At 39.3% G+C, this 66,795-nt stretch overlaps 1 protein-coding gene across 1 annotated transcript; it reads left to right on the forward strand.

Moving 5' to 3' along the window:
• Nucleotides 1-1,513: 1,513 nt before the first annotated feature.
• On the forward strand, nucleotides 1,514-25,966 carry LOC101914327 (opsin-5-like). The gene is made up of 5 exons (XM_013295959.3): nucleotides 1,514-1,601; nucleotides 5,148-5,310; nucleotides 8,146-8,273; nucleotides 8,821-9,155; nucleotides 25,426-25,966. The coding sequence occupies exons 1-5, from the start codon at nucleotides 1,514-1,516 to the stop codon at nucleotides 25,915-25,917; spliced, it is 1,206 nt and encodes a 401-aa protein (XP_013151413.1). The 3' UTR covers nucleotides 25,918-25,966.
• Nucleotides 25,967-66,795: the final 40,829 nt, after the last annotated feature.

Genomic DNA, 66,795 nt, shown 5'->3' on the forward strand with positions numbered 1-66,795 from the left:
ATCACAGCAGTGAAAGCTTTTGAGCTTGTGTCTCCAATGTACTAAATCTGGACTGAACTTTCTCGTGGTGGTCACATTACACTGCAATTCAGAAAGGAGAATCCATTGTGGTCCCACTGAATGGGTGGTGTTTGAAGGTTGGCTTAGAGAAGTGCATTGCTCTTTTACATTAGTGTAACTCTTCACAAAGGATTTTGCTGGGAAAAGCTGAGCAACATCCCGCTGACTTGACTTGTCACAGCAGGTATGCCTCCTTGCTGAAGACATATACTAACACCTGTGCTTATATTCAGAGTTGTCACATAGGATGCCTGAAATAGACTTTTAAGTTTAATAACCCACTCCCTGAAATCTGAGTCAATCTGTTGTATTTTAAAGGAATTGGCAGGAGCTACACACTAAAGGAGGGGCTGTTGATTTACCTTAGTCCCTTTACTCTTTCACATACTTTGCTAATTTCTGGGCTGCAGAGACACAAATTTCTATGGACTGGTTTACAAATGCACTCAATGAGACAGATTCAGAAAGGTGGAGGGCAGGGATGGCAAATAAAGGTGGAATGCTTGTGGAAGGCAGGAAGAAAGAGAGAATTTATTTGGCTCACCACTACATAAAGCTACAATTTAAATGCTATAAATAAGTTTTAGAATTAAGTGCATACATAAACATATCTCATACAGTCTTGTCTCTACTTACTAGTTATTCTGATGCCCTTCATACGTGTGTGTGTTCCCTCAGGTTTATATTTGCAGTTTTGTACCCCTTGTTATTAAGATTTCCTTCATTGGTTCCTCTGGTTGTTGTAAGGTGGTGATGAGTAATATTCTGGAACAAACAAATCATTGAGGCAAGGTAGGTTTCCAAAATTTAATGGACCCTTGCTCACCGATTGCATTCATAATGTTGTGAGCGTTCTTATATTTGGATAATTATATCCTCAAATTAATACTTATATATATTTTTATATATTAATATATAAAATATGTTAAGATTATATATATATTATACCCTCAAATTAATAGAATTTTGTTTACTTCAGTTCTAGGCTGTGATTTAATCTTAAAGTTATACAGAATCACAGAATGGTTGAGGTTTGAAGGGACCTCTGGAGGTCTTCTGGTCAAAACCCCCTCCTCAAGCAGGGCAGCCTAAAGACAGTTGCCCAGGACTGTTTTTCACTATCGCTAAGGATGGAGACTCCACAACCTCCCTGGGCAACCTGTGCCAGCGCTTGGTCACCCTCAAAGTGAAAAAGTTTCCTGATGTTCAGAGGGAGCCTCCTGTGTTTCTGTTTGTGCCCATTGCCTCTTGTCCTGTCACTGCACACCACTGAAAAGAGCCTGGCTTTGCCCCTTTTGCATCCTCCATTCAAATAAATTAATTGCTTATTCAGAAAATAAAATTAAATTCTCCTTGTCCTTTCCCCACAAAACAGCTTGCAGCCTTGCAGAGAGCTCACAGGCGCCTACTTGTATACTGAATTTCTAATGCTGTGTTCTGTTTTGTTTTTCAGATGGGCCCATCTTTCAGTAACTCGACATTCCAGTCCAAAATAACAGAGTCAGCTGATATTGTTGTTGGAATATGTTATATGGTATTTGGTAAGTATGATTTCATGGTATAGAGCTTTGGCTGTATTTGATGTGGTAAGGAGACTTGACTGTAAAAGTAAAGTTTTTTTGGACACAGATGAACTTCTCTATATTCATAAAGAGGGGAAAAAAAGCACAGGGTGAAATCATTGAAAGGTTTTTAATGTGTGATTTATGTTAGGCAAAACCCCCTTTATTCAGTACTAGGAATATAAAGCTGGGCAGGAACATGAGTTTTTGAGGCCCTGGCAGTTTTAAGCATCCGTGTGATCATTGTTAAGTCTGAACAAGAGAGTGTCTCTTCCACACATCATTGCAAACCATAGAACAACGTATCCTGACTCCTCATAATGCCTGAAGTGAAATACCAAAAGCTGTAATTATAACATGTCAGGGATAGGTGCTGGAAAGACCAGGTTTATGGCCAGTGTCCAGTCATTGCCTTAGAAAGTGAGATTTCTGGGGAGGGGGCTATGCTGTTAGAGAGGAGGCAGATTTATTATCCGTAGCTCTGGTCTGGCTGAAGAGAAAACTCCAGATCCTAAAGGTACTGGCCAGTGTAACCATGAGCCAGAGACCAGGAAAGTCAGCCCAGACATCTGGGGGAACAGTGGCCACCCTCGTTACGTGCAGTTGGTAGGCATGGGGATAGAATCATAGACTCATTTAGGTTGAACAAGACATTTCTGGTGCTTCAGAAGATGTTGAAAAAGGAAAACGTAGCAGTCGAATGAATGCCCTAACAGACCTATGGCAACCAATACTAGCTCTGAAGTGTGGGATTAATGCAAAATAAATATAGCACAACAAAGAGTGAACTCATGTCTAGTCCTGTCAACGAACATTTGCATCCTAATGGCTTCAAAGATTAACATGTGTTCTAACATGTTTTCTCCAAATTTAAATGAATGTACGCCCTATTTATTTTAGAGTGTAGCTGTATATGGATAGCTGAGTTTGAGAGGAGACATATAGCCTGGGTGGACAATACATGTCAGTTTAGAGACATGTCCCTGCAGCATTTATACTCCTGAATTTGCAGAGCTCACCAGCTAAATATAGGATCATTTCTCATCAGAAACCTCATGCAATTTTTCTACTGCCAGATGGACTAGAAATTTTCTTGTGTAGCTTCATTTCTGGTTTTAATGTTTTCTGTTTGTTATCAGTACCAGATAAGATGCAGACCTCTTTACTGACAACACTGCTGATAAAATAGTGACAATTTTATCCATGTCTGTCCCATGTTTTCCTCTCCCATCTTTGTTCAGCTAGTCATACAACGTAGTGTTGCCTCATAACTTTTGTTTTAACTTTCTCTTTCTGGATCCCATGATAATCCACTGTGCTCAGATCACTGAGTCTTTTTTCAGGATGTATCCTCAGTATCTACTGTACCAATTTTACCAAAGCTGTTGGACAGCGCTGCTTGGAAAACAGATGCAGTATGTTCACAAGGCCATAGGAAATGGAGCTTGGAGTGATCCTGATGAGCATTTAGACCATTTCTGGGCCTCTTACACCATTCCTGACCAAAATTTGTCAAGCCTTCTCTGAAAACCTTTCTATGAACTCACTAAGCAGTTTATTCCAGTGTTTGCTAATGTAAGGCAGAATAGGAAACGTGGCAAAGAGGTTTCCAGTAAGTGGTATTTTGTAAAAGTTGCACAAAATATTTGAATGAAAAATCATATGCTTAAAAAGGAAAAAAAAAAAAGGTTTTAGATAAAACCTCTTCCCATCTCTTCCTCCAGGGATTTCACAATGGAGATGTATGTGAACAGGGATGGCTTTGACCATAACAGTCAGCCAGATGCTAAAGTGACTGTCATGTCAGTTGGTGCATGCTAAAAACTGTAAACGGACTTGAGCTGGTAATCCAACCAAGAACAGACACCATGGGAAATAAAAACAAAAAATAAAATTGAGGTTTTGCTAAAGGAAAAATGTGGTGATTGACTCTTCTGTAGTACAGCTGCTGAGGGTATTTAGTATAAGTGATATCTCTGATGTGGCTACTACTTTAATATTCTGGTTAAAATTAATCTCACTAGGAACAGTGAGAGAGCATATTCTGATAGTCTGATGGTCTGTGCTCCCTGACCTCAGTCAACTGGATTCTGCTTAAGTAATGTTCCTTTTAATGATACCAAGTGATAATCAGATTGAAATGTAATTGAAACATTGGAAAATATTAAAATGGGGAAAGAAAATGGAAATAATAATTTTAAACAAAACTGTTGCCTTTTACTGTGTTTTCATCGTTATATTTTTGAAGTCTTGGAAGAAAAATGTTTGGAACAAAATTGTTGCACATTTGTGGGAGCAGAATTCAAGGAAAATATCTTTTCTCTTTCCAGGAGATTATAAATTACAAATATTTTAAATAGGTGTAAGGAGATCAGTGGTAGAAAAAGAAATTACCAGTGTCTAACATTACTTGCTAAACTGCCATTTCCTTATAAGAAAATATCATAATCTGTAAAATATTTGGGAAAATTAGGTAAATTATTTCCTGTGAGAGTATGATTAAATTAGGCACATTCTCTTATGGGTATAATCCAAAGCCAATGTTGGTTTGCAGTCTCTATGCGAGTTGTTAACCTCAGTTTCTATATCAATATTTACCTATATTCTATATTTATAGTGTTGCTTTTTTTAGAGGTATACAGGAACAGGCAGTGAGGTCCATAAAGCACTTGGTCTCTATCCAACAGCTCGATTTCACACGGCATTAATTAAGGGACCCTCTTGTTTATTAGGTATTCTCATGTCCATGGCCCTCTGGGATTTTTACATTTGGAAGTGTTGTTCTTGTGTGTCTATAAAAGGCTGCTTAAAATTCTGGTTTTTCACTGTTATTTGACCTTCAAAACTGATGGTCACCTAACTCACATAACTTTGTGTATCCTTCATAGGCTTTGATCCTGTCAGTTTAAAGGTAGAGAGCAAATTACTTGTCTTCTACTAGATTACTTGCAGCCTTCTTAAGTTTCTTGTCAGGGCTCATAGTAAAACCAGCATTCACAGAGAAAACAGTTCTATTGACACACAGTGCAGACATTACTTAACTACATTTTTCTTTTTCATGCATGCTTCAACATTCTTGCTGTATTGTGTATTATTACTAGGAACTATAACAAGCACCACTGAAAAAATGCCTCAAAGAGAAAAGAAGAAGGTTTAGCGAATGGAGAGCTCTATACCTGGAACTGGGAAAATGGGTGCAGTGTCAGATGGGTATCGTCTCGTGCTTAATTAATGCCAGCTTCCTAAAGGAAAAATTATTTTTGGCAGGCCAGTTAATTTAATGAATACAATTATTCATTAGATCTTAGTAGACAGTTTGATGAACAAAACAGGAAGAAAGCAGGAAAAATGACAAAATATTTTGAAAAATCTTTGAAATATAAGGAAGAGAAAAGCACAAATATAAAATAGAGACAAGTTTATCTGATAAATGATAGCTATGATGACAGCGCATTATTCTTGTGCAGGAAAAGAAAAGGGATGGCTGAAAGTAAATTTTTCTTCATATTCCATGTTTCTCTGCAGGAATATGCTCCTTGTGTGGGAACAGTATTCTCCTACATGTCTCCTACAAGAAAAAGAATTTGTTGAAACCAGCAGAATACTTGATTATTAACCTTGCCATCAGTGATCTTGGTATGACTCTGACATTGTACCCTCTAGCTGTAACCTCCAGCCTCTCACACAGGTTTGTTCACTATGCACATATTTAACATGTAGGCTCTGGGGGTCTGTGTCAGTGATGATGACCAAATTGCTCTGCCACTTTGCGTGTTGTAAAAGTGGGAATTAATTAGAGGGACTGAGAGAAGTATGTTCTGTAACAGCAGCTTTATGGACTGCTGGTGTTAATTACTATTTGTGTCTGTTTGAGGTTACTGTCTTTTTGATTTCTGTAGGGCTGGGATTTTGTTCCAAATATTCGATTCCTACGGTATTTATCCTTTGTGGGTAGTATTATTCAAGTGATGGTGAAATGCTTCATTTTTTTCAATTGGACAATGAAATTTGGTATCGTAAAAAGGAAACCCTGAATTTACTTATGATCTCCAAATGTAGGGGTAGTGATGATGCATAGAAATGTAGTGTTCTGTATTAATTTTTAGGTCAGCACTCTAATTTGGAACTTCTTCCTTCCTTCCCCACTTCTCTTTATCCACATGTATTTAACCTCATATCATTGTGCAAGATCTATTTTTTGTGATCTTTTAAAGTCTGGGAGTCTTGGGAGGCTCATTACTAGACCTCAGATAGTATTTGTGCAACCCAGGAAGCATGAAAGTGTTTGAGAGAAGGGAACTAGGTAGAAAAGGTGAAGGGAGATCAAGACTGATAATCAGGAGTTGTTCTGCAGGGTTTGGGATAGGATGGTATTGGCAGTATTTTGGTCTATCCCTCTGGGTTGCAGAATGTCTCACAACTGATGGGACAATAGGAAATGGCCACATGCTGCACCAGGGGAAGTTTAGATTGGATATTAGGAAAAATTTCTTCATCAAAAGGGTTATCAAGCATTGGAACAGGCTGCCCAGGGAAGTGGTTGAGTCACCATCTCTGGAGGTATTTAAAAGATGGTAGGTGTGGTGCTTAGGGACATGGTTCAATGAGGGACTTGGCAGTATTAGGTTATTGGTTGGACTTGGTGATCTTGAAGGTCTTTTCCAACCTAAATGATTCTATTATTCTATGTGACTATGCAGTACTGATCTGGCTTCCCAAAACACTTTACTGAGAAAACTATGAAGGCCTGTAAAATGCTAAAGATTGTGAGAAAGTAAAGGATTGCTAACTAGATGGAGACATCATCAAGATAGCCCATAAAAAACCTGAAAGAGATAAAAAGATTAAATTAGTTATTTAAACTGGCTTTTCCTGTATGGGAATGATAAGAAAATAGCAGCAGAATCAAAATCATTAAAATGGTTAATGTGTAGTATGATGAAAGACAGCCAAATCTGGAAGAACTGCCATGGCAATTTGTATGTTGGTGACAAAGACATATAAACTAAATATTGATGTGAAGTCAGCTAAACAGAAAAAAAGGGAGAAACAGCCTCGTGGTCAAGAATGGAAATTCATTTAATTGTCACAGAAATTACATTCATTGTAATCTCCTTTGGGAATTAGGTGTCTTATCAGGTAGCATCCACCAAGAATTCCTGCTGTCCCTCTCTAATAGGTGTCTGGTCTAACTGCTGCTGTTGTACCAGCTGTTTCTATAGCAGCAACTGAAGCTCCACAGCTTCCAGCCTAGCATGTGGTGGTAGATTGGCACTTGTTTTAGGACATTTAGCACGTTTTAGCCCAGCACTGATATACTGGCAGTGGCTCAGCACAGACATGAATTGCTGTGGCTCAGCTCTTGCTGGGTGCCCCTCAAAGCCGCGATACTGGGAGAAGGGGGGAAGTGAGAGAAGAAGCTGTTCTAATTTGTGTGTTGCCAATGCCTGAGATTTATTTCAGTTGGAATTCAATACTAAATGTATTTATGCTCCTTATATATTTTATTTCTCCACGCATTCCTTAATACATTAGAAGCAAATGTACCTACTAGTTAAAATACCCTTCTGGATTTCATATATCAGTAGATACTTGAAAGGTAGAGTTATATGTGGAACAGTTAAGGAATTTCTCCATGTTCAGCTAAATAGTTGCTTAAAGAGAGACTGGTAGCACAGCGGATCAGAGAGTCATGTAGCAGTGTGTGGTGCAGAGATCCAAGCCCTATTGGAATGAGTGTTTAGTAATGTAGTCAGGTAAAATATATTTAACAAAAGACACAGAGAGAACCTCACCCAACCTAACCTCTAGGTAACTTTTTCTTTTCAACTAATCAAATTGAAAAAATTGTACTTGATGTGAAAAAAAATCTCTCTTTGTCCTTCTTGCATCTAGTTTTCTCTTATTTTGGCACAAAATTAAGAAATAAGAGAAAAAAATCCAGTAATTACTCAGTTTTTACCACATTACTTTCTGTGCTGAAATATTGCTATATATATTGACTAATGGAGGTGATGTCTTCAAAATGTAGCAGGGGGATTTTGACAACTGCTACTGTAAATCATACAAGTATATGAATAGAAAGGGAGGAGGTATAGTGATTCAGATCAAAGTTTTGTTCCTCTGGAGAACCTTCACAAGTGTATGTGTTGACTTTGATGGAAACTAGTTTTAAAAAGATGCATAAAGGTAGCAGAAGTAATAATAAGCAGTATTTATGAATTTATGAATTATCATGACCTAGGTCTACTACTGACAAGCATTGTGATTATTCTTTTCAGAAAGATTATCATTAAGATATACTGCTTTGTTTTATAAAAATGGCTTAAATGTGAATCATAAAAATGAAGCAGAACATTACTGGCTGTATCTTCTGTAATCCATCATTGACCAACAAATGATTTAATCATGCAGTTTTATTGAAATTTTAAGGCTACAACTATAACTATATTTCTACCATTTAGCATTACATTTAAGAAAAAAGGATAACATCTGAGAATTAGTTTTCTTGGTTATTTTCCAGGTGGCTGTATGGGAAACAAATTTGCTTGTTCTATGCGTTTTGCGGGGTGCTGTTTGGGATCTGCAGTCTTTCAACACTGACATTACTGAGCATTGTGTTCTGCCTCAAAATTTGTTTTCCAGCTTATGGTAAGCTAATGTTTCTGTCCTAGGTTACTCAATTTTTCTTCTGAACATAGACCATCATTTTTGGGTTGCATATCCTAGAGAGTATTTTTATAGAAGAGAACTTTTAGATCCAGTCAAAAAATTCTTATTTCTGTGATCATTGATAATTGACTATAGGGCTAGATATATGTGATTCATTACATTTAAGCTCTTGTAAGTCAGTGTGATAATTTGGAAACCTGGAATAAGAGTTCTTATCTGAAAGCAAGGCTAGTCTGAATAAACTGTGGCTTTTTTTCAGAGTTTATTGCTACATTTTGATAGAGATTTATTCATACAGATTTATGTTGTACTAACTATCCTAATTGTATACCCAAGAATTCAGCTATCTAATCTTTTTGCAAATTGTTGTGAACCGTGCCCTATTCTTACAAACCTTCAATATGCTATAATATCTAGAACACCTATTGAAGTTATCCTTCTTACTTACCCTGCTTATCTGTCTCTATATGGGAAACTCCATCCAGATGTGTCAACGATGCTGATCTTCACTGATTGTGTCTTCCAGGGAACAGGTTCAAGAGAGAACATGGACAAATCTTGATAGCCTGTGCTTGGACTTACGCAGCGGTTTTTGCCTGTTCTCCTCTAGCTCACTGGGGAGAATATGGACAGGAGCCCTATGGCACAGCCTGCTGCATTGACTGGCATTCCACCAACGTAAATGCCATGGCCATGTCTTACACCTTAGTCCTCTTCGTTTTCTGTTTTATTCTCCCTTGTGGAGTAATTGTCACTTCCTACTCTCTTATTCTGGTGACTGTGAAAGAATCCAGGAAAGCAGTGGAACAGCACGTCTCCGGCCCTGCCAGGATGAGCAATGCACAAACCGTTACTCTCAAGGTATTTGAAAGTTAGTCTTTGGCAAGCTGTATTTGGCACAGCTGGGCTGCACCATTTAAGGACCCAGAAACTTCCTGAGAAGGAAATAAAGATGGAAAAGAAAATCGGTCCTTACTGCATTTTCATTTCAGACAACAGTGTTGTCTTGTGCGGATTCACTGTATGGCAATGAGTTGCTAAACATACAGATAGTATCTGTATTGTTTCTGGAGGGTGGTAATTAAACAGAACTCCATTATTTGTGAAAATTAAGGTTTCAGTTTTTGATCAAAAGGAAGGTTAGAAATTGGAGCACTATATAGAAGTGAGTTTGGGTCTCATGCTCTTGAACCACTGCTTATGAAAGCCATTCTGGTTTCAAGTGAGTAAATTCTGTTTGCCCAGCTACAGAGATCTGAGCACATCCAGTCTTAAGCTTTGTATCACTGAATATTTAAAATAGTGTCGTAGAGATCAAATTCTCTTGTTTATAAATGAAAAAAGGACAAAAGTCACAGAAAAGTGTTTTTCTGTAAATACTTTTTGAACCAAAACCTCTGAAGGTTTGTGTTTCACTAGTTTATAAGCAAAATTAAACCTGTGGTTGCAGTATTTGTTGTGGAAATTGTTTCTGGCTGCCTGTCCTTTCCAGAAAATCAGCATCTATCTTTTTAATGTAACAAAAAATAAGAAGAGAAACTTGCGCAGCTGACATTAGGTGTGCTTTACTCCTCAGATAATGTACCTATTGAAAGATGTGTTACCTCTTGACTCTGTTAATTATCTCCAGTGAGAAAATCTTTGTTTTTTCTTGATGTCAGTGTTTCTCTAGTTATTTGTTTGGCATGTCCTTCTAAGTATCTTCCTCACCACCCTTCAGTTTTCTGCTTGGAATCATCTTTGGTCCTTCTCTCTGTTCAGGAATATGGACACTCATTTGCAAATACAATTAGATATCTCACAGATCTGCTTCTGTATAGATGATCTGCTTTCTTTTTTTCATGCTAACAAATTTGGTCCCTTTCGGACATCTCTCTTCAGATGACCAAGTGCAGTGTAGCTGCACTAGACATCTTAATCTGCCTCATCTCTCCCTTTGAGTATCTTGGGTTTGACCACTGTTGGAAACATCCTCCTCCTATCTACTGCATAGTCTTTTAACCTAAATATCTTCTGCAATCCAAGCAGTTTAATAACTAAAGAGTTGTGTCCATATCTTTCCTACTCCTTCTTTGTAATAACCCTTAGATGGGAAATTTCCCAACTGAAGTTTTTGGGTATATTCCTGCCTTGTTCCTGGATATTCAGTAGACATGTAGACATTAATTTTCTTAAGGCTTTCATTTGACCACAGGATACTTTGCTGTAACTCTAATTAACTTTTAAAACTCTTCATAGCTTATGCTAATTCTATACTCCAGTAAGACCAAGATGCTGGTTACACTGCATCCTCACAACAATCAGAAATATGCAGGCATGTTCCATGCTACTTGTCATTCTTATGAGTTCCTCCTAATAGAAACTGGCAAAATGAAAACAATATGTCCTTCAAAACTTCCTTTGTGATGTTAACACAAAAAGTCATGCTGGTGTGTCATACAGATTGATACTGGTTGGGCTGCTGAAACACCAGGAAAACTGCTTATCATGTACCGACAAGTATCTCTTCTTCATATTACCTGATTTTTTCCCCTCAAAATTGCTCTGATCTTCACTGTTAGATTGTAAACTCCTTAGTTACTCTGAGGGTGCTTATCATCTATGGAGAATCTCACCCTAGGATAATAGTAATAATGCAAACAATAAGTAGTTATACATGATAATCCCTTCGAGACATCTGCTAAGAGGATGATGTAAGTCAAACTCCTAAAAGCAGAGAGGAGAGAAGAGACCTTGTTTTGGTTTGCTTTCTTTTGTTTTGGTTTTTTTTTTTTTTCCTTAAGAAACTCTGCTAAAACAATCCACTCCAAATCTGCCAATTTTATGGTGTACTTGGAATGATCATTTGTTGAACTGTAGCTCTTCCTGCAGGATTTGAGCTGCAATACAGTCCACTTTGTAGTGCCTGTCAATTAGAGACAATTTATAGCCTGTTCTTCATCTGGCATTTTCCATCCTGCCTCTGACATCAGGTCACTGTGACTTAGGAGTCCTGGTCAGGTTTGACCTGTGCCTCTACGGTCTGATCCAGCTTCAGCTGAAGTGCTTGGACACTGCTTCAGTCTTGAAAAGCTAAATCCAGAAACTGATCTGGGGCTTAAAACGGGGCTTAGACACTTACAAGTCCAGCTAAGCCTAGATCATGGAAGCTCTTGCGTGGTGGCTCCCTATGCCTCGACGCTCCAAGAAAATGTCACAGGTTCCTCTTCAAGCATAAAGGTTTCCCAAGTTCCTGCAGTTTGCTTTAATCTGTATTGCCCTGCACTCTAAGTGGCTCTTTCCCAAAACATATTAACTTAACCAGGCCATAGCGTGCAATTTAGGCCCACTTTAGCATATTTATTAGTAATTAAAATTGGTAATTAAAAAAAAGAACAATAAAGTGCTGATAACAGTCACTATCATTAATCTACTTCCCATGGTAAAAGATCTGTCTATAGGGGTGTTTTCTGTGCTTTTTTAGAATGACACTAGCAAGATTCCTAGAAAATTTAATGGGAGATGTATCATGCTATTAGTGCTTTTGTGCTTGTGAATTTGCAAGGCTGGCTAACTGCTGATACTGCTTTTATTATTATATAGTGCTATTATATAATGCTATACAATATATTATATAATATAATATAGTATTATAAAAATCAATTATAATGTGTACAGAAGACACTATTGTTCTCATGTGATCTCTTCACAGGTGCATGAGTTTTCCAGCTTCTGGAGAAAACATGCTCTGAGCATATAGATAAGACTGATAAATATTATGAATGCAAGGAGAGATGTAGAAAATTGCCTCTTCTCCAGGAGTTCCTTGGGATTAACCTATTTCAGAAACACAATTTAGTTCCCCCTAGATGCTGCAGGAGCAGAACCATGATGAGCGTAACTTCATGTCTCATCAGATACTGATCTAAATACCATTACTGAATTGTCTGCAGTACCTTCAATTTAAATCATGAGGGATAAGCCTTTGGCCTGGCAGATCGTGTTCAGTTTTTGTTCTGATTCAGTCTTCGTGTATGACCTTGGACAAAACTCCTGCTACTCAGCTTGTATTTCTTTGTGGCTGTAGTCTGTGATACCTCTGAAGTACCTGATTTAAAGCACTGAAGTATCATTTGGCTGAAAAGAAGGTTGAACAATTCACATCTCTCTTCTAATATTGTTTACTGAAGAAACCGGGTTTGTTCATTTTTATAATGCAATGATTTCCAGAGAAACAACACACACAAATCTACACACTATGGAGGTTGATTGGTCTTAAACTGGGTTTCTACAATGCAGGGACATAGGGTTTGAGTTTTTTTAATCCTCACTATTTTTTTTTTTTTGTTAAATTAACAGAAATTTTACCACCAACATTAGTGGAAGGTGTTGCATTGCTTTGAAATTGGAAGTATTCTATATCCCCTGGTACAAGAAATCTTGAAAGCTGTGGCTAATTACAGGTGGGAAGATCTATGAGCATAAAGGGAAGTATAATGGAATAATAAATTGGATAAAGGTTGCTATTCAAAGAAGACCCTCAGTTTGGAATACAGGATGCTAAAGCTCAGTAATTCATTGCAATGGGTAAATCTACTCCTGAAGTAAAAACAGAATTACAGCTGTTCAATGACCTTTGTGATTTTGGCCACCTTAAATACAAGCTTTAGTTGTAAGGCAAAGCAACACTGTGATTTGCTGCAGGCATTTCAAAGCTGTTTGGGGATTAGTGGTCAGTGTGCTGTTTCTAAATGTGTGTGAAGGGCAAGAATCTGGATGAAGATACAGTCTTAGTGCCAAACCTGCACTATTGACTTTATCATATTTATTGATTTGAGGGGAAGGCAATCAGCTTTTTGACAAGTGTAGGAGAATCTGGTTGACTGATAAAGAACATGTTGAACGTGTCTTACTTCAACGCATGTTATGGAAGAATACAGAAATTTCATTTGGAAAGAATGTGAGATTGAGCTTCTGTTGCTTTAATGCAGATGGTCATATTTATGGTTGGCTTTTACTTTTGTGTAGGATAAGCATTTATAATAGTGAAATGTGAAAGAAGTGCTTTTAGATTCCTGTGTGAGCATGGTCCAGATAAAAAAAAACCCTCTTCCATTATGTTTTAAACCTTTCAGAAAAGTTGCCTTCATTTTTGTGTGCTCTCATTTGACTAGTTTATTTATAGTGATCACTGCTACACATCTAAAAATCCTAGGCTTTCCAGATGTGCAGGTCCTACAAAGTTGCCAGGCATCTTGGGCCAAAGTACAATTGTTATTTTTTTTAAATCTGGGAAAGGTTTACAGAGGAAAAAGAGGACAGATCAAGGGTAAGACAGCCACTAGCCATCCCAAGTTCATCAGGCTTTTGTTACAGCCTTATGAATATCATTTTAATTCCTTTCCTCCCATTATAGGAATAATAGCATTAGTTATTCTCATTTGTTGCTTTTCAGACTTTGCCATCATTGCTTTGGAATGTTTTGCAAGATACAATTGCAATATGCCTTGGCTTTACAGTTCAGTAAACTCCCAGTATGCAGAGCGTTTAGCTGGCTAGTTTCATGATTTCTATGCACAATGAAACTCTACAGGATGGGAAATTATGGCAAATATTTCCCTTACTGACGAGAACTGGAGCAAGGTTGAACTACCAAACCAAGGCCACCAGTGTAGTCATAATCACCTACCAGATTCAAATTCAGGAACCAGTCTTGCTTTGCCTGGTGCTTAGCCTGTTAGCCTCTGCCTCTTGCACATTTCTGCCTTCAGGCTCCAGGTATAGTACTTGTGGTGACCTGACTACTCAGCAAAGTTTGCACAGATAGCCTGCAGTTTTCTAGTAGAGGGGTCTGCTCTTGCAGGCTTTTGAAGAAAGCTAGATGAGCCTTGCCAGAGGCTGGTCCATGAGATTGGATCTGTGAGCCTTGTAGCCTTCAAGGACCCAAAGGGCTATTTTGGGGTCTGTGCTGCCTGACTCTAACATAAATTCAGCAAACAGAGGGAACAGGTGATTTGTAAAGAGCCTGTCTTCATCTTGTGAGCCACACTAGGGGACAAGCAGCATCTTGGTAGAGGGTGGTGGACAAACTGACAGGTTTGAGGTCATAAAGGGCTGGATCAAGGGACAAGAGCCATTTCCTCCATCATGCTCCCTGCCAGCTGAGCTATTTGGCTCAGAGAGGTACCATCCCCTGTCCTGCTCAGACATTACCACAGTGACTGCACTTCTGAGAAACTCTGGAGAAGCAGTGGTTTCTCTATGGCACCCTGCTTATTAGACCTTGCTCTGGGGTGCACAGCTCATTGGTGTTCTAGGAAGACCAGAAGAAAAAAACGCTCACCTATTAGTATTGCTTTCTATATTTTGATGAAAAATGGCTTTCAAAAAGGAGGCTGAGCACACAGTACTAAAATAAAAGAGGTAAAAATATCAAGCGATGGAAACACTCCCATGATGATACGTTTATATTCTCCTGTCACCTGTGACCTGGATCAATGAGAAGGCTTTCTTTCCAGCTTCCTTAATTGCCCTGGGTGCTCCTTGATTTCTGAAAATAAAGCCATAGCAACTGTTTGTGAAGGCCTCTAGCCTAAAATCTCATTGGTGAGATCCTCAGTGAAATCTAGGAATTCCCTTTGGCACTTCAGCAGACAGGGGTGGGTGCTGGGCACTCTGAGGACAGGTTGGCTCTGGTCATTGGGGATCACTGGGATTTTGCCTGTGTGGTGCATGTGTACCTGTGTGCACAGACTCTGAACAAAACCTTGCTTTTGCAGCTTGTGAGATGTAGAAAAAGTTGTGCTGAGCATACAAGGAAGGGCAGAAACCAGCTCTGGATATGCTCTGTGTGTGTAAAACCCCACAAGGAAATCTGGCCCTGAATCTAGCACTGGAATTCCTCCTCCAAGGGAGCCTAGATCTTCCTCACTCGTGTGCTTTAGGTGACCCTAGGGCAGGATAAGTGGAGGCTTTGTTTAGTTTTTTTAAGTATTTAATTTATCAGGTTGCATATAATGATCCTATTTACATGACAACCAAAGTAGTCCATGATGCAAGGAGAATGGATTGCACTGAAGATACATAGCTGATACACACATTTTAAATAAAATGCTTATGCTACACTGGATCATTGTTTTTACTTAGAGCTATAAGTAATAGGTGACTGACTAGAGGAGAGGGTATATCTATTTATGTGTACTTTTTGTAAGCTATCCACTAATCATAGAACTCACTTTATAAAAAAAAAAACCAAAAAACAACCATAGGCAACTACCAAGAAATTTTTGGCAGTTGCAACTAGATAGCATTAAAAATATATTTTTGCCATATTTTAGCAAGACAGCTGAAGAAGACTTACCTTCACCTTGCACATCTCAGCAGCTCTAAGCTGAGCAGATACAGTGAGATCTAATTATGTATAAAATAATAAGTCAAGAAAATAATGCCGCATTGCTTAAAAAAATCTTGCCAAAGGTCTGTTCCAAAGTCTGGGGAGCAGAGTGATGATTGGAAAGAGGCCCATAGACTTGTTTTGGAGCAGATACCAATATGAATTAGACAGGGGGTTTTCTGAACCATGTCGCTGTAACAGTATTTTACTGTTTTTACTTTTTTTACTTCATTGTACTTTGTTGAAGGGAGGAGTAAAATCCATGACATGAATTCTCAAAGCTTAGCCTGTGAGTTTCTAATTTCTTTTACTTCTTCCTCTATTTTAGAAATGCATTGGCTCACTGGCTTACTGTTTTGCAGGAAAACAAAGTAGATGTTGTAATAGTCCCTTGAGGCATAAAAAATCGGTGGAATTTATTTGTTGCTTATAAGCATGCATTTGGACTAAGTCTTACAGATTTTGAAAATAGTGGCACTTACCCTGTCAGAAACAATTTTTAGGAAAAACTTTCTATTCTCAGCAGAGCATCTTCATCCATAGCAATTCTTTTAAAAGTGAAAGGAAAGAAGAAGTATCATTATATTGGCTTTATCATAGCCTTATCTGATCATCTTTGGGGAGCACATTGCTTCTTCTTTGCATCCTCTGGGAACTGAGAATCCTTTAAGGCTCTGCTGCAGTAAGTATATGCCATAAATAAATAGAGAAAAGTTAAGCACTTGCTGCAAATATTCTTTTCTGTTTTGCAGGCAAGAATAAATTTGGCTTCTACAGAAGAGACCAAAGATGGACAATACATAATTCATAGGAAGGACAAGATGCAGTCCTCTTGATTTGAATGACACAATCATAGGGATACTTGATTTTTCTAATTCATTAATGCTCAAGACTTCTTACTGAAAAACATTTTGCAATGTATTTCTTAAGAAGTAGAAAAATTACTTCTAACGTTCTATTCTAAACACTTCTTGTTAATTCAGGGAATTATCCTTTATTAACAACTTTGTACCAGAAACATCTGTGCACTGGCAAGATTCTATGTTGTATGTAGAGATACTTCAAGTCAAGACATGTAAGATGCTGAGTACATCAAAACTCTGCTTTCCTGCCTATTCCTAGAAGTGGCCTCAGGCATGTTGGGTGAACTATCCCTGACAGCTTGCAGGTTTACCTTCTCTGCACCTACAGGCTACAACTGTTCTGTGCTTTGTAAAAGATCCATAGGGGCACAGGGTTTTACAACAAGACTCAAAACTATCTTTCTTTGACTCAAAACTCAAAAGTATCTTTCTTGAACTTGACCATAATCTCTTATTTCCATGCCTTCTGTACATTGCTCCTTCTTACCGATATTCTTGATAATCCTGCCAATCTTAAGCAATAACGTTGTAGTTTCCATATGGGTATATAATAGTCAGTTGAAAGTGAGTATTTTTAGGTGGGTTTATTCTTTAGATGGAAGAATTTCCTAAATCTTTACTATAGCGAATATACTGATACACCAAACATTTATATGAGTCTGAAGAGAGTTCATTTTAGTGAGGGTAAAGTGTAGTGAAAAAAATGTTACACAACTCTCATAATCATTCTCAATTTTTGTATATATTTCTGGACAATATTATTCTTCTAGGTGAAATTTGTAAACATAGAGGTTGGCTGTTAAGTTGAACCTACCACATTAGATTTGGAGACCTAACAAAAGTTCTTCAGGCTATTTGAAGATCTGCAGCTCATACTGTTTTAGTGGAACCTGTAGATAACGGACACACATGTAGCTGTCGAGTCTGTAACTGCAAGCAGACGCTTAAATAGAGACAAACATGCTGAGCTGTAGGTGCTAAGGACTGAATGATCTAAAGCATCTACATGGTTTCCATTAAAGCTTGCTGAGATTACACACTACATGACAGATAAATCGATAATTCAGCATTTATATTTTTTATAATTAAAAAGCAAGCCCACTATTAAATTATTATACTGTTAGCTAAACCTGGCATCTAGCAAAAGCTTGCTGTTATAGCTCCATGCTGCACTATGATGAGATAAGAAAGTAACGATGACTCCTAAGATTTTAACATGCATACTTTTTTACCTATATTGAAATCTTCATTTGCTGTTTCAAATACTGGTGGTGTAAACTAGTCTTGAAAGCTTAGGGCAGCCTAGTATCACAGGTATAAGGTACGTACCTGTTTACTTGCATTTGAAAGTATATGAAATGTATTTTGTTGAAGAAACAAATGTCACCAGAATGCAAAGGAGCTTGTATTGTTAGATGCTGTGGCAGTACAAACCCAGAAAACTGGGAACCCAAATGTTTAGGAAGCAAAATACAGCAAATAAAAGAAGAAAAATCTGAGGATCTGTAGCTGGATATGACAGTAGTTTCTGTTTTTTTAAAGAAGGTCAAGGATCACAAGCACTGTCTCACTGATTGCCCTCTTGCTTAGTTGTTAGCATGCTCCCTTGTGTGTTTTTTACCCATCCCTGGGCATAGGCCACAGAACAACACAAATCAGGGACTGTTCCTAAAAGATGATCTGGGCAAAGCTGTGGCACATTTGTCTTGTAACAGTTCCCTCTTGTATAGCTTGCCAGTACCATCCTAGGAGCATCTGCACCCTAACATGGCCCTAATGCCCCTTCCTGGGGCATACAACAAATACTCTGTACCATGCAATAAAAACTCTGAACTGAGAAAATGTACTCCAAACCCCCAATAATTGTGTCTTAAGCCCACCGAGATACCACAAGAGAATGTTGGTGAGACCCAAGGTCAAACACCATGCAGTGTGGATGTAATGAGCCTGTGCTAGACCCAGACAGCAGTTCCTGATCTTATTTCGCACTTTAGTCTTATATCCAATGAGACTATCAAACCCAGTTTTTGTGTCCTGAATAAATTTCCGTGTGTTAGTTCTTAGATGGATCCCCTTTTCTAACATGCCTGCTGTGCTGGGAAGAGGTTCTGGGGTTTTTAAAGAGTTTTGGTTTTTTTTTTAAATTTATTTGCAAGCTACCCCTGGCTGAGTTACACCATGCAGGAGAAAGCTTTATGTCTGTATAGTTTAAGCAGGAAAATGGGCAATAACACCTTGGTTTTTCTAGCAAGAAAACTGTCAGTGTCAGGAGCCAACTGGCCTCTTGCTGCTCCTACCATGACAGTGCCCCATCCTGTTCCCAGGCCTGCAATGCTCCTTTCAGTGCAGTCTGGTGCTAAATGATGATGAAAGATTAGATTGACTTTTGTCATGCTGATGCTTTTATACCAAGCTTAACAGGATCTTGACATGTTCTAGTGATTGTTGATCTTAATTCCTCTGCTTAGTGTCTGTGATGTCAAATCTGTTTGGTTTACTAAGGACATACATTTACCCAGGGAGATTTCTGGCTTCTGATTAAATCTGGAGTAGTTCACTGCAGTTTGGGCTGAAATTATTATTTTGAAACTTCTATGATTCACAACATTTCTAGATTTCATATTATCTAATACAAGCAGCACATCCTGCCAAGATAACTCCTCAGGATACTAAAGTCGATGAGGCTCGGCATGACAGTCACTGATGCCACTTTTGCAGTAAGCATGCTTTGCATCTGTTTATGCTGGCCAGAGCAAAATGGACCAATCTGTGGGGACTGTTCTGAGAAAGATGAGAACATGGCTGACTGATTCATACTGGGTATACCTACAAGGCTTTTAAAATCCTTTCAGCAGAAAAGAGTTACTAGAAACCTGCCTAGAACGTAACTTTGAAATAATGCTGCAACCCATAATTAAATATATAGACAAAAAGACTTTTTGTAATGCATGTGCTCTCATTCTTCATGTACTTTCTTTTAATTATAATAAGTAATGCTTTGCAATATGGGTAGTTTAATGCAAGTTACTTTGGTGACTGTGTTAAGAGAAAGATGAGGGCAAAAAATGAGGACAATGACTTGTGCATTGTGTGCTGGTTCCTGTACAGCAGAAGTGCAAGTCTGGAAATTTGTTCCTATATGTTGGTAGTTCTCCATAGGCCGGGAGACTTTGTTATCTGGAAGCAGATTGGAAGTGACAAATACTTTCCTTGATAGGGTGTGGAAAAACATGTAGTTTCAGGATTTGATTTGTTGAATGTATCAAGCATGGGTGGTATGTTGTGTTTCTAGTTCTAATTTTTATAAACTTGATGGACAGATGGAGAAATCTGGACTGCACATGCAAAAATGCACATTCCTTTGCATGCATGATTAGAGATGCATGAGAAAAAGGCAATTTGTTGTTGTATTTTTAAATAAGTTTAGATACTCCAGAAGATTTTACATGTAAAATTACAGGATATGTATACATCATTTTAATATGCGTGTACACAAATACGTATGTGCTTTTACATGAAGAAATCAGTAACTTTCTATTGAAAACTTGTGGCAAAATAGCTCCACAAGTTAAACATCTACAATTTAGAAACAGAAGTCAGACAACAAGGTTTCAAATAAGATATTTGTGTTGTAGTAATATTTTGAATAAATATCATAGTGATCAAGCGGTTCATGTTTTTCAATTAGTTTTCAAAATGTATGATTTGATCAAATCTGGTTTTCACTTACTTTAAGTCAGTATCCTCTCCAAGCATTGTGCGTCCTTACTAAAGAAACTTAGGGTAACCCTAAAAGGCAAGTTGTGAAAGATTTGTACGTGTGCATAGTTTCCACTTCATGGGAACAAGTAACACAACTTTGTTTCTGGTAGGCTGACAGCAAGACATTGCTGCCGCTAACTGGCCGAGTGTCATTGCCTCAAGGATATTCTCACCAGTGGTTCAGTCCTGTAAAACACCATTTACTTAAATGTGTCAAGAAGCTGAATTCAGTCCATATTACTCAATATGTACTTCAATAAACATCTAGTTTGAAATAGTTGAATCTGATCCTCAGCTTGTGCCAACAGCCAGGGTTCCATGAGTGAACAGGCATACACAAGCCGAAGATCTAACTGCAAAGATGACTTACCACTGCAAGTGTAGAGCACCTATTTTCTTTTTCTGTTTTTCTGTAATGTAAAAAATATCCTCTGTAATTTGTGGGGTTTGCTGTGAAGCTCTTCTTATATACTGTAAAGTTTCCCCCTGTTCCAGCTCAATCGTAATTCCCCAAGAGAGACTTTTGCCTGTAAATTTCTGAGCAGTGTCACCTACCATTATATTTGGTATGTTAGCAATATCCTTGTGCTTGATATACAAAGAATTTTTTTTTAATTTGTAATGGTGTTTATTTGCTTCTCCAGGAGGTATTTTTAAGAAGGCTTCTGTATATAAGATTAGCCTACACACAAGGCCAAAGTTTAAAAAGATTTTTGAAAACTCCTCTATGACAAATCATATTGTTCACAAGCTATGATAGAGTCCTGTCTAGACTAAGAGGCAGAGCAAGGATTCATCACTTCTTTCCTTACCTTGGGAAATAATTACATTGCTATATGTCTACATTTATATGAATTTTTACATTTTATGAAAAGATTTATACTTGGCAAACTATGTAAGTTATGTGAAACTTCCCAGTCAGAATGGATGCTGGATGTGTAGGGGATGCTACGTATCCCGTGATAGTATTTTTCTTATGTCCCTGTACGATAAACAGGACCATAGGGGTTCTTCTGGTCAGTGAGATCTTTGAAATACAACTAATTAAAATAAAAATATGGCTTGCAAGTTGTAGGAAGAAGGCATTGCCTTTTATTCATACTACTTCAGAGCAACAATGGAACACTTGATGGTCACTTTGATAAGGAAAAGTTTTAGAAATTTCCATGGATATGTGCAGTTATGAAAATATAGCTCATAGAGCTGAAGCTGTTCTCTCTATTTCCATGATAAAGACATTACAGAAAGTCCATTAACATCATCTTCCTATTAACATGAAAAGATTGTGGATTGTAAACCTTTGATTGTACTTGTTACAAACTGTGATGAGTTGGTGACTTTTGGAATAGTTTCCATAACAACTAAATATTTTTATTGCTATATATGAATCCTGCACATATTTTTCTAAGTCACGTTGTCACATTGTTCCTTAATCAGCCACACAACTTTATGCTGGATCTCCTTGTGTTCTACACAGGCTCAGTTTGCTGTTACAGCAATGTTAGCAGCTGTGTATTAGGCAATATGTGTCTTCTTTGCTTTAATGGGAGATGCTGGGCTCAAGTGTAGAGTGAAATTATGAAAAGGCTTGGCTGTAGCCCAGCATGCTGGTTGCCCTCCCTGGGTCTCATTGTGTAGTGATGCACAGGTGACTGCTGCCTCAGGTGGTGTCACCTTCACAGGAGGATATCCAAAGCCAGAACTGACATCTGTCCATCAAGTATAGCATGAATATAATTGAATCGATCACAGAGTGATGTAATGAAATGGGGTAGTTGACCCATTTCATACTGTGAGAGTCATATTCACTTATGAACTGTTCTCCTTGGCGTGTGGCCTTTGTGAGTTAATGAAATGAAATAAAACAATGAATGTACAGATCAGTAATTCTGAACAGCAGTTTCTGGAGTAAAATTAACTCCTCATTGGAAATAACCTGCCTCAGGCAGAAGTAAAGGTTTTTTCTGACATATTCACAGAATTCTAGTTGGTTATTGAAGCTTCAATTACAGAACAATGCTGTTTTGCTTCTGTCCTGGTACTTAAATTTGTAGATAACCTTTGGTCACTGGTAACATGCACTGAATTCAGAAAGCTCTTTGGAAATCATTGGCAAAGTTGAAATACAAACCAGCAGGAAAAAAGGAAGGGTCACTCACAAGTACTACTCTGCCCCTTACAGTGAAAGAGCTTGTAGAAAAGATTATTTTGCTTTCAAAACTTTTTTTGTTGTTATCTTTGACCAGTTTATATACAGGTAATTGAAATCCCTTGTTATGGCTGACTTGTAATGCTTCGTTGCCTCTCTGTTTTCACTGGAACAGTGTACCTTCAGTCGTCTTTTTCTGATCATTTTAGGAAAAGTGACCACTGCAACTTGTATGTATAGTATTTCAAAGGTAGCTAAGATATGGTTATACAAATACACCGTGTCTCCCAGAATGTGTACTAAAGGACACTGAAGGCATAGTGTGCCTATACAATGTTCCCCCATTTGTTGTCCTTATGCAGTTCTGCTTTTGTTTGCCTACAAAAACACAACAGTGTCCTTTGGTTTGGCCCTTTGGCCAATTTCTTTTGAATGTTCACAAAGTTGCCCCATATCTGCCTCATTAAAATTCTTCTTTTTGTGCTTCTTTTTGTGTTCTTCATCATGAAAACCTTGATGTTCTTTGCCATCTTGTGTTGCCATCACTGGTTAGCCCACTCATACCTATCTTCTTGGAACCATGTTGGTCACTTTGTTGATCTTAAGGAGCTGGAGGTACTTCATCAAGCACTTGGCTTGAAACTTCTTAACATAGGCAGAAAGTGTTAAGTCCTTTCAAGCCTCCAACTTCAGACTTCTCAATATGCGGCATGATCATATAAATACTAAAATGAAGTCTCTTTCTACATTCATCTATGTATATGTACAGTTGATATGCTTAAATATCTTCAAGGGGGTTCCTTTTGCCTAATTGTGCTCCACTAAAAGCTAGTTGTCTTAAGTACATCTTCAAAATTGTCACTGACAAAGACCTGAGAGCAATCTATCACTTCTGTTTTAGCCATAGATCTTTGAATGGTATCAATTACTTTCAGGAGATATGTCTCTCTTTCCTTTGACATTATAAAGAACATGGGCTGGCTTAGATTTACATATAAGTTTTTGGATAGCCCAAGATTCATCCTGTCCTTGCTCTAGAAACTGTATTGATGGAGTTTTGGAAGTTAGCTGAAAGCTCTTTGAAAATATGCGCCAAATGTCTTTTCATAGGAACAATGTAAAGCTTATGGCAATCCCAAAGATTAATTGCTACCATAAATAAGCCATCTGGGAAATGCACCAACTGATTCTAATGTCCATTTCTTCTTAATGTGATTCTAAAGGTCCAAGGGATATTATTTGCCACAGAGATTGCTTTTAGTTTCAGGCTTGAATACTGGCCACGGGCAGTTGAGGATTACAAAACCAATGCATATGGCACCAGTATATCCATAGACAGAGCCAGACCTTCAGCAGATATTAAGAAATAAAATGCTGTGGAAACAAAGAGTAAAATTAAATTCACCCCATCCTGTGGATTTGCCTCTTCATAATTTCTTAACTAGCCTCATTCGGCCAAAACACCTTGTTTCTCAACTCTGTTAAATGACTTTAACTTTGAACTTCATGTGAGCTCTAACCTGTTAGAGCTTTAAAAGGTTATCACCCATAAATGGGAATTTTCTTCTCTGCCACTACTATTATAGTGGATAGCTTTTTAGAGACATACGCAAATTCATAAACAGATTTTATCCTAATAGAAAAAACAGTTAAATGCCAAAGACGTTCCTCATAAAACTCATAGTATGTATTTCTTGGCAGTCACCACGCATTTCTTCTTGCAAAATAAAATTTGTGAGACTATTAAACTTTGGGAGAAAATAATAGCATTTGGAGGAGCTCTCTGTGCCTTAAAAGAGTCTAATGTGTGTTCCTCTACTGTTAGTGCCCAGGGTCTCTTTCATTCTCACTCTGAACACAACAATGTTGCCTCTCTTAATAAAAAAACCTCAAGATTTTTGCAACCTTGAATCTATAGCTAGCGCCTCACTGAGAAAAGTGGTGGATTTGCAGTTAACTGATCTAGTTAGCAGCTCTGTACTCCCACTTGCAGAGGGCAGCTCAGGCAGGTGGCACAATTAGTAGCTAAAACCAAAAGTACTTTCCTTATGTATTTTCTTCTGTTCCTTGGATCCAATGCTACTCTAAATTGAATAGATTCTCTACAGTCTTCCTTATTTGGAAATACGTATTTTCGGCAAGAATGGACTCATGAAGAGCATGAAAATTCTTGTTTCTGTCTATAAAATATATGTGCACTTCAGTTCTAAACAATGTTTAGGATGATGCCCAGCAAGTTAGTCTTCCTAGATGTGCTGATGCTCTCACAGTTTAGATTTCTCAAGGGTTATGTTTATTGCAGATCTAATATTTATTCTTGCATTTTACATATCTCTGTAATAATTCATACAGAAAAACTTGTTGGTTTTGTTTGGTGGTGTGATTTTTTTTTGGAGGGGGGTGGTTTTTTTTTTTAAAAGATTCTCAAAGCTTTCTTCATAGAGTTTATTAGGACAAACAATTGTGCAGTAGGAATTCACTTAAATTCATTAATTTGATGCACCTTCAGGATTAATTCTGTTTTCTGCTTCAGATGTGTACGTGCGGCTCCAGTTGAGCACTGGCAGTAAAATTATGGAAGACATTCCATAGCCAGGAAAACCAGTATTACTAATGAATTAGACAATAAATTGGAATGGCTTTGCAATCCAGACAGCTGTTTCACCAGAATGGTATCTTTCTCTTTAGGTTGGCTTCCCTTTTGGTCTAAAAAGAGTTTTCATGGCACTTTCATGAAGAGAAAGAGAAATGTAGGCACTGATACGTTTTAACTCTGAAAGTTTCTGGTAGAAGTAAGGTTCAGAAAGAATTAAGTTGCTAGAAATATTGGCATTTGGAGAGCAGTTGAGGTATGATGGAAGACTTGGGGAGACTTTTAACAAGGGAGTTCAATCAGGTGATATTTTTATGCATATACTATTTTGATGGCTATTTTTCTCATGCATGCAATTTTTTAACTCGCTGTTTTCTCTTTTTCTCTGCAAGCTGAGTGTTGCTGTGTGCATCGGATTTTTTGCTGCCTGGAGCCCTTATGCCATTATTGCCATGTGGGCAGTTTTTGGATCAATAGATAAGATTCCTCCATTAGCCTTTGCTGTGCCAGCTGTCTTTGCAAAGTCATCCACACTCTACAATCCAGTTATCTATCTCCTCCTGAAACCAAATTTCCGAAAAACCGTCGCCAAAGACTTCACGGTTCTTCAACAGTTATGTATTAGGAGTTGTTTTTGTGTCAAGGCACCGCAGGACTACAGATCAGCTGTGAACACCAGTCTGAGAACACTTAAAGGCAAAAATGAATCCAGCTGTAATTCTCTGCCTGTTGTGGAAGAATGTTCTTATTTCCCCCATGAAAAGCACAGTGATACTTTTGAACATTTTCAAAGCTATCCAAAATGCTGCCAGGAGAGGCCAAGCGCTATAGAATGCCCTCCTCAAGAAACTATGTCCTTGGCAGCAACCTCCAAGCAAAAGTGAGACAGGCCAGTAAGAAGTCTGTGGGGAATAAAAAGCACTGAAATTGATACCTTGGAAATAAACTTGGAAGCACTACCTGTGCATTGCACATTTACAGACCTCTAGAGCTGCTTGCTTGGAACCCTCTGACAGTACTTTGTTATACTGGATTTATGAATGTAACATTTTCTGACGAGTCCTTCTACTCCATTTTCTAGACTGTTTTCCTTTTCTCATACTTTTTGATGGGACATGTGCTATAACATGGACATGCTTATAAGTACTGTATGACTCTTGCGATGCCAACTTAAGTATGTTCTGTGTTCACATCATGAACTATGTCAGACAAATCCTCTCTGCATTTCATAACATCCTTTCACTCTGTTTTCAAGAGAATACACTAACCATTGAGAGGTTTTCCATAAAGTGTTATTACCCTTTCTAGAATATGTACATTTTATATTCTGGCTGTTCAAAAGAAATAACTCAATGTAGAGTTTTAAAAGGACAAGCTCAGGCTGTCCTTTTAATTGTTATAGCAACTGAAAAGGTAAATGCTAACTGAAATGTCTGTTTTCCAGGAAGCAATGCTGGATGACTGCATATGTTGCATTTACTGGGAGGTATAGGTCATTTTGTTCCTTGCTTTGAGATGAACAGGCAGGTTCTGACCTCATTCAGGAATGAAATCAGAATATTTCTGGTAATTCAAGATAGTATGTAACTTTTGTTTACCTTTTGGTGTAATTTTAGAACTTGCCCTAGGACATAAGGTATTATTCCCAGTTTCCTGTATAGGACCTTGGAATAAGGAGTGTGAAGACCTGACCAAGAAATACTGTAAAGGGACAAGAATCTCTGCTGGTGCAAACCACTGAAACCTACCCCACACGAAGATCCCAGTCCTCCAGAAATTCTTGAATTTGGCTTAAAAGGACAATGTTGCAGGGTAAGCATAGGCACAGTTCATCTTTCCCTTGTTCTTGGGCTCCTTTTTTCTCTGGCTTGCCAGCAAAAAGCACCATATCTTCTGGTGTTGCCATGAGGGCAAGGGCATGCTAGGAGTGCCAAGCTCTGATTTTGACCAGGCTACAGCTAAAATTACCATGTATTTGTTAGTAGAAGTGATTATAGCTTTGTTTTCCAGCTGGGGTTACTTTGGTTGATAAGGCAGTCCTCCCTGCAAGGATTTCACCATCTGCAGGGCCAGTTCATCCTTTGCTCCCCGGGAGACACTACCAAAAGCTCAGGGGAATACTTGTATCATTATAACAACAATGATTCATGAGCAACACATTTTGCCACTGTTTCTGTGGTGACTTGAAGAAAAAGTACCTGATTGCAAAAGGGACAGCCACGTTAAACTCTATGAAAGTCTCCAATTAGACACTTCAAGGGATTTTCAGTTGCTATAGAGCGTATTTGGCATATTTACTTGGGACACGGTTTTCTGTCCTGTTTTTAAAATGCCCCCCTTTTATCCTTTTTATCCTCAATGTTTTTGTATATGAGCAATAATTAAAATATTTTTATTGGATTTCCACAGATGCATATATGTTTAAAATACATGACCTGATGAAGAGTGTAAAATGTTACAGAGCATTAGAGGAAAGACATCCCCCCAAGGTAAAAAACACCATGTTTCTTCAGGAATCCTGAAAAAGCAATCAGAAAAGACAGCTAGACTTTGAATGCTTAGAAAGTCCTTTCAGTGGGTGTTTTCTCCAAGACCTTCCAAGACACATGGTAAGTGGTGCAATACATACAGCAACCTAGTTCTGCAGAGCTGTGATTACTGTGACTGCTGTCTCAGACTTCAGATGAGGAGGGAACAGGCTTTGAGGACCTTTTGGCAATGCTGAACTTGAACTTTTCAGATGGTGAATCAGTGAAAAACAGGAGTGGAATCTATGGCCAGAGGTCATCTGGTCCTTCTTGCTCCAAGTCTCATTGATGTCAATGCACAAAGCTGAGTATGTGAATAAATCCCTGGAGCACTCACTGATGAAGGTGTGTGTTTGCGGGTTTTAACTGGCATATCATTGCAAAGAAAAGCCTAAAAATGTCATGCTATCAAAAGACAAAAAATTATAACCTGCATTGTGCAAAGGGACCGCATGTTGCGCTTCCATACAGATATTTGAAATCCCAGTTGTAACATGCCTCTGTGCTGGGTTGACCCTGGCGGGATGCCAGGTGCCCACCAAAGCTGCTCTATCACTCCCTTCCTCAGCTGGACGGGGAAAAGAAAACATAGCAAAAGGCTCGCGTGCTGAGACAAGAGCAGGGAGAGATCACTCACCAATTACTGTCACGGGCAAAACAGACTCAACTTGGGGAAAAAATAATTTATTATCAATCAAATCAGAGTGGAATAATGAGAAATAAAACCAAATCTTAAAACACCTTCCCCCTGCCACTCCCATCTTCCCGGGCACAACTTCACTCCCGGATTCTCTCCCTCCCCCCAGCAGCGCAGGGGGACAGGGACGGCATGGGGCTGGGTCAGTCCATCACACGCTGCCTCTGCCGCTCCTGCCCCCTCGGGGGAGGCTCCTCACACTCGGGCCCTGCTCCAGCGTGGGGTCCCTGCCACGGACACGGCCCTCCATGGACTTCTCCAACCAACGCGAGCCCTTCCCAGGGCAGCAGCCCTTCCCAGGCTGCCCCAGCCGGGTCCCCCCCCGGGCGCAGCCCCTCAGGCACAGCGGCTCCAGCGCGGGTCCCCGCGGGGGCACAGGCCCGGCCAGCAAACCTGCTCCCGCCTGGGCTCCTCTGCACGGGGCCACAGGCCCTGCCAGGAGCTGCTCCAGCGCCGGCTGCCCGCGGGGCACAGCCTCCTCGGGGCATCGCCCTGCCCCGGCCTGGGGTCCCCGTGGGCTGCAGGTGGGGATCTGCTCCACCACGGCCCTCCACGGGCTGAGGGGCACAGCCTGCCTCGCCAGGGGCTTCACCGCGGGCTGCCGGGGAGCCTCTGCTCTGGGGCCTGGGGCACCTCCTGCCTCCCTCTGCGCTGGCCTGGGGGGCTGCAGGGCTGTTGCTCTCACAGTCTCACTCCTCTCTGGCTGCAGGTTGCTGCTCAGTTTATCCCCCCCCCCCCTTGCTAAATACGCTGTCCCAGAGGCGCTACCGCCGTCACTGATGGGCTCGGCCTTGGCCAGCGGCGGGTCCATCTTGGGGCCGGCTGGCGCTGGCTCTGTCGGACATGGGGCAAGCTGCTGGCAGCTTGGCACAGAAGCCACCTCTGTAGGTCCCTGCTACCAAACCACGGCCACACAAACCCAATAAAGCATCTCTTTAAAATGATCAGAAAAATGGGGGGTGGGGGTGGGTGGGGAGGGTGTTTGTGCTATGACTGCTCTTTGAGCTCTGCTGCTAGTTAGCTATGTGGTGAGATAATATCATGAGCTACTAGTCTAAGCCACAGATACAGTTTTTCCAACAGATCTACTTGGGGAACTCAGGAATTTGAAGTGTCCGTGCCTGGATTTATAGTCTCTTTCAATTTAGTATTCCCTATAGTGGAAGCCAAGGCTGATTTGCACTAGATGCTACTTTTTTAAAGTGGAAAAATATGTGGACATATATTTACATAATGTCTATTTGTTAATGTGAAGAAAAAAACCACTATATCTTTTAAGGTTATTTCAAATCAGTGTTGGGCTCTCTGAACCTGGCGGTCAGCTCCCAGTATAGAGTAAAATATTTATGTAGAAGGTCACTTTCAACTTTGAGTAGAACTTGTAATGTTTTTAAAATGACTGAAGAATCCCTGCCAGCTCCTTTTATAAGTTAATGGGAAGAACACTGTGCCTTTGCAGAGAATTCCCCATATATTACATATTATGAATGACAGTGCACTCAGACTATGTTACCATTTGCAGGGGTAGGGAGAGTTTTCCCTCTTGTGTGGGTAGTTTTTTCATAACAATGACAGTCTCCAACAAACCTGCCAGGTTTTGAATTTTTCCGTCTGTTGTTCATCATGGTTAGTCATAAGTTACTGCTACTAAGTGTATAAATCAAATACCACTGATTGCAGGGGACTCTGTTATTCTGCATTAAGGTCTGATGAAAGAGGTAAAGGATTACTGGAATTTAGTAACATATCTAAACAAAATGTTTGTTTTTAAAGAGAAAACAATAAAACTTACTCTTACCTGACAAGTGAATTTACCATTTTTGTTGCCAAAAATGTATTTAAGTACATTGAATTCAACATTTATGGTGTCAGTGGCAGAAATGGTAAGGCAAACCAGTGAGGTTGCTAGAGTAGCATAGCATATCATGGAAGATGTAGCAGGAACTGATTGCCTGATATACTTTTTCAAGGGGAAACATTGTTTTTCTAGATCTCAGTTGCTGAGAGAGATCACTGATCTAAGCTTGCTCCTGACCAGAAGGGACCAAAAGTCATTCCCAGCTGGTGGGACTGTTGGTGATGCACATAGGCACAGCTCATGCGCTTACAGATAACTTGATTTCACTGCACACATATTGCTTAGCAAAGACCTAGTACTGAAAGTGTGCAAAAAATATTCCTCTTTGCTTGCACTGATGGGATGAGTGGACTCAGCTGGCTTAGCTGAGGAGAACAGGGCAGAACTAGTGGCTCTGGGATGAGGATGGTTAATCCTTGGGCCACAACAGCAGGAACTGGAAGTGTGTGTGCCTGCACTACATAACCACAGCACCCTTGCTCCATGTGCTGGGTAGTGATGTCCTTGCAGTGGAAGGAGTCTGTCAGAGGTTGTAGAAAGCGTGTGAACTAGCTGGCCTACCTCAGCCAGAAGAGCTGGAAATAGCTCTTCATAACTTGTCTGCCACCTTCTTGCTCCTCCTGTGGCACTTTTCCTCCTTTACACTGTGTCCTTTCCTGCTGTGCTCTCTCATTCCTCTCTGCTCTGCTCTCTGCCTTCCCTCATCTTCCTATTTGTTTTTCTGATCTTTCTTCCCCTCCTCCTCACTCCCTGGTACTCAGAGCACCCCCGGGAAGCTCTGGCACTCTCATTACACCCAACAGAGTCGTACAATGCTGTGAGCAGCCTGGTTTCTGTGCACAATGGCAAACCTTTGAGACTGATAGATTTTGTTTTTCCATTCATTACCAAAATGATATTTACAAGGCCAGGTTGGATGAGGCTTTGAGCAACCTGGTCTGGTGGAAGGTGTCCCTGCCCAAGGCAGCGGGATTGGAACTAGATGATCTTTAAGTCCCTTCCAACCCAAATCATTCTACAATTCTGTGATTCTGGTCTGTGGAGGCCAGAAGCACATGCTATGTATTTAATTTTTGGGTTTTTTTCCTCTTGTTGACTCTCTGGCTTTATTTTAGAAAGGTACCATGAAAGCTTTTCTCTAGCACACATGCCAAGATGACATGTTCTTGCAATAGGCTTGGAAGGACACTGGGATAGCTCCATTATTTTTCCCCTTTTAGACAAAAATACTATCTGCAGAGAGAAGCAGTAAAGGCGTTACTGTAGTACATGCTTCTCATGCTGTGGTTCCTCTGTGAGAGAAAGTCACCTTTTCCTAAAAATGGGCTTTTAACAAAGAGCTCAGTGATGTTCTTCTTGTTGTGTCATCGGTAAAGGACATCTGTAAAGAAAAGCCAAGAAGAGAGGCTTTTTGGACAGGAAGTCTATGACTGGCATCCTACAAGTTTAGTACCCCTAGGAAGGCTAGAAATAGACTCTTTGCATACAATCTTTGCATAAGCAAGCAGGAGCTGTACTTTGGGCCAGTTCTGCATGGTCGGGCGGTGCAAGCAGTGTGATGATGAAACAGACTGGCACTTCACTCACCAAAAACAAGACCATGAAGCATGGGATGTATTTTGCAGTGAATTTCAAAATGCAATTGTGAGATAGTGAGAGCACTGAATGGTTTGGGTGGTGGTGGTGTGTGAAACACTGCTGGAAATGTCAAAACTGTTCAATAGAGCAATTTTGAAGTGAAAAGCTTTGATTTTCTCTGTCTGGAATCATAAAGGTGTTTTGGTACCATTCAGAAGGTGTCAAACCAGACGAACCCTTTGTCTTTGGGTGATGCCTGATGGCTGAGGGTGCCTGAGAGGTTGTTGGGGGCAGCCATGCAGCAGCCTCATCATCCAGCATCCCACAACCTGCACCACACCTGGGGGGGCTGGCAGGGGAAGGGTTAAAACTGCACAATCTCTCCTCCACAGGACACCTTACAAGCCCCCAGGCCAGAGCTAGCCATAAGCCTCCCCAGCTGGTAAGACCCATGGACTTCTGGAGGTTTAGAGGCAATGCTCCTCTGCTAAAGAGCTGCTCTATTGCTGGCGTTCCAGCCCTGGAATGAAGCAGGCAGCTGCCCAGGCCAGCAGAGCTGAAGAGCCAGCTGGTGATCTGAGCTTGTCCGTGGTCTTAGTGCAATCAATATATTTTGTTCCAGATGTAGGATATCTGGGACTGATCCTGTCTTTCTTGCACTGTGGTGATTGCATCGTTATTGCCAATTACACTTTGCAGTTACTCACGATTTTTAATCTTATTGTTTTATGAACTGCAACTAATTAATCCTCTCATTCCTCTCAGCTCAACAGACACTATTGAGAATCATCTGCATTTTTGTTTCAGATGAAGAACCACAGCAGAGATTTCAGGAGACTTGTCAGTGTAATTAGAGGAGTCAAGGTGCTAGAAATTGGTCTCCCATCACTTGGAATCTGGGCACAGCTCTGGCTACGCATATGTTATTTGGAGTAGTCACACCATAAAATTAATAGCTGTGAGCTGAAATGAGGATGAGTCTTGTTGTCTTTTGTTTGATGTGTTTCACTTTCTGAAGAGGGTCAGGGACAACCTATTCCATTGACAGAGAGACACTAGCAGACACTGTCTGCCAGTCAGTTGTTGAGATTTAGTTCAGAGAGACTGGCAGAAGTCGTCCTGAGCGCTGACACATTTTCCTTTTCAATTATCTTATTTCTCTGCTGTGACACTGCTTTCTTTCAGGCTTCATGCCGAGACAAGGCTGTTGCTGAATGCTGATTACCTGCTGTTTGGGGAAAATGACATTTTTTCTACATGCAGTTTTTCCAATTCTATATGCATGAATACAGACAACTTCTCTATGGACTGTGGTCGCAGTCAGTGTACTCTCTGATGTACAGAAGCGTACAACAGAAATGACTATGCTGTTTTAAAACACTAGCTAAGTCCACAGCTTAAAAATGCTTTGCTTTTCATTTGCTGTCCAGTCCATGATTCCCCCCAGTGCAGCTCACCACAGCTGACTTTGTTGGGTTTTGAAAATCTTTTTACATCAGTCCTACCCCAAACAGCCTAATTACCTGGGAAGGGTGTTCCTTCAATATGCCCTGGCTGCACCTCCAGTAGAGAGGCAGAGCCAGAAAGCTGGAAGGCAAAAACCCCCCTTTTAAATACTTTTGCAGAGAAAGTTTGGTCCAGGCCCAAGGTATCAGGAAGCATTCTGTACAGCTTTATGTAGGTGATTTCCCCTACAAAAAAAATATTTTGTTCTTTTCATTTCTTACCTGTGGTGGATTAAGTTCCACTCCTGATTGCAAATTAATTTTCTGCCTTCATTTTTTCCTACAAACTCTACAGCCCTGAGTCAGGATATCTGTGGCAGCAAAACTGCATGCAGGTGGTTTTTTTTTCCCAATACTCTTAAAGCAGTGACATTACAACATCCGCTCTGAATGTGGATTTTCTAGGTGAATTTTGCTCACCTTGCCAGCTGGCCACTGCGAGACAGAGAGAATTCTACAGTAGCTTTATGCTACCCCGGTGCCTGCACCAGAGCGCTGCCTGCTCAGCAGATCAAAATCAACAGCACTCCCAGCTAAACCCAATTTGACCAAGCCAATGAAACCAAGGTGTTAACCAAACCGTAAGGCAAAGTGATTTCCCAGAAGGTACACTATTAAGTACTATTTTCTTTTCAGTCTGGTCTCTGCCCAGCCCAGCTGAATGGGAGCTGATTTTCTTCTGCTTCTTTCAATTATCAGCTCCCTATCTACATCTGTGGTCTTGCTCTTGCAACTCACTCTGCCCTGGCAGATTGCTGTGTTGGCCCAAACGCATTCATTGGTGCCAGATTTCTGGTATCGGTATTCAACAAATTTAGCTAAAAAAAGAAAAACAGAACTGAAATAAAAGAAAGATGTTCTTGCTGTACAGATCGTACTGTCTGACATAGGGCAGACTCACTATGGCTTATGTTACGAAACTGTTATTTCCCTTTGTTGTAACATTGTGCATCTTCTTAATGTTTCCATAGTGAACATAATTATTACCTAAATTTAAAAAGTTTTATATGCTAGATATGTGACATAGGTGGTGATAGGGTGGTGACAGCTGGTTAGATAGGTGAAGCAAAATCTAGAGCTACTGAGTGATCTATTTAATACACTAAAACTGCAACAAGACTGAAAAAAGGCAAACCATTTTAGTTATGTATTCACTATTTATCTAGTCTTAACAAAAGGTAGAAGAACATGTTTTTTCCTGGGGTATTCCTTTGGAAACATGACTCATTATTCAGTGTTTGCTAGAGAAGTGAAGACAATGTCTTTTCTTTCAGCATGGATGAAGGATTTAAAACCTCCATCCTGTTAAGTGATCTGTCATATATAAAGAAGGAATATGGGAGATCTGCAAGGACATCTACAGGAACTTTGTCTTGGCAAGGACTGCAGACTGCTTAAGCTAAGGGCAAAATCCCTCTGCCTTTATGGTCTGCCACAAAAGCTTGATTCAGTTCTTGTCTTTGTTAAATCTTTTAACAACGTGATTCTGATTTGAAAGCCTGGGGGTTTTACGTGCCTAGAAAATCCCAATACTTGCATGTTGGGAAGACTAGAAGACTTGGCTAGTTCATTTCAGTGGTCCTCATTCACTTCCCAAGTCTTACGGAGTGCAAATGAGGGCTGTTGTATTGTTGCCTGCATCTTGATGCCTGTACGTTTACCCTGCCTCTGAGACATGATCCTGAATTGGTTACCTCTGTGTGGAGTGATTATTTTAGGCTGCTGCATTAAATAAGTGTGTGTTCAGATTGCAGCTCTTAGCTATGTGAATAGATGTTATGTATAGATGTTATGTATGGGGTGGGCTAATTTACTCCAGAGATTTCAAAAGTTATCATAAACCCATTTGAGATTAGATCACCCACATAGTTCAGACCTCTGTAGAACCATATTTTCCACATCATTCTGCCAATCACGAATTTTTATTGAGAGTTATACTGCAGGGAATCTAAAGAGGTTGAATCGTAAGTCATTAACAATGTTAATTATTTTTGTTTCCACTAGACTGCAAAGCGTACGTTGATATTTTAGAAGGGAAGAAAGAGAAGGGACCTTTTCCCCTGTTATGTTGTACTGGATTTAGGCCATAATAATTCCCTTGACAGTAAAGGAGGGTGGAAGAGAGGGCTCAGAGATAGGCATTTCCACTGATTCATCACAATCCTTTAATCTGGTACAGAGGGATGGTCCAAGGCTCTGCCATCAGCATCTGCTTAGCATGGGAAGGGAGGGCTGCCTTTTTGGCCCTCTGACTATACTGATCATTCTCAGTTTGGAGAGAGCCTGGAGCATCTATGAAAACCAAACATCCAGGCTTCCCTTATGCCTTGCTCAAAAGGCAATATAGGCATTCCCAGACCACTAAGCTCTTTGCAAAGTGGACTTTTCTCAATACCCAATACTCAATAATAAACGTGGAAGTTAGAAACTAGTGGGTGTCCAAACAACGGTGTATATTTAACATAGTGAACGCTGGATGTTCTCATGTAGTGAAAAAGAAACTCCTCAGGCACTGTTTTTTCACTGTTAGCTAAATATAAATCTAGACTAAAACACTGGGGGAGGGAGGCAGAGGGGAACTGCAGGAGGAAAATAACAGCAGTGTGATGGCCTTTTGAGATGCCTCTATATACACGGGGAAATGAGAAGAAACTAAAATGAAAGGTATGACATAAGTGGATCAAAAGAGGTGGCACAATTGACCTGCAGGATGAAATTTTCAGCATAAAAATATGATACTCTTTGGGAAAGAAATGCCAGAAAAATAAGAGATTTGTGCTCTATATCAAGACTAAAAATACCTGCTTTTTATCTCAGAAAGAAAAGGCTTTTTGAAAGGCATTGAATGAAGGTAAATGGAAATTTAATGTGCATGAGGTCGTGGTAAGAAACTGGCTACAAATCGCCTATTTGGGAAGAAGTAGAAGGTGTCTGATTTGGTTTGAACCCGTAAGTAGGTATGCAGCACTAAGCAAATTAAAGGACTTGAAATAGTTGAATAACTACTGGGAGATAAAAAAAGTCTTATAAGGCGAACATTAAAAAAGTAATAGAACAGAGTTTTCAAAACAAGCTGACAAAAAGCCTTGTTCAAACTATGGAGGATGTTGTATGAGGTTAAGCTATTTTCTGTGTGGTCCCAAGTAGTAAGCAGGACTTGACTAAAGTACCACAGTGGAAGGAAGTGTAGATTAAAGATAATGATTGTATTTTAAATTTTTGGGTTTTTTTTTTTTTTTTTACAAAATTTTACAGGGGAATAACAATAGAATAAGGAGAATGGATTTCAAAAAAGCAATGCTTCCATGAGGCTGGCAGGGAGGGAATTTCTGGGATAAATCTAAACCTGGGAGACCTAAAAATCAAAACTATATCAGAATTGAAAACAAGCTGTGTTTATGAAGGAGTAATGCAAGAATATAAAGAAAGTGGAGGTGCATAGTAGTCCTCAGATAGTAAGAGACAAAAATGAAAAAGATCATGTTAGAAGTGAAAGAAAACTACTGGTCTTTAGCAAAAAGAAAAGAACCGATAAGAGGGGAAGCAAAGAATGTTGAAAAATCCAATTATTTCTTTGCTTCAGTCTTTTAAAAAATCTAATGCAATCAGATACTTTTTTAACTAAGTGGTTATAGAAGGGAGATAAGTTCACAAGAGACTAAAGAGCAGAATCAAGTACATTTAGCTACTAGAGATGTGTTCCACTTTATTGGCAAAGCAACATTAAAAAGCACCTTATAAGGGAATTTAAAAAAGCAGCCAATGTAGCCTGTGAACCACTAGCACTTATATGGAGAATTAATAGAGGACAGGGAAAGAATAGAGGACAGTCTCGGAAGACTGGAAAAGGATCAACATTATTCATTTTTAAAAGGCAGAAGATCCATAGCTTTCTGATTTTTTTAAGCAGCTGAACTTTGATCACTGGAAAGATTCTGCTCAAGTTATTAATCTTGATTTGCAAGATGATAAAATGGCTTTACTGAAAACAGAGCACAGTAAAACAATCCAATTTCCTGACAAGGTGTCTGGCCTGGTGAATTAGAAAAATGTGACTGGTGAACTCTGACTTGACTTAGAGTTTTTGGCAGTGTCTTCCATGACATTCTTAAAAGGAGGCATTCTTAAAAGCAGGCAGTATGTATAAACAAGGTAGTCACCAAAACTTACAATCACTGTATGGAAGAATATAGTTCTGAAACAGAAATGGTGAACTCATGTCAAACTGGGAAGGTATTTCAAATATGGAAAGACCTATCAAAATATTTTGACAATTGGAGTATTTTCACATCCAGCTTATACACCAGTTACAGATGACAGGTGTTGGGAAAGCCATCAGCCCTGCGGAGATGTTAACTGAGTTTGTGACTCTGAAAGTGAAAAAAAGAGTAAACTGGTATCATGCCACTAGTAGGAGACATTCTTCCCCAGTTAAATTGTCTCATCTTTATAAATATGTCCATTGCAGTTTTAAAACATGACAGTTAAATCTAGAGGCTACTGATTCATATCCATAGTCAAAGTTGTGCTTTTTATTTTCTCCAGAGGATGAAACACACGTTCTTTGATATCCACTAAAACTTTATCCAAAAGGTCACTGGCCATGAATAATGTCTCCAGTCCAGGACATTTGCATATCAATCAATCAGGCCTGAGTTTTGTCCTAATTGCTTTTGGCTAATTGTCCTAGTTTTTCCTTATGCTCAATGTTTCTTTAGAGCATGATTTTAATGAACTGCTCTTTGAATGAAGAGCCATTTCATATGGCTTTTATGATTTTATTTTATCCAACCACTTTACATTTAAATATATTATTGAGACCACAAAAACATCCTATCTGCCTCTTTAGCTAGCTATCTGCTAGATAGTTTGAAACAGCTTACAGCTTGATACTTAATATTAGTATGTAAGAGGCTGTGGTGGGTTGACCATGGCTGGATGCCAGGTGCCCACCGAAACTGCACTATTGCTCCCTTCCTCAGCTGGACGGGGAAAAGAAATTATAGCGAAAGGCTTGTGGGTCAAGATAAGGGCAGGGAGAGATCACTCACCAGTTACCATCATGGCAGACCAGACTCAGCTCGAGGAAATTAGTTTAATTTATTATCAATCAAATCAGAGCAGGGTAATGAGAAATAAAAACTAAATCTTAAAACACCTTCCCCCCACCCTTCCCTTCTTCCCGGGCACAACTTCACTCCCGGATTCTCTCCCTCCCCCCAGCAGCGCAGGGGGACAGGGACGGCATGGGGCTGGGTCAGTCCATCACACGCTGCCTCTGCCGCTCCTGCCCCCTCGGGGGAGGCTCCTCACACTCGGGCCCTGCTCCAGCGTGGGGTCCCTGCCACGGACACGGCCCTCCATGGACTTCTCCAACCAACGCGAGCCCTTCCCAGGGCAGCAGCCCTTCCCAGGCTGCCCCAGCCGGGTCCCCCCCCGGGCGCAGCCCCTCAGGCACAGCGGCTCCAGCGCGGGTCCCCGCGGGGGCACAGGCCCGGCCAGCAAACCTGCTCCCGCCTGGGCTCCTCTGCACGGGGCCACAGGCCCTGCCAGGAGCTGCTCCAGCGCCGGCTGCCCGCGGGGCACAGCCTCCTCGGGGCATCGCCCTGCCCCGGCCTGGGGTCCCCGTGGGCTGCAGGTGGGGATCTGCTCCACCACGGCCCTCCACGGGCTGAGGGGCACAGCCTGCCTCGCCAGGGGCTTCACCGCGGGCTGCCGGGGAGCCTCTGCTCTGGGGCCTGGGGCACCTCCTGCCTCCCTCTGCGCTGGCCTGGGGGGCTGCAGGGCTGTTGCTCTCACAGTCTCACTCCTCTCTGGCTGCAGGTTGCTGCTCAGTTTATCCCCCCCCCCCTTGCTAAATACGCTGTCCCAGAGGCGCTACCGCCGTCACTGATGGGCTCGGCCTTGGCCAGCGGCGGGTCCATCTTGGGGCCGGCTGGCGCTGGCTCTGTCGGACATGGGGGAAGCTTCTCACAGCTTGGCACAGAAGCCACCTCTGTAGGTCCCTGCTACCAAAACCTGGCCACACAAACCCAGTACATAAGCCTACAGATGACTTATTCAAGAACAGATATTCATATCAGAGATGAAAATGAAAGATGGAACTTGTAGGATGTTAGTTTTCTTTCATGATGTTTTTCCAGAATGCATTCCCAACAACTGTGTAATTCTCTGTGAAATAAAATTGCTCAATTTTCCTGGAGTTAGGGACTAGAAAATTATGAGGGTTTCAGGTCCAAGGCAGTTCAATGTTTGGTTTACCTGGAAATAAAAAATTGGAAATCTTCTAGTCTCTTGACAATTCATTAACCTGCCAAGTACTTTGGCAGGAAAGAAGGTGGAGTACAAAAGATGTCTGGAAAGCACTTTCTCACTGGTAACCTGCCTGGCTTTTAACCTTGAAGTTAATTGAAGTTGACAATCCTCCATAAGGTACTTTGATTTAAAAAATATACAGCTGTAGAATATCTAATCGGAATTTTTCAAAAGAGCGGTAGCTGGCAAGGAACATAGGAAGTCTCCTCATTTCCATTTGGTTTGTTGCACTATGCTTTGTCTGAGACTTCTGATGTGCAAGCTGAAGTGAATAGAGAATCAGTTCATTTTAAAGTCCCATTGCCCTTTTCCAGGGGCAAGAAGGTCTAGGACCCAGACTCTACTAGAAGCATAATAAGCAGATACAGTACACAGATAAAAGTTCAAAAATTCAGGTGTAAAAGTGAGCCTTTCACAGGCAAGGGAATTATCAAACTAAGTAAAGGTGGGTTTGGTTTTTTTTTTTTCTTTCCTATTTCTCTCATGAATTTTAGAGAATTTATTAAAAATGGGTGGCTTGGTACTGTCTAGCTGTTCTTCTAGACCAGAACTTCTAATGTGAGAAGAATAGCATAATGTACCATGGTGGCTGGTGTAAGGAAACAGGAGAGAGTAAATTCTTTGGGGCAAGGCAGACTTTATTTTATAGGTACTGCACATGGGTTAACAAAGTGAAAACTTCTGAGTGCTGAAGGGGAAAAGAATTGTTCAGGTTGATTCAAAGCAGTGCATTTTATGAGAAAACAGCTTTTACTCAGCCACCCTGAAACACTCCTAACAGTGAGGTTGAGTGAATTAGCAGAAATGCGTCTGAGGAAAAAAGGCAGTTCTTTGCTTCAGTCTTTCCCAACTAATCAGAATACTTGCAAGTGAGCTGGAAGATTAGACATGGAAAGCTTGACTATGTAGGATTTTATTCAACTACAGCAAGCTAAAAAAGACAAGAAAAGTGTAACCAACTCTCTTTCCCCTCCCTCTCACCTCAGATTTTTTTATGATGCTGAGGGGTCAGAGCAAGGCCAATTTGGCATACTAAATCTTCCCAAACTCACATTTCTCTGATTTAACTAACATATTAAAAATGATACCGGATTTTGTGTGAAAGCTTATTTCCCTCCTGTTTTTTCCTTTTTCTTTTTCCATCAGATTACTTAAGAGATTAAAAACACATGAAACCTCCCCTCAAGATCTATTCTGCATAAGAGATTCTGTATGTCAGCTCAGGTATAAAAGAAAACCACTAGTATACATATAAAAGGATTTGTCAAGCTTGAACAAACTCACCTTTGCTTTGATGTATAGCATTTTCCAGTTTTAAAGTGTTCCATTGTACAACTAAACTGGGCATGACCAGGGAAACCCAATAATCTCAGTCTTTACCATTTCCTCACAAACTCTGTTCTTCACTTATTAGATTTAAGGTAGCAACTGCCAAGGCTGTCTTTCCCATCATTCTTTGATGACTGGGCTGCTAGTTTTTGCCCCAGAATAAAAATATTCCTAGCTTGAAATAACAGATCTCTTTCCTTAATGTCAACAAGTTACAGCTGTATTTGTATTTGTAAATGAGAGCAAATGACTTCTGTCAGCACCCAGACACTGTATGGCTCTGTCACTTAGTGTTTTGCCATCTATATTCTCTACAAAAATTGACTCTATTTAAACATTCCTTAGTGGATATTGGTAGCATAATATTTGGCCAACAGTCTCAAGTTTGAGAAGATATCAAAAGCTAGTCTTTTAAGGAATAACCTTACAATTTACCTAGCCACAGGGACAAACCTACAGGAATTTATACATTCATGGGCAAGTGTTGCAATGGAGTACATGTGCCTGGGAATAAGGGACATACTCTTTGATTCTACTGCCATAGTATTTATCATGCAACCTATCATACTGAGTGGCAGTGAGTTCTCAGAGTTATATGAAAACACTGCCATCCATTCCACACTTGTCAGTGTTGTCTGTCATTCACACTGAAGACAAACAAGGTCTTTTTAAACTTGAAATAATTAAAAAATGTTCAAAATAATTTGTTGGGCAGAGCCCGCTGAGGAAGCACTTGGGTGACATCGGTCTCTAACCAAGTACAAGGCTTCACAGAGCCTCTGGAATATAACTTCATAGTAATATAAAAGAACATGTTTGTATTTGCAAAATGGAATAATTAGGACTGATTTCCCTAGTGTCCTGTAGCCTATAAACACAGTAAGACATTTTGAACAGTCAAATTCATAAAGATTCAAGTCTGAGAGTTGCTTCTGGAGGCAGAGACATCGGCTAGTGTAATAACAATCCCCCCCAAAGGGCCTTGGAGGCTTCTCTAGGCTGAGGGAAATGAGCAGTGAGAGGAAGAGTTGCTGGCACAGACAGGTGAGGTGTCGGAGACAGGATGGAGGTGTCCTTTCACAAAACAGGAACCCAAGACCTCCGTCACTCTTTTGGATGTTTAATGCATCACAGGAAGTGTGGCAAAAAGGTATTTTCCTTGAAGCACCAGCAGCAGCTTAAGGGCTCTGATGTCATGAGCACTGTCAGGTTTCATTGTGCTGCTCTGAGATGTTATTCTCTTTACCCGGAGGGAACTTCTGGCAAAGGTGTGGGGAAGATACACTGAAATCAGTTCCAGCAGGAAGTCTTGGACAAACCTACTGAATTCAGCGACTACAGTAAGAACTCTTTCAGCCTTGGCAGAAGAAGTACCTAAGGTCCTTTTGCCTTAAAAAACCTGGCTGCATCTCTTGGCCCAATCTGGCTACTTAGCCTAGGGAATATTTAGGCAAATGTAGTTGTATAAATTCTCAAGTGCTAATTTTATATTTAAATGGTACTACTTTTGTAGATAACATTGGCAGGAAGGGAAGAACACCACTTAAGAATGGCACTTCTGATTGCTTCTTTGTGACAGGGAACATGAGAAGATTGCACCTCTGCGGGCCTGGTTTGTCTGCCTGAAGCTTGAGTGGGGTCAGCAATAGATTCCAGCTGCCTAATGCACACACTGGTCTGCCGAGGATGGAAATCTGCGTGCCAGCTTTACAAAGGGGTGTCTTCTCAAAGAAATCTGACCAGTGAAACCCTGAGCCCACCGTTTCTTTATAAGGATTTTAGTCATCTTTAACAGTCAGGTGCAATAATACAATAAATAGGAAAATAAGGTAGGAACCCTGGCTGGGACAGCCATAAGCTTTTGTGTAGGCAAGCAAATACATATTTCTGAGAATGAAGATGCATATGGGTGTTCCAATAACTGAAAGCATGCTGGAAATGCTTTCCTGGTTCTTGGACTTGTATTCACTGTTGGCTTTGCATATTTACATTTGAAATATCAAGTCAGAAGATTTTAATTCTGGTATTTTTAAAGTAAAACTAATTTATTGATTTAGAACAGCAGTGAGGAGAAGGAAAAAGGAGTGGGAGAGAAGTTACACAGGAAGAATGTGGTTTTTGGTCCACATCTTCATGCACCAATGTGAAGTACCTCTCATCTGATGCTGTTTGATGCTCTGAAGCTGAAGAGTGGATGAAATTTTTGAGATCTGTGTGTATCCATTGTGTGTGCCATAGCTTTTTTGTGATTTTGTTACTGTATGATACCAGTAAGCCAATTTTTATGATGTGTTGTGTTAATAATCATGCCTGCCAGAACCAACATACTGTGACTAAGCCTCCAACCAAACTTCTAGAGCAAGTACCCATGCATGTAATGACTTCCTACGACATCAGTTGTCCTAATAAAAAAGAGTCTGCCCAACAATCATTCAGGTGGGTGCTGGCAGAGATGATATGCTGAGATACCCTCTTCAGACTTGCAGATTCACAAGTGCAGTCTTAGTTTCAGTTAAAAGTGACACTATGATCCATAATACTTTGCTGCTAGCCAAAAGTGTTAGTCTGTGCAATAACGTGCTTGAAGCAAGTCAAGTTAGTCCAGCCAGAATGTCCCAATGTTGCTACTGTACAGTGTCTGTAACTGCACAGAGCTCCTAGTGATCTGTGCTTGATCTACAGAAAATCTTGGGAGACATTACTCTGGGCGATACTATGCTATTTTAAGCAGCAAACCTACCTGGCACATTCATCAAATGATATAGGGACTTATTCAAGAAGGGAGGTATGTGTAGTAACAATGCTGCCTTATTTCATACTACATGAAATTCAGGTCAGGAGGAATAGAAGGTTTTTCCACACCAGTGCACGCTCACTTCCACAGCTTCATGGAAAATGGTAGCTATGAAAGCCAACAGTCTGGTACTTACTTTCTTCATTCCTCAGAGATTGATTCCACCTTGAATACTACAAAAGTTTTAGAAAACTAGCAAGTCTTGATATACAAAATCTTGGAGTGCCAGAAACTATCAAAAATGCCAGAGCACAGTAGGGAAGTATTTCCACTGAATTAAGTTAATTGGAAATAAAATGTATGATTCAAATCATACCTAATGCCCTCTGACAACCTCAAGAAAAGCCTACATTAGTGATATGATTAAAGAGATTATGGGAAAATCAAGTGACACAATTTGTTGCTACTGAAGTTTTAAAATTAGGTGGAATCTAATTAGGCCTTCATTGAATAAGAGTTGATGAATTACATATTCTGTTAATTGCTTGTATAAGAAGCAATTACAAGTCAGGAGAGGTGTTATCTGCTTTGTCCTGCAGCAATGATAATCTTTTTCTTAAGCAATAACAAAATCTAACTAGTCTCTTTGGTAATCAGTAACTTGTTTTGTAATGCTGTCGAGGTACTCTTGGCACATCAGTTTCAGTATTTTGTAATGTGTTGACCTTTCTCTCAAAGGAAGATTAAAGCCTATTTTTTCTTCTCATTTATAACACATTTTTTAGAATATACAGGAGTTGCAGGGTGTTTGACAGGGGACCAACTTTTTGTTCCGTGTTTGTTCGGTCTTTACCTAAACTAGGGAGGGGGAAGGGGAGCGGAGATCCAACTGCTACAGGACTACAGATCTATAATAATAATAATAATAATAATAATAATAATAATAATAATAATAATGGATTATTTCTTTTCTCCAGTGTGATGAAGATTCACGGTAGATCCTTTTAAACTGAAGCAGTGTTACCAGAGCAGAGTGTCTGGGCTCAGTTCCAGCAGCTTAGACTGTTAACACGCAGCTAATGCTGCTCAGCTAGTAAAACTAGTTATTACTATGCTCTGTTCTAGTGAGTGCCACCAGATTAAATATTTGTTAAAAACTCAACATTATCCTTACAGCTTTGCCAACCTGAGAGACCGCAGGCTGGTATAAGCCTGCTCTACCTGCAGATTACACCACAAGGATGCAAGCCGGTTCTAATCTATAATGAAAGCAGTTGTGATACCCTGGCATTGAGTTTGAGCTGCTAATTCCATGCAAGGTTTATAACCTCGGGCTGGGTGCTGTACTATCACCATGGGTTTGTTTATCCTAGAGAAAAGAAAACTAGGGAGGGGTGGGTTTAAGTGCAGTCTTCAGTGACTGAAGGAGGGGTTATAGTGAAGACAGACTCTTCTTGGAAGTATATAATGAAAGGACAAGGGTCAATGACCACATATTGCAGCAAGAAGCAAGGGAAATTCCAGTTGCATGTAAGCGAAAAAATTATTCACCATGAAAGGGGTTCAGCACTGAAAGAGGTTGAGCAGAGAGTCCTTGGAATCTCCACCCTTAGAGACATTCAAGGCTAGACTGGATGAGGTGTGAGCAACCTGCTCTAACTTCAAAGTTGTTCCTCTTTGAAACAAGAGATTGGACTACAGGACCTCAGAGGTCCCTTCCAGTCTGAACAGCTCAGTGGAAAAGGGGCACATCCTACAGATCCTGACATTGTATACATTCCCTCTTCCTCTGTCTCCCTCTGATGTGCTGATTTTTATGTAAAAATACATTTCTTATCATTGAAGGATTTAATTTAGAAATTGTTTTGTACTGGTGGCTTACTTCTTATGGGCTGTTACAGTATGAATGCAAAATACCATCCTAATCCTCAGGAAAACAAATCTCAGAGGAAAAAATGTTCTTGACCCTTCTGGCATGCCACAGAATTTTGAGCTGAACAGCAAAACAGTAAATTGGGTGCTTTGCTGCGTATAGGACATAGAAACAGGAGGGCTGAAGTTGGTACAAGAATAATTCTCAGCTCAGTCAAGCAGAGGGACTGCTTCATAGCTGATCTTTCTCTTCTTACAATGTTAATAATTGTTCTGGCATTAGGTTCCCTGTGCAAAAATATAACTTCTTCCTGGATACAATCTAGATGAGGGGTTGGGCCCCACAGCTGGGAAATTTTCCTCTTTGCCTGGTAAGACTTGATGTTTTGTTCCCCTTATTCTCTGTGGTACACAACACCAGCCTCCAGAGCATCCTATCTTGCTCTGGTATTTAATCTGCATTAAGATCACAAAGGTAGGAGGGAAGTGACCGGTAATATGAAGACAGTCATTGCCTTTGTTGACATGGAAGATGATAGTTATGAGAGGATGAAGACCATCAGAGAGGTTGCTTTGCTTTATCCAGTGTTCCAGAAAATGGTGCTCATCTTAAAAGATGTCTGAACCAGTCTTCACAGGATATTCTGTTTTTAAACAAAAGGCATCCAGAACTTAACTTTTACAAAAACTCTGGATTGCATAGCACGTAACCCCACAACTACTGAAATATCACCTCGTAAATGCAGAGCAAACCAGCTGCACAAAACAGGCAAATAATGTTTTTGAGAAGTAGCATATTAGCACTAAGAGGAGTCCTAGGATTTTTTCATTTATATTTTTGCTATATTTATTTTTCTTGATGGCTTCAATATTGGAAATCGAAACATTGTGGACTGTTTATATTCTGTGAGCCTCCATGTGCACCTTTTATACCTACAACAGCAGGTGACTGCAGTGAAGATAGAGGCCCATACCCCGTTCTGTGAAAGAGATGCAGAAATCTACTGATGTTGTATTGATGTGAAAATCCCTTCACTTTTCCCAACACAGGTCAGAAAAGGAATGACTCCAGTGGGGGGAAAAAAAGCCTGGTGTTTGCATTTTTAAGATGATCAAGGTCAGGGAGGGTTATGAGGTTAAAAATCCCTGACAGTCCGGAACTTTGTATTGAAGCAACTAAGTAAAATGGGGACAATAATTTGCTGACTTACAGAAGTATAATGGAATTATATACATTTATACTCATTTCATTATTTTGGAATGAAGGACAGAAATCTATCGATCAAAAATAATGCAGTCCTAATTTACATTGGCTAATGCATGCTGATTTACATGGATTAAGAAAATGTATGTATAGGTATGCCCCCAAGGGAAGGGTCACATAGGGACAGCCAGGTATAATGGGGGCTACTTTTTTACTTATAAAATTAATATTTAGCTGTTGTCAGAAGACATAGGTCTTATCTAGAGCCAGTGAAATTAATGGCAATACTTCAACTGACTTCAGTTGATTTTGGATGCAGACCTGTGTGTTCTGTGATTCATATATTGTATTAAAGAATTACGTCAGATTTTGGCAAATTTACCACCTAAGACATTAAAACAGTATTTTGATTTCCAGTCTTTTTTGATTTATACTAGCTACGCATTTGTACCATATTAATTGACCAAACTAACACAGCACTTGCATTGCTCAAAGCCTCTGCAAACCAAAGCAGTAAAGAACATGTTTTTTACCTGATGCTTAGTCCTAGAGAGCTTTCAGAATGACAGCAAAATTGCTGATAAATGTAACATTAATCCTGGAATTTTAAACACAGTATGTTTGAACCATCCACCTTTCCATCTTTAAGATGTGTCTATTTGTATTTCTGCAGTGTAAGAGTACTTGGTTTTCAACTCTTTCAGTGATGTCTTTGGGTACTGCCTGTAGCATTAGAGCATTGGTTGGCAATGAAGATAAATCCTTGAAGGTAGGTGGTGCCCTTTTTAGTGTACAGATCCCTGGTTTCCTGAAAATACAAGTGAGTGCTTGGAGTTTTTTAAACTCATTTAGGCTTGACTTCATTGATCTACTGTGAAAATACTTCCTTTCTTTTCCCTTTTATTAGATTTTTTTTTTCCATATTTTACTCTGTCTTCTGTTGGTTAATTTACTACTATCCTAGAAATGTATCACACAATCATAGAAATGTAGAATCAGAATGTTTTGGGTTGGAAGGGACCTTAAAGATCATCTAGCTCCAACCCCCCTGCCATGAGCAGGGACACCTTCCACTAGAACAGGTTGCTCAAAGCCCCATCCAACCTGGTCTTGACAGGACTATGACAAAGATTACACTGCAGCAGGGCTCACATGAGCTTCATCCAACAAGCTGGTTGATGATACCATAGGAAATATTGCCTACATTTGTCTCATAAGTACTGAGGAGCTGCATCTGCCTCAGAGAACTTGAAACTTGTATTAAACAGTAGGAGAGAAAGAGGACAAATTGACTTTATATTAAGCCTGTATCTTTGGAAAGTTCTTATCTTGCACAGAGTCCACCATTTCTGAATGATTTTTGCCTGCAACAACCTCTCTTGCTAGGTGCCTGACTCCACTGCTAGAAGGATGGATTTTATATACATGTGTAGAAAATCCTTATGGTTGGAAGTCCTTGCAAGGAAGTTTTAATAGGGAGTCTGTGTACCTCCATGTGTGACTGGGCTGGTACTTTCCCTGTATTTGACCTGAATGTTCAAAACTTAAACCAAAATTACCTTTCTCTGGCAGGCTAATTTTGCCTGAAAATACCTGCAACACTTTCTTATCCTATCCTAGACTCATGTCAGTAAAGGTTTCAAATTATAATCCAGTGTTATATATTCTTCTAAATATATCGCTGCCTATGATTATTTTTCAATCAGAATAAAACAGCTCACTTTAACACTGTGCTCATTATTTACACACATGCTGACTTTTAATAAGGTTTTTGGCAATTAATTAGCTAGATGATCCAAGATGATTTGTTGATTTAAGGTTTTATATTTTTTCATATATTTAATAATGTGTTCCTTTCAAGAAAAACCACCAAAATTTGTTTCATTCTAAGCTATACAGGCACCTGATAACCAAAGACAAGTACTATTAACATGAGTGCCAAATTGCAACAAATTCTGTTTTGATTGCTACAACATAGACATTTAGTGTCAATATTTTGCTTTACGTATAGTAATTTATGTGATTGAAGTTATTGAATAAATAAACTTTCTGTTTAAGGGTCAAAACATGGTTTCCTCACCTGACCAGGCTTCTGAGAGCTCTAAGGTGTTTCTGTGGATTTTCTCCAAACTTCTGCTAGTATTTTCCCCGCTCCCTTTGTGGCACAACAGTCCCATATACTGACAATGTAGCTCTTGTTCTGCATGTTTTAAATTTCATATGGCTGGATTTTTATATATGTATATATGTGTGTGTGGTTTTGTATGTATACATTTATATTCAAATATGTATAAAAAAATAAACACACACACACACACACACACACATATTTATATATATATTTGTATAGTGGCCATCTCACCAGATCAGGTTTTCTTTCAGAAACATCCCCTTTATGACCCTTTTGTTCTGCATCTTCTGAAAACTTTATCAGCAGAAGTTTTCCATTCATATCTAGGATGCTAATTGCGGTATCATATTGTGACAGGCCAAAATGCCAGCCTTGGGCCTATCTGCTTGCAAGCAGATTCTGTCATTGTTGACAAGGCTGAGCTTCCTGGAAACCCCATTGACTAGCAGCCATGATATTTTTAACCTTAAGTTATTTTTGATGGAATCTTAAATTCCTGTTATACTACCTGGTTTAAGACCCAGCTAGACTCACAGGTTTGCATTTCCTGGCTTGGGGTTTTATTTCTTCATTTTAGGCTCTGTTCTTTTCCTTCAGCTTCATTTACTGAATGCCAGTATCTAATGTGTAATGATCATTCTACCCATTAACTTCTTTTCACCCATATTACTTCTTCAAATGACTTGTTTCTGTTTCCATGCCTCCTTTTAGCCAAGACAGCTTCTTCTACATTGCAATCCTATTGTGGCTGTTTTGGGGGTAATTGGTAGTGTATCTTGAAACAAGTGTCAGTAACACTTCTTAGCATACATGTGTATTCCTAGTCACTTATGCCAAAAATGGGGTTTCAGAAAATGGTTCCTCTGGAGTCCCAATCATGTATATTGCAATGAGGACATCTTTTGGAGATGTAATCATCACCAGGGGAGCAGTGCAATGGCTGATTTTACATGTTGTAATTAACACTCCTTTGTCAGTCAGCATGGGATTCGATAAGCAGTTACTTCAAAGAGCAGTACTTTCTATGTGTACAAATCATCATTACTTTTTGAAATTGTACAAAAGCTAGGTGAAATCTCTGTGAGTGACTCTAGGCTGCGGTGATTTTTGAGTACGCAACATTTTTTCCTGTGCATTATGACACAGGAAAGTACATCTAGTAAATGTTTAGCAGTGGATCATCTTGTTAGCTAATGAGGTGAGGTGGACAGTAAAGATGCTTTCTAGCTTCCCATGTAATTAATTTATTTAGACATTTTATCCATGGTCATTAAAATTCCCGAGATCCTGAATTGTCATTGTCTCTGTAGAAGGGAATGGTATTTTCAGTTTCAAAACTTTTTCTGCTCCATATATACATATGCACACTGAAATAGATGTAGTTACATAATGTCCCATCTTGCTCTTCCCTTCTAGTGGAACAACTTTTAACCATCAGTTGTAATGAACTTCAGGCAACCACTTTTCTTTTCAGATCTGTTTCCACTATGTTGCTTGTTTTCTGCAAACGTTAATTACATAGACATGTGCCCTTTTGTACTTGCCATTGTTACATGCAAATGTTTTGGTATTTTAGTGCAGAAACTGTGGCCTGCATCAACAGACATATGGAAAAGAACTGAAGATCCCAGTGGAAGTTGTTTGGAAGGCAAAGAAAGAGAGCTGCAAAATTCTGCCCTTTATATTTAATATCCCAGTAAATCTTCTAATCTTAATTCGATTTAATGTTTTTGGGTTTGCTTGGAGGCAACAGTGATGTCCTTTGCACAGTGCAAATTTGTACAGGTACGTCCAAGAGCTTGCATCTGCTGGAACGACCTCACTGTGCAATGCCATATGGAAATAATACCACATGACCTAAGAGAAGTATACTTAGGATAATTAGCTCATGATTTTACCACTTGTGCTACAAAATGTGCTTCCAGCTTTAACAATAGCTCTGCTGGTGACCCTTGTCTTGTGCTACATTATGCACATATTCTGCACACATGCTCAGATGGAAAGCAAACTATCATGAAATTGCATCTTATCCAAAGGATCACCAGTGAAAATCGTTCAACTGTGCTTGTCTTTGGTCTACTGCAAAATATATGATAAGAACAGGGCTCAAACCACAAATCAGTATGTCTTTCAGTTTCATCCAAAGCCAAGGATTAGTTTGATTCTGCCATTTAGTTATCAACAAGATACGAGGTCTTTTATCCAGAACTCTGTTATATTAAAATGAACCAACTCATTAAGATCTTACATGGACCTTATCCAAAAGTCAGTATGAATATTTACATCAAATTTAGTGGACTACATACAAAGTCAGCCAAGAAATATTTATCTAATAGTTTTATGTGTCTTCCTCATGAAATAGCTGCCTTTTTCCTGCCAGCTTAACTGATCTGATCATTATCAGTAAAATGTCAGACACTGGCCACAATAAAGCCAATTGGAGCACAGCTACATTAATTTCTAGATAAGTAATAGTTTTTTCTATATCTTCTCATGCAAATTGTTTTCATTTTAAGATGGTTTCAATTTACAATGCATATCCAATAAATTGCATTAAATGCTGTTGGCCTGACTGACAGGAGACCTTGTTCATTTACATAAGGAGAGGGTGGAGGGAAGTTGTTATGAAAGGGAAATGAAGAGAAGTAGCAGAAGACCCTAGTGATAATAAAATTTTGATATGTGAATTTTCCTGTTTCTCCATAAACTATGAATCACAATCTGTAGTGGCAAGTTGAAATTCCCAGAGAAGTACCAAAGACCTATACTCAATTTATTACAGTTCTTGTGAAAGACAACTTTGTTTTCCCAGGCTGGGTTCTTGGATCTGTTCCAAGCAAGTATCTTGCCTCTATGTTTCTGAGTGGCTTATGTATCTACCCAGTGGTTGTGCTGTGCTACTGCATGACATACTACATTAAGCGAGAGATGGATTTTAAAATCTGCATCTTTCAGTGGGCTTTTCTTTCACCTCTATTTTTAATGTGACAGGCTTATAACTAAGCACCCTAGGTCCATGTGGATGTAAACTAAATTAAGCCAAAGTAATCTCTCAAGAGTATTTTTAAAGGACTTTAGGAAACAACATTTTACAGGCATTACATTGTATTGAATTGTAATTTGGTGTGGAAAGTGAAGAAAAAAACCATCAACTTTCTGCCTTTTCATGTTGACAGTGAGATACATGCTAGAAGCTGTAGCAAATAGTTTTTCCCAGAATGCTTTAAAAGAACTGATGTCTCCCTTCCCCACCCTCTGCCCTTTCTTTGGTTACCACTTGTAACCTGAGCTGACAGAAGGAAGCACTTCCAGCACTCTGGTTCCTCAACCTTGAACTAGTGTTATAGCATTTTTTGCTACAACAATAAAAGTTGTAGACCATTTATTGCAGAGCTCAGCCCCGACTTCCAGCATATTACTGTACATATCCTTTCCTGCTGCTCTGGTTTGGAAGCAGAGGGAGTAACTCCACAGAGGAAGGAGCCTGCAATTTGTATTACGTAAAGCTGTGGAGATCTGAAATTCCCTCTTCACTCTTGCGATGCACGTTAGTATCAAGTTAGACCAGGAAGACAGCAGTGCTTCTCACTTCACTTTAGCCATCACCCCAGATCTTGTCTGCTAGACTTCTTTAATCAGGGACATCAGGGAACAATAGGGCTTCCTTCCTGGCGTTGCACTCTGTGGAGCCAAAAACAATACTGATGCGTGTTGTAGCCAAGACGTTTGCACTACCATAGCCATCAAATCTGAATTCCTTGTATATCCCTTGTCTTAGGAGCTCTTTTCTTGGTAAACAAGAGAAAAGCAGAGCACAACTGTACTCCAGAAAGCACTGACTAGATGGTTTGTGGTTCATCCTGTTAATTCTATAGAACAAAAAGTAAATTTAACTTCTCAGTGCAATGTTTCGGGTTGTCTATTGGTGCTTGCATTAACCAAGCTTATTCAGTAAAGCCAGTTTCTGAGACCTGTGCAATGAGCTAACTGAAAAGGCCAGCCTGCAGCTTGAAAACAAAAACAAAAACAAACAAAAAAACCCCCCAAACTCAAACAAAAACCCCCAGCATAATGTTTTACTTCTCCCTTCATTTTGGTTAAATTTTCAGTAAGTTGAATAGCATTGTATCTTGACTGGAGATGCAACTGAAGTAGTTGCATGTGTTCCTTATAATGTTGGTCTGAACACACAGGTAGATGCAAGGAGGGAAGATTGCCAGGATTATTTCTAAATTGAATGTTATGGATACTTGCTCAGAATGGAAAACAGTTTAATTAATTAGAGATAAAGAGAAAAAATAGAGAAATCATTGAGGCAAGCAGCACCTGGACTGCAGGGAGACATTATGGTCCCATGTCAAAGGGTAAATTCTTTAATGCAACTCAGGTGAATGGTCTCCTTACCTAAGTACCATGGTTTTGACAGTGCTCAGGAGCAGATACTTTGAGAAAAACATGGCAAGGCAAATACATACTTTTGCTTTTCCATGTCTGCTTCCACTGGTCTGTCTCTAAGGCACTTCCCAAGCCGGAGTTCAGATTTATATCATAAATCAGGACTTCCACAGCTGCTGATGGACTTCTCTTCCATGAATTTGTCCAGTCTTGCTGGGATACTGCATCAGCAGAAGCAACATCGTGTAGTAGGGAATCCTACAGGTAAAAATAATTTTCTTTGGTTTGTTTTCAATTGATTACGTGATAGAATGAGCTTCTGTGGTAAACTTTTATGTTGTAAAAAGTTAACTTGATTGCAAAAAGACGTTCTGTGTAAAGAGTATTTCATAACTGTCTGCTATGCAAGGAGAGGTTTTGGTTTTCCTAAATGAGTCACTGGACTTATCTGGGAAGGCAAAACCTAGGTTTTCTTATTAAAATAAAACCAGACAATTCAGGTGCTCTTTCCCATCAGCAGTTCTGTGGCAGAGGTTTATGTAACTTAATGCATTCTCTTAACACATGCTGAGATTTTCACTGTTTCTTGTTAGGCCACAGTGGTTTCTGGGATGAGCAGAACAATTATGGCAGTCTCAGATCACTTACTCACATGAGAAATGCTTGAATTCAACAGTATTTGGCTGAAGAGCTGTAAGTCTTAACTAACTTTTTATTGACAGAAGGTGGTATTGATTCTTCACACTTTCCATTGTTTTATGAAAATAGACGCCAAATTGGGGATTTTTTCTGTTCTTTTCATTTTTTCTCTGTCTAGCTCAAGCATTAACATCTTCCAGGGAAATGCCAGAGAATAATTTCAAATTTATTTTGTTTTACTTTCATGTCACAATAGGAAGAAATGCATAGGGAAAATAGCCTTATACATATCCTTTTATCCAAGAAGCGTAGTTCTTGATTGCCCTAAGCATTGAGTTGAATGCCTGCTCTAACAGACTGAAATGACTAGCATGGCTCTTCAAAAAATTCAGTGTGCCTTTGAGTACTTGAGATCATTAAATTAATATTCATTTACTTGATTCTGTCTCCTTGTATGGCTGCAACCCATGCATGAAGCATGAATCAATGTGGAGACATCTTACGGCTGGCTGATACCAGGCCAATGCTTGCACACACCACTTTCTTCCTGACTTTCAAGCTTAATAACAATGCTTACTTCATAACTCATCTCAGTGAAGTAATTATATGTAATTGCATAATTACCTGTTACAGCTGTTTGACTTACTGGCATTTAAAATAATTAAACTAATGTGATGCAGAACCACAAGTTAATTTAAAACAAGAAAACCATAGAATGATCCCTCTTGAGGGTGTCTACACAGGCAGTGATATTGTGGTTGAACGGAAACTGAAATGTTGATCCTACATCTTTTCTTGAATCTATTACACAGTTTACTTTTAACAGGTGATGATACAGAGTTAAATAATAAACTATGTAATAATCCTAAACAAAAAAAGGTACAAGGCTCTGGAATGAAAATAAACTTTCTTGCTCAAGAACACTTGCCACACTCTGACTAGTAGGAAGTAAGATTTCTTGCAGGCAAATAATCATGTATTTGTTCATTATAAACATTTCTCAGTGGTGGCTAAAGCTAAACTTGGATTTAGCTCACACCTGCTGGTATATTTTATTTTCCTCTATATAAAAATCCAGTATTTGACTCTTGTGCTCAGTCAAATATTCTGATATATAAATGACTAATGGATTGACTTTTTACTTATATAGTGAACACCCAAATCATACAGACAGGAATAAGATTCAGAATATGAACTTAAACAAAGAAAACTGAAGGATTAACATAATGAATAGCAAACAGAATGCTGTCTTTAAATCTGTGTTTTTGGAGACATTCATAATCCTACAATTACTCTACTGAAAAGAATGTGCTACTTAGTTTTGACTTAGAAAAGCACTATTTATGTACTTACCTTCTTAATTTGAAATTAGGTCTATGCATTTCTGCAAAGAAAAACCTTAAAAGCCACTCTTGCTGCAACAGATGAGCAAAGCCTTCATTCCGTTTTCCCCTGTTGAATTATATAAATAGACTCTGGTTGCTGTGATGCATTTTACTTGTAATAGGGATAAACAGAGAAGCACATGTCTACTGCGTGCTCTGAGAAGTGCAAAACTTTCCTGTAGTAAACAATTTATGGAGTCTGAGTCCTTCTTCAAAAAGGAGAAAGCTTTTCTGAGTGCCTACAGACTTCTGCCCTCTGGAATTGAGTCTGGTGTGTGTTATCATTTCATATATCTATGAAGCAGGTTGCCTGGGTATGACACTTCTTTTGAGAAACCTGTACAAGAGAAACAGAAGCACTTGACTTCCTCAGGGGAGAAACTCTACGACCTGTAGCAATATTGTCTGCTTTTTATAAGCGGTAGTTCAAAGAGTTCACTTAAAAAGTAAAAGAATATATAGATGTCCTTGAAACTGAAACTGCTTATGCAAACTGAGAGCTGCTTGGATAAAGGCACCAGACACGAGAAAGAGGAGGGATTTACTATTTTATGATTCTTATGTCTTATTTTACCATAATTTATGCTTTTTTTTTTATAATTTACAGCTTCTTTGAATGGAATTTACTGATAAGCACCAGAGGATCTAGTAATCTAAAAAGGTATTACAGATATACACTATTTTACTCCCAAGGTTTTACCCGTTCTCGAAGTTTTTTTCACAGCCACTCTTTCTGTGGGGTAATTTGAGGCCGCCTGCTACACTTCTGTGCCTCAGATGACCAGAAGGTGTTAATGCTTCTTTTCATGACAGAAAGCAAGTATTTCAATAGATTGCTTCAGTCTGCTGTTTAAAGCTGAGAAATTGCAAGATACATGCCAATGTCCTTTCACAGTTAACTAGCTCTATCTGTGAGACTTTTTATTAGCTGCTAGTAAAGGTATTGATGATTTTTTTTTTCAGCTTCTTTGAAAAATGACTGGAAATACTCCTGATAGCATCACAATTTAAAGCTGCTAAGAGAGAAAAAAGGGGCAGCAGCCCTGACCTCTGAAAAAGAGATCATCAGCAAATAAGAACAGCAAAATCATTCTACTTTGTGCAACAAAACTGGAAGTCAAGGAAACCAGAGGAGCAAGAATCAAAGTTTTTAAATTAATTTGAATGAGTCAGTTGTTGTGGGTTTTTTTAATCTCCATGATGAGGCATTTGGGTAATACATGCACTCTATAAGAGTTGTTCTTTGTAGAGGATGAACAGAGAGATGGCTATTAATAGATATATACGTAAATTTGTTTCTCTGTGTTGAAGAGGACACTCTTCAATAAGTTAACCAGAAATTTGATTTTTATTTACTAGTAAGATAAGGTTCATCTGGCATTGAGCAGATAAGATTGTTCTACTTTAGTGGATAAGAATGCCAAAAAATCATTTACAGATCAGTATTTTTCTCCTCAGATCCAGGTTTTCTGCTGCTAAAATAATTGAATTACTAGAATTGTCTATAAAATTCTGAAATTTGTAAAACACTATTTCATAATCATTACAGAAGCCTGGATTTCAATTATCTTGAAGTGGGTTTCAAATACAATCACAGAGGTTTTAAAAAGAAAGTGCTATAGCTGGAACTCAGTGAGGTGTTCATCACTGGCACCTTCTCCTTCAAAAGCAATATATCTGTAGAAAAGAAATCTCAAAATAAACTACTGGTATGATGCATCAAATACCACAATTCACTGTGTGGTGTGGGTTTTTGGGTTTTTTTTTGTTTTGTTTTGTTTTTTTTAAACAGTGCTGAGGTTTTTAACTTGGGAAAGCTAGATGTAAGGTCTTTCAATAGAAGGCTAGTTCTCAATACGCTTTTTAAATTAAATATGGGTGTCTCCAGATACAAATCCTAAACTGTTCTGCTTCTTTTCACTGAATGATTGCTGCCATAACAGGCTAAGTTCACTCCACTTTATGGTACACATGGACTATTATAGATATTTGAACTCCTATTATCTTGGATTTTTAAATGGAGAATCCATATTAATCCTTGCTGGCATCATGATCTTGTAGGGCATATTAAAAGAGGCTCAGGGACTAGTCATAGGATTGCTGGGAGATATAATCAGCAACCAGAAGTACCTTACAGTTACTGACTGTACAGATCCACTCTGGACTGCACTGCACTGTATTTTCTCATATCTAAAGGCTGGATCTGTGGATCAGCTTACAAAGACTACCTTAAAAAGCTCCCCAAGAACATGATTTTGGTTGCTTCCATGCTGGGAAGTTAGCTTTAATTAGAAGTTGAAAGATCTGTTTCTATTACAGATTATCTCTTCATCTTGATGCTGAGAAGACAGCTCAGAGAGTTCACAAAGGGAATTATGATCTTGTTCTTCACTTCCATGATAGAGAACTGCTTTAAACCTAGAAACTGCCTGAGGATGAAAAGAAGAGCTGCATACAAAGGATGAGAGTGTTTATCTGGTCACAGGATTTCTTTTGCTGCAAAGCTTCTCTTACTTCAGGATTTAAACACCATACAGAGCCCTAACAAGCTTCTGTACTGATGTACATTCACTCACATTTTTGTTTGAATACTTGACCGTCATAAGCGTGGAAGAAAAGTTTCCATCAGCTTTGAGAAATTAACCACTCTGAAACAGCCCAGTGCTTGCTTCACACCACGTTATCAGCATGGATTCACACCAGCTTGGCCACAGAATGCAATTGCTGCTTCCTAGGCAATGGACAGCTTCCAGTCCAACTACTAATTCAGGTTATTTTATGTGGTGTGCAGTTCTTGCATTAGGAAAAGATAAGCAAATATCAGAAGATTAAAGACATTGAAGAGCTGTCCCAATGGCATGTGTTTGTCCAAAATTATCACCCTTTTGCTGTGTGGTTGTTGCGAACAAGTTAGCGCAGCCCAGAGAAGAATTAATGTTCTCCTGAGAAACTACTGACACCCAAACCCAATATATCACATTCAAACCTGAAGCAAGAACAAACAAATGTGTGAGGGTCTTTGTGAAGTTCTCACAGCAAGTTTTGCATGAGGAAGTTCCAGAGCTGGCACAGCTGTTTCTTATAACTCCTCTTTTTACATATCCTTGATAAACAAACCCTTTTCTGGGAGATGTCAGAGGCTTGACTGGCTTTTACATTACTCCAGTGATGCTCCAGAAAGAGAGGTTGGATCACCTCTATTGCAGACCCACAAAGGTAACAAGCAGTCAAATACGTTGAAATTGAACTTACCAATGTCTTAAGCCAAGACCAAATGTTTTAGTATCATTAACAATATTTTATTGCATAAATGCTATTGGCAGAGCATCCATAAATGTAATGCAAACTTCTCCATAAGTGTTCAGGACTTATGGAGTTATTAAAAACTCAGGGTTTTTAAAAATTGAGCTTACCAGAAATTTTGTGGGTTGTAGGGATAGCATTATCAAAGCAATGCAAAAATGATACTGAGCCCTGCCACTTACACTGGTTCCAATAGCAATCATACAGCTCATCCCATGGTACGATATCAAAATGTTTTACACAGTTGGCTCATGATTTTGACCGTGCAGTGCATTTTCCAGGACACTGGGCAAAGGCCAGTATGTTTCAAGTTATAGTTGCTCTTTTACATGCAGTTAAGTTTAACAATACACACTGGAATTAAATAATTAGCATCATTTTATTCACATTAAAGCCCTTATTAGCAATTAATTCCCATATAAACTAGGAATCTCCTTCTTGTCATTAAGTTTCATGTTACTGGTATCCTCTTATATTTTTTTCCTTAAATGATGTGGAACACATAGTTCTAATAGGACTATAATTAGCCATTCTCACATGGCTTGAATTTAGTCATACATGCTGAGAATGAATCCTTTCTACCGATGTGTAGCTCTGTAGTCTGACCAACACAGAAATATTTTTTGCTTGAGAAGCTACTAACCACAAGCTTTTTAAAATCACCTCATACCTCTTTCTTGGAGTGACAGATTTACTTCCTAAAGCACTTCATTATGCATATAATATTTAAGCATGAGAATCATTCTATTAAGGCCATTACCTAAATCAGCACGTGCTCAAGTGTTTGTCTGAATGTCATTTTAATTAGGAGAGCAGTACGTACAGGATCTAGGTGACAGATGTAGTTTTCCTTGCTGCTAGCATCTCATTTCTTCCTCATCACTACACTAAGGATAGGGTGTTAAATTGCCCTATGGATGTTTAAAAAATCTGACATTGCCTGGGAGTAGTAAGCGCCAACACTCATGCAGTGAGGTTACTCTTCTGATTGGCATCATATCTGTCAGACAGGGAGAAGACGTGAAAGACCCTACTTTTCCTTTTCCAAGTGTGAAACTCCTGAATTTCCAAATTTCTTGGAAATTACATACCTGCAAGTGCTCCAGAGTAAATTCCTCTTACGCCCATCACCTTTAGGTTTTACACAGACCTGAATATGCAGGATAACATTCTGGTTTCCTTACAAACAGTAGGAGATGGGCCAATGACTTAAAAAAAGGCCAGGATCTCACCTGTACTACACACTCCTGTTCAAACTGAAAGACTTCTGTATTTCAATATTTAATGTATTGAAAATAAATTTCAGTAGTAGCACAGTACAATTAGTCTACCATTGTAGTTGTCTCTGTAGAAGAAATTCACTCAATGAATAAGAAAAGCATGAGTTCTTACTTTTTTTTATACAGAATTTTGTATCAGTGGGAATCATAAAAATAGCTTTGCTCATGTCTGCAGATGTGCTGTGAGCATGTGCTTTTATAAGGATCTACAGTAGGTATAGATCTTTTGTGGATACATTTTTCTATGGGGACCTACTCCTGAAGTTTTAATATATTGCCAAACATATTCCTCATGAAAATGTCTTCAGGCTCCAGATGTCATGTGCGCCTATTGGCAAGCATTTCTTTTGTTATGCCCATCAACTGTAACAGGCTTATTTGTGGATTAGCTGTGTCTCAGCTGTAAAATTAATTCAGGAGCACAGCCTGCTGTTCCAAATGAAATTGCAACAGACGGAAATGTTGTTTCCCTGAGTTTGCCTTTTAAAGATTTGTATAATTGGTTAATGCTGTTTTGTCTTTTTGTTTTTTGGAGACAATTAATCAATACTTTGTCATGTGTAACTTTTATTTTCTATTTTCAGTACATTGCGGTATACAAACAGCAAAGTCAGATGATCGTGTCCTCTAGTGCTCAAGGAACCAGAGAGCCCTAATTGTGGTAGCAGTTTTAGCAATTAATTTTGAGCTACAGAGCCATGAACCAAAGCCTTCAGTTTTCAGCTTTCTGGATTTTTAAAAATTTAAATCAGTTCTTGCAGAATAAATGTATATTTTCACTCTTTCCCCATTCTCGGCTAAATAGAAGACTAACGGCTCAGTGCCTAAAGCACTGCCTTTGCACTCAGGTGCTGTGGGCTTGGTTCCTTGGTCAGCCTTTCTGCCTGACCATAAGGAGACCCCACAAGATGTGTGGAGATAGTTGAGACTTCCTTTATAGATGGCTTCTTAATGCACCAGATCCATCTTTTTGGACACGCCGAGCCTGCCCCCAGTTTGTCAGGTATTGCTCTTAGCTGGAAAACAGTAGCTCTCTGCCAAAGGCGGTGGGGGGCCTTTCAGCTGTAACAGGCTGTGTAAGTACCCCAAGCCAATTTCAGTGCAAAGTCCAAGGGATGAGTTTGAAGCACTTTCATCTTACATAGCTGACCAATTTGGTGCTCTGTGGACACCACCAGGCTGAAGCAACGTGTTGTAGCTGCAGTGTTGGTGGCCTGTTCTGTCTGGGAGGAGATGCTGTGATTTAGCCTGTGTGCATGCAGGGGTTTGCCTTCGGCTGGGTGAGATCAGGCTGCTCAGTTGCACAGCACGACGTGGTGACAGGCAGCAAATGCTTTCCTCCAGCTGAAGCAGTTGAAAGCTCTGCTTTTAAAATAAACAGGACCCATTTTTGTCTTTGTTGGAAGAGCCAATTTAGTGCGGAGTAACAGTACCTGAAGTCTTTATATGGCTAAAGATTACCACTGGATAAATTGCTTCCTTCCTTCTGCCAGTGATCAAACCAGTTTCCTATGCGAGTTTCTAGGAAAATAGAAGACAAGCGCTTTGCAAAGGAAAGCAGCTGCTCTGTGAAGGCTCTTCTTTTCTCTTTGTTATGACAGGGATTTTTACCTACGCAGAAGCCAAATGTATGATACTTTGTTTCATAGGTACCTCCCCTGCCATCAAGGAAGTTTGCCTTCGCCCAGCTAACAAGTGGTGTGTTTTTTCCTACAGTTTCTCCTCCATTTGTCATACAGCCTGTCCTAGGACAGAGGCCCTGTACCAGCACACTCCTGGATGAACCTCACCATCTAACCACTTTCCTGTTGTGATGTGGCAAGGTCTCTCCTAGCATGTTTGGTCTTTGGCTTAAGCCAAAGAGTTACCATTTCTGGAAAAGCTGCTCACACTTTTAACTGCCCCATCCTGACAACAACCTTGAATAGTAGTAACCTTAGCTTCATTAGAAGCAATCTACATTGCTTTTTCCTGCTATCTATGAAAAGAAAAAGCCACTGCATAGCTACTCTATGCCTTCTTTCACAAAGTTGCTACAAACAATCTCTTGGAAGTGAGCCGGTGAACTTCTAGATTGCCTTCCAGAAGCAGCTCAAATAAAGTACAGAATTGTAGAAGAAGGAAAGGTGGGAAAGAGGGTGTATATATTATATATATAATTATATACATCCAGTAGGATGCAAGGGAATGGAATGAGCTGCAGTGTTTAGTTTCTTACAAAAGAAAAGAAAAAAAGAAGTACATGACTGTCCAGGTGGTAATTTAATGGAAGCTAGCAACTTAATGAAAAAAAAATTAATGGTGAAGCCAAAGCATGAGCTAAACTTCTTCTCTGTCCTTGTTATTCTGTGCCATCTTGCAATTTCCTCTCAGATGGCATTTTTTTCAATCTTCTCATGTTCAGCCAGGGTACATTTACCATTGTGAGTCAACAAAACGAAGATATACTCTTGGCCTGGTTCAGGTTCCTGATACTCAAGTGAGCTCAAATCCCTTGGGCTGCAGCAATTATATCATGATCATTGACAGCAGGGCTCCATGTAATTTAAAAACTGTACAGGGTACTGTGAGGTGAGTTATTAGAATCAGCCACCTTTTCATGTGCTCATCAATTAAAAGTAATAATAATTTTGGCAATTATACATGTAGCCCAAGAGACTTGATTGGGTCTCACTTGCACAAGAGGAAGATCAAAAGTCCTAAAGCTTTCACTCACATACACTTAAAGTCAAAAAACTGGTGAAAACTGACTACAGTTTCCCTCAAACCCTGGCCCAAGTCTTTAAACTACTTTGCATAAAAAACTTTCACTTTATCTGACTAGCATTGACAACATGGAAAATTCTTGCCTACAATGAAGGCCTGAATTTCTGTTCTCAATATGAGGATTCTGATAACATAGCTGTCTGCCAGGAGAGGAGAGAAATACAGCTTCTGCCTACAGTGCTCAGACTGGGTGGTGTTGGCCTAAACCCTAGACTTATATCAGCTGGCCAGCAAAATAATACCATTGCCTACTGTGCATATAGCAAGGCTCAGCTGCTTGTAGATCCTGGAGAGCTAGAAGAGTTAAATGAGTGAAAAATCTTTTTTTTTTTCTGCAAATGTTGCATATCTCCAACACAACTATGTTTGTAGAGATATACCAGAAGCAACTCTGTAATTGGGATGTAAAAAAGGCTCAAACCAGAGAAATCTGTACATGTTGAAGAATCCCATGTGTATGTCAGAATTCCATTTAAGCCCTTAGTTAGCTTTAACTATGTGTAGGTGGAAAGGAAGCAAAATGTTTTCTAGACTTATAGAATTGTTAGATAAAGCCCTGAATTACACTAACAGAGAGTTTCTCTTCCACGAAAGAATGAAGCTTTTGTCTGCCAATTGGTCATTATTATTGCTTGAAATAACGATTGCCTTCTTAAATAGCTCCACACTGATGGATTTTGTAAATTCAACATGCGATATTTCTAAGATTATTTCTATAAATTGCTGAGATTGAAGTGTCCAGGATATAATAATTTTGCAGACAACATTAAATTGACAAAGGATGACAAATAAAAATGTAAAACTATGCAACAATTCACTATATTTCATTGGAAAATTATGTAATTAATCTCTTTGATTCCTGTTTAGCTTCTGACAACTGCTGCTAGGAGGATAATTTAATCTCAGAAATTTTTCAATAGGATTATGAATGCTGTATCAAAGAAAAGTTACGATTTAAGAAAGATTAATTTAAGACAGTTAACTCTGCTGGTTTCAAACTGCATTAGTGAGAATCAGTAAGGTTAGAACAATGGCTCTGTATTACCTCATTGAAAGGCTGAGAGACAAAACCACTGTATCTGAAGGATGACTTCTTTGTAGTTCTTGCATTCAGACTAGGTGTTCCTTTGTCCTCTTTACAAACAGCATGAGAAACAATTTTATGTCATGGAATCTCATTGCTGTGACTCTTCCAGTTAGGACCCTGAAATATTTCAGTGGTTCAACTAAGACAGTTTCATGCACAACTGGGCATAGGCTATTTCTGGCCAGTTTGTTTTCAGGCATACACAACAAAAACCGTAACGCACATTTTAAGATCAATCCTGCTCCCCCCTCTAGCCCTCACAAAGTACTGTTCCATGTCGTATGGAGACACCTCCTTCCAGAAAGGCTGGGTCCCACATAAAGAAGGCAAAATTCAGAATATACATTCCAGATGTGCAGCAGAATTATACATTACTGTCATGCTGTTCTAGGAAATGCAGCACCTACCCCACATCCACTGAAGGAAATTCATGGAAGAAAAGATGAGAGGAAACCTCATACTCCATTTTCAATCACTAGAAGCAACCTGTAACGCTGTGCAGGTAGTCTGAGAGAACTCTGTGTCCAACAACATTTGGAAACAGAAATTCTTGAAATGAAGAATTAGCTGCATGCATGAATAAAGTCCTTGTGCCTTTCTGGTTTGAGCCTAGTAAGTGACTGTCAACAGTAAATTTGTGCTAATTTCTATTGTAAAAATAATGATTAAAGTATGAGTTTTGAGTTTCTACATAGAATATGAATAGGCTAGAAGTTCCCCTTCCCTTACTGCAATAATATTTGCCCCGTCTCCTCCTTTATCATGTGTCAACAGTATCCTGTCAACAATATAATTCTCATGAGAATGGAATGGTTGCACAAATCAAGAACTGGATAGAAATGCAATGCTTTTAGGTTGCCACCATGTCCTCCGTTAACAAAATTATAAGTAACTTTCAGTGTAGAAATTGTTCTGCAGCAAACTAATTTCATGGACCTTCTAGGTAGCTGTAAATCATCAGGTGTCACACTGTAGGTTTGCAATGTTCTATAAAAATGTGTTTGTGTGTATATATATCTTCCTAAATTATCAATTTAAAAATTGCACTGATTCAGAGATTACATATAAACTAGTACAAGCCTCATACCTTTATTAGGCATTCTTTTTAATTGCTTTGGTCATTGGTACAAATTTTATTCACTTGTAGAAAAATATGCAGTATAATAGCTTAAAAATTAAATGCACAGGCACAATTGTTTATGAGACCCTACCGATAGTTTAATATTTCTGCCACTCTTCCCTGTTACAGTAGTCCATGGATTACCAGGAGGAAGATTTAATCTGTCATAAGATTGGTCAGGAGCAAAATGTGAACAGAGAAACAAGCTTTCAATGTGTGAATTTCTCAGTGTGCTTAGTTCAGTTTACTTTTGGTGCATGTAACAAGCTGGGGTTTCTCTAGATTAAACTGAATTTATAAATATTTTTTACATTGAAGCCTTTCTCTAGAAGTCTTTTTTTCTCCACATTTTCTGTGGCCATCTGTTCCCTTCTTGATCCATGTTGGATGGAGTCTTGACTACCCTCAGCTGTTCTTCACTTTCCCATACTGCTCCCCACCTCTCTACTGAAGAGCTTCTAGGAACCATGCCTAGGTTACCTTAATCAAAACCAGCTGCTTTTATTGAGACTTCATTGATTAGTTGATGTAAAGTAACTGATTTTGACCATCTTCACACATTTTCTTCCACTGAAAGGAGACAATTTCCAATAAAGAACCCTGAACAAACAAGGGTGGGAATTTCTTCAGCAAATACATCAGCTACTGATTTGTAAAGAGAGAATATAGTCACATGCAGGAGCTTAAGGCAATGTTTCAACTGGAGGAAATCTTGAGGAATTTAATGACTGCAATATTGAATAGATCTAGCTGGAAAATAGCCATCTTACACCACAGGGACTTAATGAATGAATGAGGATTGAAAGAGGAACAAGAAACAGAAGAAAATAAAGGGAAACGAATATAATGATAAACTGACTTTGTCCCTTCTCAACCCTCTTCAATCTCAAATCTGGGTACATGCTGACCTACTAATGTTGGGTGCATGTTTCAGGCCATCACACTCATGTTAAATACCAACAAGCGGAGGAAGAACCCTAGGGATCAAAGAGCAAAAACAGGCAGTGAGAAGGCAATCCTCCTCCAGTGAGTTAAAACTCCAGAATTCCCAGCTATTTTGCCCCTGGCAGTGCCCAGTCCTCCTCCACTGCAGAATGATGGCACCATGTCTGATTTTGAATTCCTCTGACATACATAATTTGAACAGAGATTTATTATTTCTCAAAAAAAAAAATATATCTGTAAGAGGGTTGTTTCCTGTGACTACTCAAGCAAGTAGCATAATGGACATCGAAGTTGCATAATATTAATCCTATGCTTTCCTGGGATGGCCGATATGATGAAATAATATGAATAATACATTTTCAGTGTATGATGTTCAAATGTGTTAGAACTTAGGAAATCCTTGAAATATTGTGAACTTATAGTGGCTAATTATTTAATGAGACTTAGCAGACAACTCAATAATTGCTTTTGCTATTAATCACTCAGCTCCAACAATTTTAAAGATTTTTTTTTTGTCAGAACATTAGAATACTGAATTAGCTGCAGCTGCAATGAATAGAGACTGTAGTACAGTAAACATTTAGCTTTAAATGGACACTCAAGAGACAGGTAGGTAGCATTTCTAGTAGAAAATTATCTAATTTCAAAGAAATTATTTGGTGTATTAGAATGACATCTAGTGACTAGTTCAGGTTCTAATGTTGAGTTATAAAAATAGAAGCAAAAAACTATAACCTTCTGATTCTGTCTTTGCTGCCCCCTAATGAAAGACATAAATATAAAGAACTACAAAGCATATCCAGAGACAATAAAACTTGAAAGAAAAGCAAGTTAAATTAGGATTAAAAGCAAACAGTGCATTAGTGTAAAGGGAAAAAGCAATAAAATATGTTTCTGAGATTCTGGGAATTCAAAATTAGGATTGCACCCCACTTTTCAATATGAGTTTATTGTTCAGGAAATAATCTACCATTTCTCTTTTCTAGGGAATATACCCAGGGAAAAAATTTGTAAAAGTCCCCTAAAACAGGTTCCTGATCAGGAATGGAAATTCACCTATATTGTGAAAACACAGTTTGACAGAGGCCCAA

Source organism: Falco peregrinus, chromosome 3 (genome assembly GCF_023634155.1).
Source record: "Falco peregrinus isolate bFalPer1 chromosome 3, bFalPer1.pri, whole genome shotgun sequence".
Taxonomy (NCBI): Eukaryota; Metazoa; Chordata; class Aves; order Falconiformes; family Falconidae; genus Falco; species Falco peregrinus.

Coding starts and splice junctions, on each gene's coding strand:
- LOC101914327 (XM_013295959.3), top strand. CDS start 1,514: ATGGGCCCATCTTTCAGTAACTCGACATTCCAGTCCAAAATAACAGAG. Junction 8,274..8,820: donor AATTTGTTTTCCAGCTTATG/GTAAGCTAATGT, acceptor TGTGTCTTCCAG/GGAACAGGTTCAAGAGAGAA. Junction 9,156..25,425: donor CACAAACCGTTACTCTCAAG/GTATTTGAAAGT, acceptor TTTCTCTGCAAG/CTGAGTGTTGCTGTGTGCAT.